Here is a 70,376-nt window from a genome sequence, read left to right on the forward strand (position 1 = left end):
GTCCCTAGAACAGAGAGGGAAGTCTATACTTGATCTGCATGCCTCCCAGAACTTTGAGGCATACCCTACCACTGATATGTCAATGTCCACTAGTCCATACTCATAGGAGACAACAGAAAGATCACTGAGTTGGGGGATGTGCTGAATATCGCCAAACGGGTTAATAACATATATTACAAAGAACATATAAAAGATAACATGAAAATATGGGATAGAACACAGCACAAGATACAACAAGTTAAGAGATATTATTAGATTCAACACCTTTTTTACATCAGACATAAGAAACGCTGAGGAACATCTTACAAGGACTTTCTTTTCTTTATTCACTCTGCTCATTACAAAAACACAAGGGACCTATTTATAGGCAATATCTTACAAAAATAATTTACATTCAAAACACCATGAGTTTCTAGAGGAGTTGGTAGGGGATGACCCCTTGTTGACAATTGCCTAGGAGTAGGGGTCTTGGGTGACAGATTATAAAATGGGTTGACAAATGTCAGCTTGAGTAAAGGGCTTGGATGGTTAATGATCTTTATCCGGATATGTTTCTGACAAAAGAGTAGATATGATGACTTCTGGAGATAAGGGTGATAACTATTTTCTTTCCTTTTCCTTTTGTCCAATATGAGGAAAAGAGACAGACAAGTCTTTAACTGTGGAAGCTATTGTTGCCACTTCCCGTTCAACCATCTTGATTTTTTTCTTCAAATCTTCAACGAGAGAATTTGAGGATGAGAAGGTATGGGTAAGTACCTCAGCCATCTTTTGTTGATTATCCATAATTTTTGAAAGGACTTGGTTTTGTGCAATAACATTTTCTACCTGCCAGTTTAAAGCTGCTTTTGCTGAAGAAACCTATCTCTTGGTTCCATCTGGATTGGTTCCAACAGGATTTTTGATTTTTCAAACATGTTTTGTGGATGGTCAAAATTTTCAAGAGGAGGAATATTCTATGAGTAAGAAGTTGAAGTTTGGTCAAAACATATAACAAGATAAAGGCTCTTGTGTTTGGGTTTGATTGGTAGAAAAAGATTGGCATTTTGGTATTTGGGGAAGGACTTTCTGGTAGTATGGGATCAATGGATGTTTCATATTTTGATCATGATTTTCAGCACATGGTGGGGAAGGAAGGATTTTTTGCTTTTTGGTTTTAAGATAGAGAACATAATATTTAAACTTTCTAGAGGGTTCTCCAAGGAGGTCAACTTTTGGATTTTCTGCTTCATATCTTTCTTTGAGTATCTGCTGGGAAGATTTTTTCTTCCTTCGTGAATGATCTTCTTCAAAACTTTCTTCCTCTTGGCAATCATCATAATCACAAATATCCCACCATATGTGACCAGAAGGTGATTTTCCTTCATAGTAGGGTTTTCCATCTTCTCGAAATGCCTTGATTTTAAGGCCATTTTCACAAGTATATGACACTGGTTGGAGCATAGCAATTTGAGCTGGAAAGATTGTTACATCTTTTTGAGAGCAAACTACTTAGTGTTCTACTTGATTATCAAATCTAGTGTTTTGATGTGATTAATATAAAGGATCCACGTATTGTGGCAATTGTAAATCACAGAGCATACGCACGAAGGAAGAAAAAATCTTCCTAGCAGATACTCAAAGAAAGATACGAAGCAGGAGATCCAGAAGTTGACCTCCTTGTAGAACCTTCTAGAAAGTTTTATTATTATGTTCTCTATCCAAAAACCAGAAAGCAAAAAACCCTTCCTTCCCCACCATGTGCAAAAAATCATGATCAAAATATGAAACATCAATTGATCCCATACTACCAAAAAGTCCTTCGCCAAATACCAAAATACCAATCTTTTTCTACTAGTCAAACCTGTCTCAACAGTCCTCTCTAAGGCATTTACCAAGATTATACAGAGCTATACATGTAAGTCCTAATCAGATCCATTGTTTTTTGCACACATAAGCAGCCCTTCTAAAGGCGTTCTATCCAGAGATACATATAAGTCCTAACTAGAGGCATTGTTTTACGCACACGTCAACCGAACTCCTAAAAGCGTTTTATCCAAAGCCATACATGTAAGTCCTAATCAGAGGCATTGTCTTTCATAAGCAACCCTTCTAAAGGCGTTTTATCTAGAGCTATACATGTAAATCCTAATCAAAGGCATTGTTTTTCATACACGTCAACCGCCCTCCTAAAGGCGTTTTATCCAGAGATACATATAAGTCCTAACCAGAGGCATTGTTTTATGCACACATCAACAAACCTTCTAAAGGCAATTTTTCCAGAGTTATACATATAAGTCCTAATTAGAGGCATTGTTTTTCACACACATTAGCAACCCTTCTAAAGACATTCTATCCAGAGATACATGTAAGTCCTAATCAGAGGCATTGTCTTTCATGCACATCAACCGCCCTTCTAATGGTGTTTTATCCAGATCATACATATAAGTCCTAATCAGAGGCATTGTTTTTCATACATCAGCCACCCTTTTAAAGGCGCATCCCTAGATTCATACATATAAGTCCTAATTAGAGGCATTGTTGCATACATACATCATGCTACTGAGAGATAATATAATACATCAAAACCCACTATAGGGCAATACAATACATACATGCCCAGGCATACCACGAGGCAATACAATGTATACATACATAGCTAGCTCATCAAAGGGCAATGTCTAAAGAATACATGAAAAATACAGGCCCATGCAGGGGCTACATCATGATACAACAAATGGCTAACTCTATTGAGAATCCTCGCTGCTAATAAACTGGTTTGTATCACCATCATAACTATCATTGCCACCTGCAAAAGGGCTGGTAGAAGGACTTGCACTGTTTGAAGTGCCTAGAGCATACCTTGGACCCTGGGAAGGCCCTAGAGCCTGAGTAAAAGAACCCCAACCGCCCCGTAGGCTTGGAGGAACTAGCACGTACTTGTGCTTGAATGGAGGAATAATCGGCCCTCGGCCGGGAATCTCGAGGGCAGCCAGAACAGGAAGATAAGCCGCTTGTAACTCTCCTATCAAGAGCATGGAATAGCCCTAATGTAGGGCTAGCTCAGTCTAAAACTGGCTCCATTCTCTATATATTCCAGCATCTAGCATCTCCCTATCTCTCTGCTAGATCTCTCTTTCTCGGGCTAACGACTGAGCAATCTCCTCCCATAAGTGCGCCTTTCTAGCAGTAAATAGGGCCTCAAACTCTGTCACTCTTGCCTCTGTAGTCTCGGCATGCGCCCTCCACTCAGCCCCGGTGGCCATTTAAGTGTGAATAGCGCCTCCCAGCATTCTACCCTCACTCATGGGGACATTTCTGATGATAGGCCCCACAAAAGACTTTGCAAACCAAGTGGAATAGTCTCTGCTCGTGTCCACATAAGCATTAAAAGCACTCGTCGCATAATCCGAATCACCAGAACCATGGCTTCAAATGACAAACCATGAGGAGGCAGATCCTTTCTGCCAAAAAGAACTCCTAACTCGTCAGGGCCCAAAACCAAAGTCGGATCCTTGACTAGCCCATGGCTATAGTGTGCTCCACTCTCCCCAATAACTTGCTGTCATATGGACGAACTATAATCTCATCTTGGGTGACACAATCCACAGCTACGAAGATAGTGACCGGCTGTACCACAACAACTCTAGTGATTCTACAATGAGCCCATGCGTATGCTCGTGGGTATGCTGTTAAGGATAATCTCGTATAATATGGCCACAAGGTTAGGATGTACTCATATGCCCACCATGTCAATATCTACCAACATCCCTCTAAGCTCTTGAAGTCTTGCTGGGAGGCTCACCTCAAGAAAGAAATGAAGAAGCCGTAGGTCACTAACCCCTAGTCATACATCCTGATGCCAAAGACTACTCCCATAGCCCACAATGGCTGACAAGTCAACACAAATTGGTTGTTGCCCAAGAAGCAACTACCGAGGAACCACAGGAAGCACCAATAAAGATGAGCGTTGGTAGAAGCCTCGTCCCAGGGATTACTACACTACAACCTCTTAGTACGAATCTGTGGTAATGCAATGGGCCTAAAGTACCCCCTTATCTCTGTTGGGAAAATACATGTTTTTATCGTATACAAAACATACGCAATGGAAAATTAACAGATCTACTTCATTCACAATTGATAACATGTACTACGTATATTTTAGAATATAAGAACAAGATAGTGTACCTTGGTGTGGTGAATTTCAAAACAAAGATTAGAAGTACTTGGGAACACTTTTAATCTTCACTCCAATTCCATTTATGCCTAAGAAGTGTGATCTCAATCAGTTTATATGAATGTGTTCAAGGGAGATGAGAGTGTCCAGCACTCACATACAAACTATTTCATTCTCTTTTAAAATTTTGTATGTTTCTCTCCTTATAACTGATTATCTAATTGGGCTAGCCTCTTGGGCCATTCCAATTGGGCTTTAGTATGTGGCTTGGAGTAGGACAAAAAGGAAACAAATAAGACTTTAGCTCCAATGGGCCTTAGGCTTTTCTGTCAACTCTTGACAAGTCCAAAGTTATCATTGATTATATTTAATATCACTATATAAATATAATTATACTCTAGGGGTTATTAATAAATTATATCCCACGACTTTATTGTACATGCAATTCCTTCATAAAATATTCGTAGTAATACAAAGTCATAAATGTAGACTGCCACTTTGAAGATTACTACATCTTAATCCTTGATTACTTATTTTAATCCTTTATATTATTCATCATATATTTATGAAATCCAATTTCGTAAATATATACTTTAGTAATTCCTTACTAAAGTGGTTAGGCCTAACACTCTGAATAACTGAACCCATTAAACTTATCTGAATGAAATATTTTATATCTCCGTTAAAAGATTATGAATTCCATCTTGAGAATATATGTTCCATCAACATTAAATTTGGCTACCCAACATACTGAGGTTTTGATCGTAACTTCAGATCTCACTCTTGATATATCAAAGTAACCTACACTTCATGATCAAGTCCATTATTCTCTCAGGATTAAGAGTTCATGTAAATAGAAGTCATGAGATTTATTATTCATTTGATAGTTGTTAGAAGAATAATAAATCTCACAGTAGTCTAGTTCAATATGTCTTAACTCTTAAAACATATCAACTAGAAGTCTCCACTTCCATGATCAAGACAAATCGTCTTAGTTGATATGTTATAATCTTCATAGATGAAATGCCCAATTTCATCACCGACTATAAACTAGAATTCCGAGTTTACAAAGAACTTATGATTTATATCTGTTGTGACTAAATCACAAAAATCGCATACTATACATCTCATGGATTAAATGATAATGTCCAAATATTCATGTTACCATTATTTTAGATAATAATAAAACAACTTTATTAAATACAACATTAAGTCATACATAATGTCATACATAGCATCATACAATAGGATTTAAGGGCACTAATCCTAACAATCTCCCACTTGCCCTAAAGACTATTGTGCACTAATCTAACTCCCATTCTCTCCAAATATGATTTAAAAGTCTTTTGGGGCAACGCTTTTGTAAAGGGATCCGCTAGATTGTTTGCACTATCAATCTTTGCTACTGTTACATCTTCTCGAGCAACAATGTCTTGAACGATGTGGTACTTTCTTTCAATGTGCTTTCCTTTCTTGTGATTGTTGGAAAAAATGGTTTTGCATCTCATAAAAGACACACAGCGGAAGCAATAATCGTAGATCTACTTCATTCATGAAAGATAACATGTAACCTTGAATTCTAGAACAAAGAATAGAAAGCGTACCTTGATGCAGTGAAATTCAAAACCAAGACTTGAGAATATCTTTAATCTTCATCTCAATTCTACATGGTGCCCAAGAAGTGTGGTCTCTCAATCAGTCTTTTTGTACGTTGATTCTTAAAGAAAGTCCTTTTTCTCATTATAAAGAAAGTCCTTTTTCTCATTATAGAGAAAGACTGTTTTCTTTTCTTTTTATCATACGTACATACTAGCTACCTTTGTAGTTACTTTATTTAATAACACTTATTAAATAAAAACTGATTATCTAATTGGGTTAGCCTTTTGGGCCTACCCAATTGGGCTTTAATTTATGGCTTGAGATAGAACCAAAGGGAACAAATAAGACTCTAGCTCCAATGGGCCTTGGGCTTTTCTGTCAACTCTTGACAAGTCTAAAGTTACCATTAATTATATTTAATACCACTATATAAATATAATTGCACTCTAGGCCTTATTAATAAATTATATCCCAAGACACTAACGATATCATTTGACCCGTCCATGAAATATCCATAGTGAACAAAGTAATAAGGAACTGTCACTTTGTAAACAACTATTTTATCCTTGAGTACTCAGTTTAATCTTTTAGTTATTCAAATTTATTGAAATCCAATTTCAATAAATATAAGCTTTAGTAACTCCTTACTAAAGTGGGTGTCCTGAATAACTAATTCCCCATTAAACTTATCTCAAGGGGATATTTTGTGTCTCCATAAAAAGAGATTATGGATTCCATCTTGAGAATATGTGTTCCCTCAACACTAAGTGTGGTTACCCAACATACTGAGGTTTTGACTGTGAATATTAGATCTCACTCCTGATATATCAAAGTAACCTATATTTCATGATCAGGTTCACTACCCTCTCAGGATTGAGAGTCTATGAAATTAGAAGTCGTGAGATTAATTATTCAAGTGACAGTTTTTGATTAAATAATTAATCACACAGCAGTCCAATTTAATATGTCTTAACTCTTAAGACACATCAACACATCAACTAGAAGTCCCCACTTCCATGATCAAGACAAATCATCTTAGTTGATGTGTTATAGTCTTCGCAGATGAAACGCCTAACTTCATCACCGACTATGATCTACATTTTGAGTTTACAAGGAACTTGTGATTTATATCTTCTGTGATTAAATCACATAAATCACATACAATGCATCTCATGGACTATGATAATGTCCCATTAATTCATTTATATATAGTCTCATATAATTAAACAATTTAATTATTTATGACATGCCAATAAATTGGATTTTAGGGCATAAACCCCAACAATGATTCCTTGGATCTTTGGATTGTGCAACTGCTCCACTATTGTTGCAAAACAATGTGATAGGAACTTGCTTCATTCTCACAACACAAAGATCATAAAGGAAATTCTTGAGTCAAACAGCTTCCTTTGCTGCTTCACAAGCAGCAACGTATTCAGCTTCCGGGTACAAAGTATGGCATACATGAAACCTCCTACTACAGAAGCATAAGGAACTTGTCTCATCATATTTTCTTCCTCAAGAGTTTTAAGCCTTTGGTCATTAGATAGAGGAACTCCATGTCTAAAAGGAAGCAATTCTTTCTTGGAATTTTGCATGCTAAACTGTTCTAGAACCTTATCTATATATCCAGCTTGTGACAAGCCTAACATCTTATTATTGCGATCTTGCCAAAGCTTGATCCTTAGAATAAAGTTAGCTTCACCCAGGTCCTTCATATAAAATTGGCTTGACAACCAAACCTTTACTGATGACATTACCCTTACATCATTTCCAATGAGCATAATATAATCAACATAAAGCACTAGGAACATTACTACTTTATCTTGATGTCTTTTGTATACACATGGTTCATCAAGATTTTGTTCAAAACTAAATGACTTGATTGCTTCATCAAATCTGATATTCCATGACCTAGATGCTTGCTTAAGTCCATAAATGGATCTGTTTAACTTGCATACCATATGCTCTTGGTTCTTCGCTATGAAACCTTCCGGTTGCATCATATAAATTTCTTCTCCAAGATTGCCATTTAGAAATGTAGTCTTGACATCCATTTGCCAAATCTCATAATCATAATGAGCAGCAATGGATAAGAGAATTCTAATAGATTTAAGCATTGCTCCTGGTGAAAAGGTTTCTTCATAATCAATACCTTCTTTTTGTGTATACGCTTTCGCCACTAGCCTTGCTTTAAAGGTTTCAACCTTTTCATCTATCCCTCCCTTCCTCTTGTAAATCCATTTGCAATCAATAGGTTTCATAAGTTTCTCCCAAACCTATAAATCTTATAGGTGGCCTAACAATCCTCCCACTACAACGAGGCACCTATGTACTAGACATCTCATGAGTAGTATCTTGTGATGTATCTAATACAACCACATCATCCCTAGTTTCATCCATTGGTTGTTCAATTACAGGTTCATTCATTTCAGCCAAAACAACTCTACCTCTATCCAAAAGATTCAAGATCAGCCAGATCAGGAACCATTTGGGGTCGGCGGCCCTTGAATGGTGGCCGCCTTGATTTTGCACCTAGGACTATAAATAGCCCCAGGCACGCCACAAACAAGGGAGGACACATTTTTTCTGAAATTTTGCTTTTGCCCAGCTTCTGTCTACATTTTTTTTTTCCTCTCTTCAAAACACCAAAAAAGACCCAAAAACACGTCAATGTCTCTTGATTCTTCTCTCTCCACCAAGAACACAAGGTATTGCTTTTGAACCCAATATCCCTTTTTTTGGTTCTACATCTTGGATTTGGGTTTTAGGGGTGTGGATGTAGGTTTTTTAGCTATCATCCATACACCTAACCTTCTAAATCTTTTTCATAGCATGTTCTTGCTCTTTTTGCCATAATAATATGTTTTATTGCTTTCTTTAGCATGTTTCTTGTTTTATGTGGGTTTCTACCTTAGATTCCCTGGTTGTTATGTCTTATGCCATGTTTTATGCTTAGATCTATGTTTCTACATGCTTATTTGTTTAGATCTACATGCTTAGGGTTTTATGCCATGTTTCCTCTATTTTGTTCCTCTCTTTTCTTTGTGTTGATGTTATGGCTATGTACTCACATGCTTGATATCATGTCTATGGTTATGCTTTACTCGGATCTATGCATTTTTATGCTTTTTGCCATGTTTTGTGTTGAGATCTGTGTCCGTACATGTTTATATGCTTGGATTCATGTTCTTTCATGTTTATGTGCTAGCTTTCACATATTCACACACATTGCCATGCTTATGCACCTAGATCTATATTTTTGTATGCTTGCATGCTAGGATCTAGATTTTAACATGTTTATATGTCTAGATCTATGTTTTCACATGCTTGTGTGCTTGGATCTACGTTCTATTGCTTTATGCCATCTTCCATGTGCTTGTGCGCTCCATGCCATGTTTGTGTTCTTAGATCTAGGCTATGTTTGTCTTACCATGTGCTATTGTAGCCCTTTTGTCACTTTACCTTTCTTTCTTGTGTTTTGGCCTATTGGTTAGGACCTGATTTTGACCTTATGGTCTTTGTCATCGTCCATACACCTTGGCCCATATCAAAGGGTTTGGATCACCCATTTTGCATGTCTATGATTGCTTGCTTCTATGCTTTATACTTGTGTTGGCCTCTCTTATCCCAGGCCTTGCCATGTTTGGTACCCTTCACGAGATTGATCTTGTTTGGTTACACCCGACGTTCATGAGGCATTGTTCAGAGGTAGCCCTTTGGGATGCATCACCATGATGCTGGTTGCTTCGTGCACATCTATCCCTTTTTTCGCTCCATGCGATGTTTGCTTACCATGCTTGTTTGTGCCACCCGTGGGCCTTCTATGCACCTTTACACACTTGCTTACATGTCCATATATGAGTCTTGCTTGCTAATGTGCCGTCCATGCTTTAACACAATGAAGTTATGGACATCCGATCCAAACCAATATTTGTCAATTCGCGAACACCACCTTTTATTGCTTTCTTGCTTTGTTTGTTCATTTTCTTGCTTGTTTTCCCTTTAGCTTGTCTGCGTGCCATCTTGTTTGTTTGCTATCTCTTTTGCTCATTTGCTTGCATTCATGCTATGCTTGCCATATCTATCTTGCTTATTCGCTTTGCGTCAATTTGTTATTATCTACGCATTTTCCTTCCATTGCTTGTCTGCTGGTTTCTTGTCTTTTCCTTTGCATGTATGCACATGGAGTAAGGATGCATGGAGCTAGGGCACGGTCTCCTAGGCGCAAGCAAAAGGGCATGAGCGCAAGCATGGGCCAAGCGGCTATAGTTAGTAGGTTTAGGCTTTAGTCTTTCCCTCTGGTTATGTGTACTCTTTTAAACCCCTTCCTTCCTCCTCCCTTTCTCCCTTAGATGGTTTGTATTAGGTCTATCATGCCTTGTACCATTCATCCTCATCTCTAGAGTATGGGGACCCCTGTTTACTTTCCTACACTTATATTTTTGGCCTTGCTCTAGGGATGTAGAAATTTACTTTCCTACTCTGTGTGCTAGCATTGTGCATGATGCATGTATATATATACTTGTTTGCCCTTTTTCGGTATGATTATCACAATCCGTGTCACTTAAGGCTAGCAATGCCTAATTTCTGCCGCAAAAGTAAGGTGACTTCTCGTCGGATTTTCACGGTGTAAATCTGGCACTTTGCTCGAATGCCTTAGGAAAGCATAGATTGAGACCACACCCATTCAAAAGTCAAACCTTAAAACCCCCATGCATGCAAAGCCCCGTAAGCCAATGCCGATATCATGTGTTTACTACCAATCTCCAAAAATTAAGGTTTTATCAAAACAAAGGGTTGTCCTTGGACAAGCATCGTGGGGTGCCTAACACCTTTCGCACACATAACCAAACTTCCAGACCTAAGAATCAAGATTTTTTGCCATCCATATTAGATTAGGAAAAATGAAATTTTTTCTTAGCCTAGGATTGGTAATAAAATCAACTAGAAACAGGTAAACAATCACACCTTAGAAAAACCCAATGATTGGTAGCGACTCCACTTATCTTTGGTAATCTCCTAAAATTTGGCCCAGATTCCTGCCATAACGCCAAAGGTAGACCTACCTTCCTCCACCGAGAGAGAGAAAGCACCCAAAGCTCCATGCAAACACCACGCACATTCATCGAGAGGGGCCTCCAACGGGCCTTGCGTGCACAGGAGCTATTGCCACGGCGAGTGATCGAACGAAGGCCTATGACGGCGACGGTCTTTTCCGTTCTGCCAAGATCAAGGCTAGGCATTGAAAACAACCAAAATTTCTCCCATTCAACAATTCATGATATCAATAGATGGGTTCATAAGTTTGATTTTAGTACCAAGACCACTTTTACAGCCTACAAACTATAGGGAATCAAAGTTTTGAGGAATGTCAAGATCAAGTGGGATTTCCTTCGTGCTGCTGTGAATTTTTGGAATATTGGAGATCATGTATTCTGGTTTCAAATTGCTGAACTTTGTCCCACAATTGAAGAATTTTCAACTATTCTGGGTTAAGATCCTAGCAAGAAATCCGTAGCAGTTTTTTGTGATCCCAGGCACAGGGAATTTTGTTTAATGATTTAGGACTTCCTACTTCAATTACCAATAGCATGATTGAAGGGCACATGGTGAATCTTTGTGCAATTCTTTCAAGACTGATTAATAAACATATTGATGGAGTGATTGACAACATGCAAAAGAATTTTGGCTTAGCTCTTTGCTTAATGGGAAAATTTTTGGTTTGCTTTGAAAGACCTAGTTTTGTGGATGCTCGAGCCATAGGTATTGTGAGTCAAATTAAAGATGATGATAATCCTATTCCTCTGATCTTAGTAGAAACTCTTCTAGGATTGGACTCTGTATTTCATGGTGGAAAGTCACAAAACTTTCTTTGGAGTCCCTTGGCTTTGTAAATATGGTTGATGGAAAAACTGGACAAGATTGCCTTGCCTATTGTTGTTGATTATGGTCTGGCAATTTCCTCGGTAGGATTGTCCTCAAAACCAAGTGTCAAATTGAAAGCGACTGGGTGAAATTTCTAAACAAGAAATCCATTATCTCAATTCAATTGAATTGTTTTTGGTGGAAGTGCCTAGATCCTTTGTTGTGATCTCAAGGATCAAATCTTATCTTCCTAGTTGGATTAAGGAGAGAAACTTTCTACAAGGCTGACAGACTCTTGAGGCAATTCCAATACGAGTAAGGAATGCCTAGTGGAAAAAGAAGAAAATGTTTTACTCCTGTGGACACAAATCCTACTTCCACAAGGAACATGCTGTTGTGTTTGGAGATGGCTGACCGAGTGGATTAATCCTTTGTTAAGGTTCACTTCCAAAGGATGACCACGAACTATTCTAACTGGCTGGTAAACAAGATTGTGGACAAAGAGGCTGACATGGTTGCTATGAGAAAACAATTCCTCAGAGACAACCGAGAAAGACACGAGGCTGATAACTACAAGTTTAAAAGGAGGGTCAAAGATGACAAAGTACCTAGCACAGATGAAATCAATGAACAACCAAAGGAGAAAAGACTGAAGAAAAAATGATCTTCTAATTTCATGTTTTTAAAAAAATAAAATAAAAAAATTGATGTGAAATTCTTAGGTTTAGGAATTATTTAGGACTTCTAGGTTAAGGGTTTTGTTTAAGTTGTAGGCTTTTAGGGTTTGGGTTTTTGAATTTTTATGTAATGGCATGGTTTATTGGAATGGTTGAATTTTGGGAACAACAATTGTTTTTTGCTTAATGGGTATATGGTGGGTTTAGGGAAGTTGTGACCTGACCAATGTATGGTTGCCTATGTACCTCCTTGGCAAAAGGATCAGGTCATCACATAGTTCATTTTTATTAGCCTTAACTTTTTCCTAAGTTGTGCTTTTGGGTTTTCAACCTAGTAGGCTCTCTCACTCTTTTTTTTTTTTTTTTTTTACTCTCCTTTTGCGTAGATTTCAACCTACCCCTTTTTGTTTGTTTGTTTGTTATTTATTTTTATTTTTTTGGTACTGAACATAGGAAAGGAAATAAAATATCTTACAACTACTTCAGACGTGGTGTTTTCAGACTACCACCTCAGACGTGGTATTTCTTCAATTGATCCATGTTGGTTGGCTCAGTAAAAGGGTTTGCATCTAAGTCCATCAGCCTTACTATCCCCCAGAGTATATCTGCTTGATAACATATAGACTTGCCCAATTTTGTTTGAACTTCCCATTTGTCTCTTGAATTACAGCTAGGATTTCATTAAGCACTAAATCAACTAACTTCAAATCTCTAGTTCTTACATTCTTGTCAAAAGCTTTCCTAAGCCTCCTTTGGTAACCTTGAATGTCATACAAGGTCTTGAGTCTCTCCTCATCCATCATGCATAGTTGGTCATATCTACTTTGCAACCAATCTACTTTAGGGATTTCACTCTCTAGTACTGTCCTTAATGAACGGACACCCATTTCAATGGGAAGGACTGCTTCCATCCCATACACCAAGGAATAAGCAGTAACTCCTGTGAAAGATCGAATTGATGTTCTATACCCCTAAAGTGCATAGGGTTATTGTAAATGCCAATCTTTGTAGTTCTTTGTGCTCTTCTTTAGAATTCAATCTATGTTTTTGTTTACAGTCTCAACTACCCTATTAGTCTGAGGATGATAGGGTGAGGAATTGTGGTGCTGAATATTGAACTGCCACAGCAACTTCTCTGTTTCTCCCTTGAAATGTAGCCCATTGTCAGAGATAATTTCATGAGGTACCCCTACAAATGATATTAGTTTGAATAAATTGGCAAATTTCTTCGAGTTCAAAACCTTGTAGGAGGTAGCTTCTACCCATTTAGTGAAGCAATCAATAGCAACAAGTATAAATTCATGGCCATTGGATGCTGTTGGGTGAATCTTCCCAATAATATCTATTCTCCATGTAGAGAACGCCCAGGGTGATGTCATGGTATGTAATGGCATAGGTGGCATGTGCTTCATATCTCCATGGACTTGGCATTAATGGCACTTCCTAACATGAGCTGCGCAGTCGGCTTCCATAGTAGTCCAATAATAGCCTTGTCTCATTATCTTCCGTGACAACATGTGTGCATTCATATGTAGTCCATAATTTGACTCATGAACCTTTTCAATTATTTACTGTGTTTCCTTGGCAGTCACATAATAGAGATGAATTTCATCATATGATCGTCTGTAAAGCCTCTCTCCATAAATAGTATAATTAGTGGACAACCTTCTAATGGTCAATTAGTCATTCTTTTCTTCATACTTTAGGTATGTCCCATCCTTGAGGTACTGTAGAATGTCTGAATACCATTCACCGTCCCTATTCTTTTCCTCTTTGTTCCACCACTATTGGTCTAGCTTAATCTTCCTTAGGTCCATCCATCATGGATGCCATTGTTGCTAAAGCATCTGCAATCTGATTCTGCATTCTCGGCACGTATTAGTACTGGATCTTGTTGAATTTTGAAGCCCATCTCTGAAGACATTCATGATAAGGCATTAGCCTTTCTTCTTTGATCTTCCATCTATTTTGAATCTGAGAAATTATTAAGGCTGAATCACCATATACTTCCAACTCTTTCACTCCAAGACCTAGGGCTGCTCGTAACCCTATAATGCAAGCTTTATATTCAGTGGCATTGTTAGTGGTAGGAAAATTAAGCCTACCAACAAATGGGATGTGTGTCCCTTTTGGAGAAATTAAGAGAACTCCAATGCCACTTCCATTTTGATTAGTTGCTCTGTAAAGTTGTGATTTACAAATATGTATTTTGTTGGCTTTTATTTCGTGCCAAATTTGATTGTAATTTTATTGAATCTTGTGTACCCTGTATTTATTGTGGGATTTGATTGTAAGGGTTGTGTGATAGAGAGAGAAAGTGTGTGAAGACTCAAGCTATTGAAGATTGAAGAGGTTTTCGCAGGTATCTTGCGATTTAGCTTCCCGCGAAGTAAAGCATGTGCTGCACATGACTGGAATGCAAAGAGTTAGTACAGATGGAGATAGCTGTGTCTCGCGAGTATCTCGCGGGAAAGGCCTTCTCGCAAGACACTCGTGAGACATTCTATTCTGCCAGTTTGTACTATCTGATACACACTTTCTGTACCCACACTATATATACCCTTATTACCCACAAATGTTAAGGAGTGCTTTTGAGGGAAAACCTTAGTCAAACACCTTGAGAGTTAGAGATGGTTATACCCAAAATCCTCTACATAAAACCTTGTGGATTTTGCTCAACTCCTACCTCTCGATTTCCATACCATTGAGAGGTTGATAGCCCAAACACTTACCACACCCTTTCAGAGTGTCAAGTGAGGTTTTGGTGCTGCTAGGAAGCATTGGAAGAAGGCAAGGATGGTAGATGCAACATGGTGCTTGTTGCGGGATTTGAAGAGCTAGACAAGACACGGTTCCGAGAAGCCTTGTTGGAGTAGGAGCTTGGAGGGCTTAGGTACAATGGGTAGATTAGGCTTGGAGGGTCTCTTGCTAACCCATGTATCCCAATTGATTGTCTAGTGGATCGTTTACCGCTTGGAGGGCGGCGGAGAGGTTTTTCCCCGAGGTCTTCGGTTTCCTCTTCGATAACACATTGTTGTGTTATCTGTGTTTTCATTCTTCTTCCCTACTCTTTTACATTCCATTTTACTGCTGTGTTGCTTTGATTATGGATTAAAGTAGCTTGTTTGTTTATCCGCTTGCATTTACACTATTCCGCACTTAGTATTAAGTTAGTGTAAAATCAATCGAGCCGTAACTTTTATTTGGGGGTCTAAACATCTCTTGTGTTTTCAACACATTTTCAAGCTTTCAATTGGTAGCAAAACGGGTACACTCGCTTTGGTTTAAATACCTGAGTGTGATCCTTGACCCTTTGTGATGGACCGGTCACAATCTCTTAATGCCCCACCATTCTTTGATGGAGGCAACTATGCTTTTTGGAAGGTTTAAATGAGGGCTTTCTTGTGTGCTATAGATGAGTCCGTATGGGATTCTGTTGAGAATGGGTATGTTAAACCCACAACTGCCAAGTCCGAATGGGACAAAGCAGCTCTTGCATTAGCTAATGCGAATAGTAAGTTCATTAATGTTATATTCTATGGTGTGTCCCCTGATGATTTTCATAGGATATCACACGTGGAGACAGCTAAGGAAGCTTGGACGATCCTTGAAATGACCTATGAGGGTACTAAGAAAGTCAAGGACATGAAGCTTTAAATGCTAACCACCAGATTTGAAGAACTTAAGATGGGAGATGATGAGGCTTTCGATTCTTTCTATGGAAAGCTCAATGAGATTGTAATTGCCAAACTCAATCTTGGAGAGAAGATTGAGGATTCTAAGGTGGTGAGAAAGATTTTGAGGTCTTTACCAAAGAGTTTCCGAGCAAAAGTCACAGCTATAGAAGAGAGTAAAGACTTGGATGAGATCAAAATCCAAGAGCTAATTGGATCTCTCCAAACATATGAGCTGGGATTGCCCTCTCATAAATCGAGCAAATCACTTGCTCTTAAAACCATCATCGAGAGAATGGACAACTCCTTAGAAGAGGATGATGTGGAGAAGGAAGTAGTATTCCTTGCAAAGAATTTCCGAAAATTTCTAAAGATGAACAACCATGGGAAGCCTTTCAACAGAGGAAAGTTTGCATCTCCCAAGGGTGATAGGAAGGAATTTAGGAAGAAAGATGGGAAAGAGTCTCAATCTACTCAAGGAATCACTTGCTTCGAGTGCAATGGACATGGACATGTAAAGAGAGAATGTCCTAATTATTTGAGAATGAAGGGCAAGGCATATGCCACAACTCTCAGTGATTCAGATTCTTCCAATTCAGATTCGGAGGATAACTGTGATGAAGAAGGGAATTTCTCAGCATTTATGACCATTGCTGATGTTGAATCTTCAAAGGACTTGAATCGGAATTGTAGAAGAATCTTCAAAGGACTTAGGAAGCATAGTGACAAGGAATCCATAGGAATTGTAGAAGAATCAGATGCTGAAAAAGATGAAAGTTCAGCGGGTCTTCAAGAGAACTACAATTCCCTTCTCGAGAAGTCTGGAGAATATGCAAGGGTGGCCAAGGCAACTGTTAAAAAGATGAAGAAGGCAGAGGAGGACTATAGAAGTCTCCTAGTAAGATATTAGGAGGCCAAGTGTGAGATTGAGACGTTGAATGGTGAGTTAACCGAGGCTTACACGAAGGTGAAATTTCTTGAGCTTGAAGTGGTTCAAGAAAATGCTAAAGTAGAGCGAGTCTCCTCCAAGAAGCTTAATGAAGTCCTTTCTCATCAGAAACCTTTTTCTGACAAAACCGGATTGGGATACACCGGAGAAAGTAGTTCAGCAGTGAATATCTCCAAAGAAGTGAAGTTTATGAAGGCTAAAGAGCAGGTTGTAGTTGCCCCTACTGTGGAGAAAGCAGAGGTTTAGAAAAAGAAGGATGTGGCAAACCAAAGGGTGTTAAACAAGCCTCGTAACCAATCAATGGTCAGGTCCAAAGCCAAAGGAAGATCACCTCCAAAAACACAAAGAGGTCCGAGAATGAACCATGTATGCCATCATTGTGGACCTCAAGGACATACCATACTCAATTGTCATAAGTTGAGAGCATTGAATAATGCTAGGGATCAAAGGTCAAAAGGACCAAGAGATGACAAGAGGAATTGGGCTGTTGGGTAATCAAGAAGTCAAAATGGAGATTCCAGTGTGATGGACGTAATGAAGATGATTGAGGCATTCGCCATATGTTTGGTAAACTTCAACAACTGGTTTGAAGGTCACAATTCACGTACCCAATCCTATAGGGATATCACCCCAAACGCACGTGACGTGTGGGTGAAGAGGGGTACTCATGTATGATTATCTCCTATGTCCATGCATCAATACTTCCAATGTTTAGAATCATAGGTTCATGCATTTTATCATGGATTGCTTTCTGTTTTGAGCATGTTTCCTTTTACAAGTTTTGTTTTTACTTGTTGTTATTGATCTTACTTTCCTTGTTTTGTTTTTGAGTGTGTTCAAAATACAAAAACCCATAAAAATTGAAAAATCTTCAAAAAGTTTAATCACTTGTTTTTGTGTGTATCACATGTGAGTTTGGCCTAGTACCTTCGTATTAATGGCATGGTGGATTTACGAGCCTAGCTTGTTCTGTATGCACATATATCTTTGTGGAAGAAATCTTGAACTCTATGTGTGACTGTTGTAAATAGATCTTCAAGCTTATCATGAATGATTGGTCAATAGTCTCAATGGTTTTGATACTTGCATAGACTTGTGCCTATATCTCTTCCCACTTTATTTTTATGTTTTTGCTATAGAGCTCTCCAAATGTAAATCTCCAAATGAAAAGAGATTAAGAGCTGCAAAAGCCTGTCGCACATACTAGTATTTGACTAGGAAAAAGGGAAAGCGACTTGTGTTTTGAAATGTATGGTGCTTAAAAACCCAAAGGCTAGCTCTACATGTATTATCCAAAAAGAGATGTATTATCCAAAAAGGATCGATTGTTATGATTTATGCAGAAGCCAAATGAAAAGCTTCTAAGTTTTGTAATCATTCTCTTGTGGGAGGTCATATATGCTCATTTCTATAATTGAGATAGTCCACTTGATTTTGTATTAATTGTGTATGACTTGATTGAATTGATCATTGAAGCTTCACCCTGGTCTATGGACTATTCCACATTTGATACTCACACATATCACATAAGACTTTGTTCAGATAATGCTTATCTCATTTGTGTGATTGTACATGTTCAAATGTGATGTGTATGCTCATATTCTTGTTGATCAAACCCAAAAAGATTTTTGAGTGTTTTATATGTTTTTGAAAGTGATTTTATACTTTCGTGTTTTCAGTTTTTGTCCAAAATGCATTTTTGTGTTTTCTTCAAAAATTGGTTCAGAGGTGGTTCCGCGAGAAGCTCATGACTTATAGCTTCCCGCGAAATGTGCTTGAGGGAAATTAAAAAGTCACATTTTCATAGAGAGAGTCTCGCTACTGCCTTGTGAGTATTTCGCGACTAAATCTTCTCACGAAATGTTTTTAGGCAAAATCTGGAAATTTCTCAATTTCATACAGAGAGTCTTGCGACTATATCGCGACTGTTTCGCGACCAACAGCTTCTCGCGAAAACTTTTGAGCTTCAGTGGTCATTTTCGTGACTGTCTCATGATTGGATCACTACTGTCTAACCCACGAAAAACGCGTGTTTTCAATTTTATAATGCAGATGTGACATTTTTTTAAACACTTAAACTTTCCCTCGCACTGCCTCTCTTCGAACCCTTATCAACCCAAAATCATTTTTCAATTAAACCCCATCATTTTCAAGCAAAAATCTCTACAAAATCACTTCAAGGTATGTTTTTCTAAACATTGCTTTCATTTTTCCTTCAATTTTGTTGATTTTAGCTTAGGGCTTTCAAAATTGGGGATTTTTTCAAAAAAGGGTTGGGTTTCTCAATTTTGTGAAAAGTTTTCCAAAATCTTGATTGGGCTGAGTCCCATTTGATGTTTGTGTATCTATGTTGGCCCCATGTGGCAGTTTGAGCATGTATTGTGGCAATTTGAGCATGTATTAAGGCAATTTGCATTATGTTCATGCATTTTACATCATCTGTGTAATTTGTTGCATATTAGGTGTTTGATAAAATGTCCTAGTGACATTTTTGTGATGAATTGGACTCAAGTGAGTTCCAATGCTTGGATTTTGTTTTGATTGATCATGTTTATCATGTTTTGGTCATTGGATGTGTATTTTACACATTGTGCTCATTTTGTGCCTCAATGCCATGCCATGCACACATTAAGCACACTTTGGGCACATCTCATGCATCTCATGCTACATCCCCATACATCACATGCTGCACACACTTGCATCAGCACATGCTCAGCATAGACACACACATACACAATTATTTTTTCATGCATTGTGCTTTTGTTTACATGGTTAAACATCTTTAGCATGTTGTTTAAGTTTATTTGCTATGTATTGAGTTGCTTTTGCTCTGTTTTAGGTTGTTTTACCTTTGTTTTGAACAAACATGAATCTAATCAAGTTTTTTTTCGTCTTTGTGTTTGTGCACTTGTTTTTGCTCCTTGTTCTTTGTGATATTTGTGCAGATGTCTCTTACCAAACATTCTGCTACCAAGAAACCAACTTCCAAACATGCACGCACTGATTCTAATCATTTCAGGTCTGCTGAGGCTGATATGAAATATAATGACTGCTACAAAAGAGCAACCATTATCAATTGGAACCATTGGAATCCTCTTGCCTTTGGCATCTACAGTAATGTGTAGTGGGTCATTATGGTACTTACCCTTCTTCATTAAATCTTTGTCAGAGTAGGAAATAGTGAGTTCCCTAGTTATAGACCCAATCATAGCATTCAGGTTGTTAGGACATATGTGGAACTTGTTAAGAACATATGTCATATAGAATTGACTAATCCTTTGACAAAACGCACTTTACTTGTAATTAGGTAGATCTAGGATGTGTTTAATACTTTAAGGAACAAGAGTTCAAGTCTAGTATTGAAGCCATGCAAATCTATCCAAGAATCAAGTGAAGAAGTGTTGTTCATTAAAGCTTGACAGATAGCTCAACAGATGTATCTATCGAAATTTAATATATAATTCTCGACAACTCTCGACAGAAGCTGTATCTATCGAGAATTACAAAATTCAGATTTCCAGATCTGTTTTTCATGCATATCCAAGCTATTTGTGTAGGGTTTCTTTTCTTATAACCTTAGACATATATAAGGATTATATTAAGGGCCGTCAAAGGTGATACAACTTGATGCAAAGTGATTATTCACTCAAATTGTGATCGAAGACAATTTGCCCTAGTTCATCTTTCTCTTGAAGAAGCTGTGCGTCTTTGTGCCGAGGGTTTTGTAACCAATGAGCTTCTTGATCTTCATCGTGTGGATGAACTTAAGAACTTTACAGCCATTATCTTTCTTAAATTGGTGTGTTAGTCACGTATTGGGATCCGTGCATCGATTGGTTAGTCACGTAGCTGGAGTCATGCATTGAAAGAAGAGATTGTCACTCTTACAAGTCCAATTGTGTATTGGGATAAGGGTTCAACTGTAGGTTAGTATTAGGTACTGGGATTCATTTTACTTGTAACCGCTTGTTTTGATAATAGTGGATTCTCGGGAATGATGACCTTAAATTCACCTGGTGGGGTTTTGCCTCGGTGGTTTTCCCCATTCGTAAACAAATCACCTGTGTCAAATTTAATTTCCACGGCATTTAGTTATTTGGTGATTTGTTTGTACTACCATGCGTATTGCATGTTAAATTGACTTAATTAATTCACTTGGCTAATTAATTGGTTAATTTACCTAAGGGGTCAATATATTTTTGGCCTATCACAGGTCTTGAGAAGTAGTGGTTTTTAGGACTTGGATTTGATTAAGAATGTCTACCAGATTCTGACGGTGCTTGTATGAGGCCATGAGTAAACCCCATAAAGATATATTGGCTTGTGTCTTGCTTAAGGACCTCATCCTCTTCAGCGGGTGTTTATTGGGTGGCTTTGTTCAAGGCTTCTACCAGGTTGTCGGTCTCCAAATGTGGGGATTTGAAGTATCACCCCTCCTTGTGATGTGGGAAATTTTTGTTGGGTCATTAAGATCAGTATCTTGGGGTTTAAAATGTCTCCCCCTATTTATAGATGTTGGGTCATTTGATTGGAGTTTGAAGTGTCTCCCTCCGTATGTAGGTGCTTTGTTATTTGATTGGAGTTCAAAGTGTCTCCCCCCGTATGTAGGTGTTAGGTAACTTTCTTGAGGTTTGAAGTGTCTCTCCCCATTTGTAGATGTTGGGTAATTTGTGGTTTCTATTACATCTTCACCCCATATGTCAGACCATGTAGTGGACGTCATACCCATCAACTCTTCCCATGTCATCATAAAGCACTCAGGTAGGTCATAAATCAACTCAAACGAGTCCTCTTTACTTTCCTCTTCAATGATCAAGCAATTAATCCTTGGTCCTCTCCCAAAATTGTGGTTGGGCAAGGAATTATTAGTGATGCTAGGCCTTTTAAGAGGTGCAATCATCTTATTGTCTAATAATTCTTGAATTGCATGACGAAGGTCAAAACACTTGTCAGTATCATGGCCAGGGCTTTGGTGGTAGGCACATCTCTTAGTCACATCAAATCTTGCAGGCAGTAGGTTTGGGATTGGTCTTGGATCTAAGGGTTTTAGTAATCCCTTTACTTTTAGTTTTTCAAATACTTGGCTCATGGGTATATACAACTCATAAAATTCGCTCCTAAGCCTTGGAGGTGACCCATGTGATATTTGCATGGGGGCAATAGGAGCAATAAGTTGGTAAGGATCATTTTTGTATATATTAGAAACTTCGGCAGTTTTAGAACTAGATCCTAAATTCTTTTTAAACCTTGGTGGGTCCTTATTCTTTATAATGCCATTATTCATTGCATCTTTAATTTGGGTTCCAACTGTAATCAAAGCTTTAAAATTGGGAAAATATTGGGCAAACAAGTACTTATTGTATACAGATAATAAATTCTTTACAACCATAGTTAATTGTTCTTCTTCACTTGGCCTATTCATCATCTGTGCAGCTTTGGACCTCCACCTGGTAATGAAGGTAAAGAAGAATTCTTTAGGCTCTTGCTTCATGGTCTCCGAATCTCTCCTTGTCATATCCACTTCTATGTTGTACTTGTATTGATTGTGAAACTCATGGCAGATATCCTTCCAACTCCTTACTCTAGCATCATCTAGGTTGAGGAACCACCTAAGAGTGGATCCTGTCAGAGTGTTTTGGAACATTTGAGCAAGTAGTTCTTCAGTTGCTCTTAGAGGTTGCATGGCCCTCATATCCATCTTCAGATGGGACTTTGGTCAGCCAGTCCCATTAAACTTGTCCAAGATTGGCATCTTGAACTTGGGTGGCAATCTCACATCAAGGAAAAGTGAGAGTGATTGGTAGTCCATGAGGTCTTCCATCTTGCAAGCTCTCCTAGTCATCTCCTCCACCTTATTTATCCTTTCATTGATCTTCTTCTCACCTTCCATGGTTAGGAAATTATGGTCAGTCTTGTTCTCCTCTTGGCCACTCTTCAGGTTTTGAATTTGTTATGCCATAAGGTTCATGTCCTCCCTCAGCTGAATTTGACTAGCTACCATGGTGTTCAGTAGCTCTTGAGTGTTCATGGGTTCTTCAGTGTTCGAATGTTCTCCCTCTTCCGCCATGGTGATGGGATCTTCAAGCTTCTTTTGGCTTGAATTGTCATGTAGGTCAAATACAGGATTGTGATGTTGCAGCAGTGGAGTGTCTTCTATGCTCACGGGGTTCAGTACCATGATGGGAGTGATGGGCATGGAATTGGAACTACTAGCTTGAACTAGCTTGAGTGTCGGTCTTGGGTTCTCTTTGAATCCTTCCCTTTGATCTTGACCAAATTCTCCCCTAAGAAAAGGCTTGGTTGGGTTAATCATAACTAGATCCTCATCTATATCAATCAATTAACCAAACACACGCAACATGCATTGCAATTTTAACATGGACCGGCCTAAAGGTAGGTTTGTTGTTTCACTATTTCCCATAGCTAGAACATTACACCTCCCAACTTGTAATGTAATGAACATTACGTTGGTCAAAATAGCATGGTCTATCCATTATAGTCAACGAGAAATTATCCAATGACCTGGGCTATGAGTTGGCAAGTTTGCCACTCGGTACCCATATCTAATGAAGACCGATGATCCATGGTTACTACCACTATATGTTTGAGATGGGTGCATACATATTTGTTGTTTTGATAGCACACACTATGACAGTTAGGGAAAGCTCTTAACAATCAACACAAATGATAACGCCTTAAAACGTATACTTGTTATATATTTATGTGGGCGTTATCTCCTTATTACTATGCTTAATTTGTATAATTAAGTCATGATTTGCATTAGTCCCTATTATTTATCTTTACATAATTTCTTGAATAAGATGCTATTCATTGTGTGTAATTTTCTACTTTCAGGAAATCATGTGAGAAAGATGAGTTTACAGGAATTTGTGAGAGAATGGAGGCCAAACTAAAATTAAAGTGGAGCTAAAGGACCATGCTTAAATGTCTAAGGAGGTGCAGCTGGAGTTCTTGGATCGTCTACCATGATTGGAAGCTTCAAATAAGGAAAGAAATCAAAGAAGCAAAATCTAAAAAGGAAAAATCTGATTTGAGCACTGATCAGTATTTGAGCGTATCTCTCTCCTCAAAAATCCAATTGACACAAGGCCAGATGGGTTGGAACCGTGATTTAAATATCTACAACTTTCCAGTTTTGAGTTTTTCGAAATTCTCAATTTCTGATGGCCGAAATTAACTCACAAGTTACTGTTGTAAACCTGGACGGAAATTAAAATAGAAAATGTTTTATTTTCTTTGGACACTTAGACATTAGGGTTTTGAAGGGAGGCTGGGAGAACGAATTTTGGGTGGAGAAAACCTTGTATTTTCTTTCTCTAATGGCAGCCTAAACTCTTTGCTAGGGCTAGGGGTTATGTTTCTTCTATACGGTATGAAAATTCAATGTGATTCTTTTTAGGATTTTATCAACAACATATTTGATTGTTCAATTAGATTTCTTTTGATGTATTAGTTCTTCCATACTTTCAATAAGTTCAATCATGTTTTTCTTATTGTTTAGATGAATTTCTAATAGTTTCAAATAGAGGTTTTTCTAAAAACTTTTCTAACCACATTATTAATCAAGGTTATCATGCGTTCTTGAATTGTCTCAGTTCAACCGAATCATAAGTTTTTAATTGTATAAACAATCAATTATGAAATAGATATTTTCTTAGATCACAAATAATTTCATATCGATATAGGGAAACACCCCGATGCCCTAGTATTTACATTATTGATTAAAATCAGTTTTTATTATTATTCTTGTTAACAATCACCAAGCAAAAGTATTTTTATTCTTCACTCAAATTGTTATTTAATTATATTGTCTTTGAATTTACCCTGCTCCTTGTGGTTCGACCTCGGTACTTCGAGAAATATATTGCTACGATCTCCTGCACTTGGGAGTGAGCAAGCAATTTTGGCATGTTGCCGGGGAGCTGCTACGTGTTCAGAGGCAATTTTTTTGGAGCAAAGCATAGCTTGTGGAAATTCTTCTATTTGTAACTTCGTTCCATTTTTTCCCTTATTTTGTTTTTATTTTTCTGTTTTATTTTATTTTATTTTATTTTATTGTGCATTCATTGTTGCATGAGCATTTGGGTTAGAAAAGAGAGAGGTAGACTAGAAATTTTTGAAACTTACTTTGGTAATCTTTTTGACACACCTTTGCCTTCACCTTCTTCATCAATCATGGGTGATGAAACACGTAATAATCATGAGGAGAATAGAAGAACTATGTATGAATTGTTGCATCCCACACAAAATTCTGTTCCTTCATGCATCATGTTTCCACTTAATGCACCACATGTAGAATTGAAGCAAGGTTTATTAGCAAAACTTCCTGACTTTAGGGGACAAGAAAATGAAAATCCTTATGTCCATGTTAGAGCTTTTGAAGAGGTAATTAGTAATTTCTATGCACAAAATGTTATTGAGACTGCTAAGTTACGTTTCTTTCCTTTTTCTCTTAAGGATAAGGCAAGAAGTTGGCTTTACACCTTGAAACCTAGGTCTATAGGTAGTTGGGGGGAGATGGCCAAAGAGTTTTTTAAGAAACATTTTCCTCCCCACAAAGTCCAGCAAGTAAAAAGAAGGATAGCTAGTTTTGTCCAAGGAGAAAATGAGACCTTATACCAAGCTTGGGAAAGGTACAAAGATCTTTTCAATTTCTGCCTAACTCATGGGTATGAAGATTGGAGGTTGGTTAGCTATTTTTATGAAGGACTTACATCTAGGGACCGACAGTTTGTTCAACTCTCATGCGGAGGGGACTTTTTACAAAAGGAACCCAAAGATGCAATGGATTATCTTGATGAGATAGCTGAAAACTCTAACACATGGACTGGACCTAGCCCTATGGACTCCACTGACAAGACTGGAAATAACACTACCACTTCTAGTGGAAGTGTTTTCAAGTTGAGGGAAGATGATAACATGAGTGCAAAAATCAGCATGTTAACTAAAGAAATTGAGGCACTCAAAATGAAAGGAAGTAAGAGTGTTAGTGCTACCTTTAGAAAGGACCCAATGGAGGTGTGTAAAATCTGTCATGAGATAAACCATACTACAAATGAATGTGCATCACTTTCATCATTCTTAAATGTGCCAGAAGAACAAGTACATGCATTGAATTCATACTGGCCAAATAATTCTTCATATTCTAACAATTATAACCCAAATATGCGAAACCATCCGTATTTGAATTATAAGAGTGACAATGTGTTGAATCCTCCTGCTCCAAGGAATTTTAATTCACCACATGCATCATCATCATCATCTAGACCTTCCTTGGAGGATGCACTTAGTACTTTCATTCAAAGGCAAAGTGAGCAAAATCAAAAGTTTGAATCCATGATCACTAGGCTAGATGAAGAGGTAAGAGAGACCAAGAGTCATATAACTAGGCTTACAAATTCATTGTGTGGGATAGAGAGAGGGAAGCTCCCTTCCCAAACTCAACCTAATCCCATCAATCAAAATCTAAAAATTGGCTTTAAGGATAAACATGAGGAAGTAAAAGCTGTGACCATTTTGAGGAGTGGTAAAGAGATTGATCAAAGTTCTCCTTTAGTAACTAAGAAATCTAAGGAGACCATAGTTGAAAAAGAGAAGGATGAAATTGAGCCACTTGGGCTTGATGACATTGAACAATGCCCAATCCCTCCACCATTTCCCCAAGCCTTAAAATTACCTAGGAAATTGGACACCACATCTGAGATATTAGAGCATTTGCATCAAGTCAAGATAAATTTTCCATTATTGCATGTTATCAAGCAAGTGTCTGCATATGCCAAGGTAATTAAGGACCTATGCACCATCTAGAGAAAGCATCATGTGAAGAAGACCGCATTCCTAACAGAACAGGTAAGTGCAGTTATCCAACATAAGACCCCGCCAAAGTATAAGGATCCAGGTTGTCCTACGATCTCTTGTACTATTGGAGATTACATCATGGAGCATGCATTGCTAGATCTTGGGGCAAGTGTTAATTTGATCCCTTTCAGTGTATATCAAAAACTTGGACTTCGTGAGTTGAAACCTACTACAATAACTTTACAGTTGGCTGATCGTTCTGTAACGGAACCGAGAGGGATTGTTGAGGATGTGTTGGTGAAAATTGAACAATTTTATTATCCTGTTGATTTTATTGTTCTAGATTACCAACCTGTTTTACATCCTAATGTTCATACCCCTATTATTTTAGGTAGACCTTTTCTTGCCACAGCTAATGCTTTAATTAATTGCAGGAATGGGAGAATGCAACTCACTTTTGGTTCCATGACTTTGGAGCTAAACATATTTCATGTGGCTAAACAACCACATGAGGATGATGATTGTGCTTATGTGAACCTCATTGGGGCGGTGGTTCAAGAAGAGTTTAATAAGAATTGTTTTTCTGATCCTCTTGAAACTCTTCTTAATAATTCTATTGGTTCTTATGATTTAGAATGTGATATTCATGTTTCTGAAAATTTTTCTTTGTTGGATTCCTCACAGGTTTTGGAAGGACAACAAGTGATGGCAATTAATAAAGGATGGAAGCCTTGCTTTGAGGAGCTACTAGAAAATGAAAAAAAGCTTGTGCATTCAAGTGAAGAGGCACCACAACTGGAACTTAAGCCGCTGCCCGGTGGTCTTAAATATGCATATTTAGGCACAGGTAAGTTAAAACCTAGGTGGGATGGCCCTTTCATTGTAAGGGAAGTGTTTAACCATGGAGCCATAGTAGTTGAGGACCCTAGAGATGGTAGGATTTTGAAAATAAATGGACAAAGGTTAAAACCATTCTTAGGGGGAGTTATATCTGAGGAGGAGACTATGTCACTAGAGATCCCTGCCAATTGGGATGCTACGTGAACTCTGAAAGAGCCTAATGAAGTTGTACCATATTTGTTTTAATTTTTTTTTCTTTATGTTTTTTTCTTTTTTCTTTTTGCCTTTTGTTTTTTTTTTTTTTTGTTTTTTGTTTTTTTTTTTTTTTTGTTTTGTTTTTTGTTTTTTTTTTTTTTGTTTTGTTATTATTATTATTATTATTATTTGTGAGCTAACATTTGCAGGTGTGAAAGAAATTTCAAAAAAAAAAAATTAAATAAAATTAAATGCTTAAGGTAACTTCTTCCCTTTATACTTGAATTTATTTTGGCTTTGATACATTGAGGACAATGCAATATTTTAGTTGGGGGGAGAGGTTTAAACTTTTTGCTACACCTTGCATTATTTTTCTTTCTTTCTGTTTCAAAAAAAAAAAAAAACCCTTGAATTTGAATGCAGTAAAGTTATAAGCTTTATTTTTATATCATGTGATGGAATGAATAATGTTGAGTTGGTTATACTATTTGCTATATTAAGACTCTTTCATGAAGAGCATAATTGGAAAATTTTGAGCACAATAGCAGGTTAGCGGACGGTTGGATGTTGGATATGCATGGATCATGAACAAGCTAGATATAAGCTGAAACTCAACCCATATAGAGAGTTCTTGAGCCTTACTTTTCTTTGTGAGAGTATATCTTTGTTTGAACTCTTAAATTTCTCTCATATGCTTCAGTTTTTGTAAAAGATCTCTATATTTTTTGGTTGACTACTGGAAACATTATGGGGAGATATACCATGATCTTACTTATTTTTGTCCTTAGGCATGCTAGTTTATGTGGAATTTTAGGAGATGAAAGCTTAAGGCCATCAATCTTTTGTCACCAGCTAAACAAGTATTCATCCTACCTTTACATTAACTATTGTCACCATCATTTGAGCCATGAGAAATACTTTTACAATACCACAAAACATTTTTATCTATGGGTATTCTCATGGGGGTTCAAGTTTTGAGCAATTGATGTGTTTAGATACCACCATTGTCTCTCTTTTCTTCAAAAAAAAAAAATATATATATATATATATATATATCAAAAAGAGAAGTGAAAAAAAAAAGAAGAAAAGAAAGAGGAGACCATACATAATCAATCAATAAATCATTGGTGTCTTACACATCTTTCATGTATTTCAGAAGGGTTATATGGTTGAGTAAAGGTTGTTTTGATTCAAGTTGGTTGTTACTGCTATGAGTTGGGTTTGGCTTGAATTTTTTGCATTTGATTCATATACCTCATATTTCAAAGAGAGTAGTTTGCCTTTACCTAGCCATAAGATTATACTACCACTGAGCTTAAAGTCCTACTTGATCCTAAAGGTGCATGGTTGGTATGTGTTTGGGATAAAAACTAGGGATGAGAATGGTATTAACCTTATGTTTCCAGGAATTCAACATCCTTTCCAAGAGATCTTTTTCCATTGTTTTAGCGGCTATTTTTGTATACACATTTGATATTCTTAAAACTTCTTATTTCCTTTTTGTTCACATGTGATTTGAAGAGATAAACCATTACTTCTATGTGTGTTTTTTCAGAGTGTTGATGACTTAAGAGAGGTTTTGGAGTAGAGGCTCTAATCTAGATTATTCTTGGTCTATGCATGTTTGGAAAAGCCGGTTTGATTGGATGGGCTATTCACACGCACTCCAAAAGTGAAGCTAGTGAAAGCTCTTTAATATGATGAATAGTATCCCAACTCAAAAATTGAAAGTTCATTTGTATGATATAATGATAAAGCAGACTAACATTTGCTGCAGGAATTTTCAAGAAACCTTTGACTTTTGTGGGTAGAGTCATTGCAAACCCTCACGAGAGTAAACTCGTCCACTAGGGTGACTTAGGGACTCAAAGACTTGCTGCACATGGGAAGTGCAGTCGTGTAGCCTACGAAAGTGGCTTGTATTTTAGTTTTAATTTTTTACTTTTAGTAGACATGGGTGCTTTGTGGATTGCTAGGGACTAGCAAGATTTAAGTTGGGGGTGTGATAACGCCTTAAAACGTATACTTGTTATATATTTATGTGGGCGTTATCTCCTTATTACTATACTTAATTTTTATAATTAAGCCATGATTTGCATTAGTCCCTATTATTTATCTTTACATAATTTCTTGAATAAGATGCTATTCATTGTGTGTAATTTTTTACTTTCGAGAAATCATGTGAGAAAGATGAGTTCACAGGAATTTGTGAGAGAATGGAGGCCAAACTAAAATTAAAGTGGAGCTAAAGGACCATGCTTAAATGTCTAAGGAGGTGCAGCTGGAGTTCTTGAATCGTCTACCATGATTGGAAGCTTCAAATAAGGAAAGAAATCAAAGAAGCAAAATCTAAAAAGGAAAAATCTGATTTGAGCACTGATCAGTATTTGAGCGTATCTCTCTCCTCAAAAATCCAATTGACACAAGGCTAGATGGGTTGGAACCGTGATTTAAATATCTACAACTTTCCAGTTTTGAGTTTTTCGAAATTCTCAATTTCTGATGGCCGAAATTAACTCACAAGTTACTGCTGTAAACCTGGACGGAAATTAAAATAGAAAATGTTTTATTTTCTTTGGACATTTAGACATTAGGGTTTTGAAGGGAGGCTGGGAGAACGAATTTTGGGTAGAGAAAACCTTGTATTTTTCTTTCTTTAATGGCAGCCTAAACTCTTTGCTAGGGCTAGGGGTTATGTTTCTTCTATACATTATGAATATTCAATGTGATTCATTTTAGGATTTTATCAACAACATGTTTGATTGTTCATTAGATTTCTTTTGATGTATTAGTTCTTCCATGCTTTCAATAAGTTCAATCATGTTTTTCTTGTTGTTTAGATGAATTTCTAATAGTTTCAAATAGAAATCAGGTTTTAAAGTGAATGAGTTTTTCTGAAAACTTTTTTAACCGCATTATTAATCGAGGTTATCATGCGTTCTTGAATTGTCTCAGTTCAACCGAATCATAAGTTTTTAATTGTATAAACAATCAATTATGAAATAGATATTTTCTTAGATCACAAAGAATTTCATATCGATATAGGGAAACACCCCGATGCCCTAGTATTTACATTATTGATTAAAATCAGTTTTTATTATTATTCTTGTTAATAATCACCAAGCAAAACTATTTTTCTTCTTCACCCAAATTGTTATTTAATTATATTGTCTTTGAATTTACCCTGCTCCTTGTGGTTCGACCTCGGTACTCCGAGAAATATATTGTTACAATCTCCTGCACTTGGGAGTGAGCAAGCAACAAACAACAAAATACCATACAAACATCTCAAAGCATAAATAAACAAACAAATAACAATATCATGCAAAAGGGAAGGGTATATATTTGGTTGGGGTAAATGACTTTACCAGATTTACATGTGCAATTTTGCTAAGGTCCAAGTCTAAAGCACCTCAACATATAGAAATCCTGTGTAAAAGATTGCAGAATGAGAAAGGAGTATGTATAAATTGCCTTCAGAGTGATAATGGAAGAGAGTTTGAGAACTCTCATTTGGAGCAACTCTAAATTGAAGCTGGCATAGCTCAAGAATTCTCTGATCCAATAACTCCTCAACAAAATGGAGTAGTGGAAAGGAAAAATCGAGTCATTCAGGAGATGGCCAAAGCTATGATGCACAACAAGGATGTTGTTAAAAATCTATGGGGTGAAGCTGTGAACACTACATGTCACACTGTAAATAGAGTATACTTCAAACCAGGAACAAAGAAAACTCCTTATCAGTTATGGAAAGGGAGAAAGCCAAATGTAAAATATTTAAGAATTTTTGGTAGCACTTGCTTTATCTTAAAAGATAAAGAAAATGTGGGAAAGTTTGACACTTGTAGTGATGAAGAGATTTTCCCTGGGTACTTGTCATCTAGCAAGGCATACAAAGTCTTCAACAAAAGGACTAGTAAATTCAAGGAGACTCTGAATGTTGTGATTGATGAAACCTCAACTTCTACCACACAAAAAGAAGTTGACCTACTGCCAAAGTCTGTTATTCCTTTAGCTCTTGTAAGTGACAAAGTAGAAGAATATTCTCCTCCTACTTCTACACCAAATATTGCTTAATCATCTAATAGCAATCATGTTGAGGATACTCCAAAACCAACAACTCCTCCTCCACCCATTGGCTGTATGGAATGGGAACCTTCATCCAGAATTAGATTGAATTATCCTCCAAAAGCAATTGTTGGAAATATGAATGAATTAAACTTGTGGAAGTGAATATTTGATAAGTATGCGGCTAACTTTGTGTCTCATTCTTGTTATTTATCTCAGGTTGACCAACAAAAGTAGAGGAATGATTTCAAGATAAAAGCTGGGTGGAAGTTATGCATGATGAGCTTCATCAGTTTCAAAGAAATAATGTCTGGACTCTTGTCCCAAGATCGGAAGGTGTGAACATCAGAGGCATAAAATGGATTTTCTGTAATAAGACTAATGAGGAAGGAAATTTCATTCGAAATAAGGCCATACTTATTGTTCAAGGATACACTCAAGTTAAAGGGGTTGATTTTGATCAGACGTTTGCACCAGTGGCTCGGATTGAATCCATACGTGTATTACTAGCTTTGGCCTATAGTGTTGGTGTTTGTATTGATCCCCTCTTTTTGTTGTATTTTATTTGTGTGTGTGATTTAGATTGGAAGTAGATAATGGTGTTTGGTGTTTTTGTTAAGGAGTGAAAAGTAGTGGAGAAACTATTATGACAAAGAATTCCATTAGCATAATAATATTTATAATAAAAGTGGCAGAACACTAAGTGCTTTAGTAAATACCAGGTCTTGACACATAGTTTGTTTGTATAAAAGGGATGGATATAGGTGGCTAAAAGAAAAGAAAAAAAAAAAAAGAGAGACATATAATTCAATATGAACAATGTAATGAATAACTAACCTCAACGTCCTCCACACTAATTTCGCTAAGATTATTAGGAAGCAAGCTAATAACTCCACCTCACTCGATTTCCACACAAAAAAAATTCAAATTGATTATCACCATTTTAATATCTATTCAAATTGATTATCTAAGTGTGTGCACAAACTCAATTACAGATACAAAGAGAAACACAACTAAAACTACAATTCAATCAACTCTAGAATACAAAAATAGGCTGGGGTAAAAAATAAACCATAAAGATGTATGCTAAAACTAATATAACTAAACCAAAATTCAAAAAAAGCTAAGAAATCCACACTAAAATAGTTAGAAATTAGATGTACATAGATTATTATAGAGGCAAATGAATACCATACCTTTAACCCTAATTCGAATGGAGGAAAAGAATGAAGAGAAAGGCAATAGCAATAAACCTAGAAAATGAACAGCCGTGAAAAAAAAAAAAAAAAAAAAGACTAATAAGAATCAACTATTTATAGGATAATAGTTATAGAGTCCTAATAGTTATAAAGTTCGGATTCAAAAAAAAAAAAAAATATATATATATATATATATATTATATAGAGTTCTAATTGAATTTGTTTATTAGATACCTTTGGGCCGGTTTCGACGGGTTGGAGGTGTATTTCTGACCGACATAGTTGATGGGCCATGGGCTAGATGAGACCCACGGCAAATGGGGCGTTGTTTTTGGGTTGTAGAGGTTGCATGTGGGTGGTCTGAGGAAGGAGCTCGACCTCGGTTTTAAGGAAGAAAATGGGTGGTTTAAGGAAGGAGCTCGACCTCTGTTCGATGTTTGTGGGTATGGTGGGTTATCTGTGGCCATGGGCCTGATGAGACCTACGGCAAATAGGGGGCCGTTTCTGGGTTGTATTGGTTGGATATGGGTGGTTTATGGCAAATCGGTGGTCTGGGGAAGGAGATTGAGGCTTCAATTTATGGGTATGGTGGGTCTGTAGATGCGATGCGATGCTTGATTTCCTCTTGGTTGCAAGTTTATAGGTCTGATCGAGGAGGAGTTGGTAGAGGACTAAGGAAGAACATGGGGATGGCAGACTATCGTGCTGGTAGAGGACTGAGGAAGAAGATGGGGATGGGAGACCATTGTGAAAGAGAAAGGCAGAGCTTACGTTTTTTTGTTGGTTTTATTTTTTTGAGTGTCAGGTTTATGACTTTTTTTTTTTGGGTTTTTTTTTTTTAATATTGTGCTAACGTAGAAAATTGTGAGAGCTTCAGAGGCTTCAATTATATATATATATATATATATATATATAGATGTGTAAACCTTATAATATATATATGTGTGTGTGTGTGTGTGTGTGTGTGTAAACCAGCAGTTGCCAACGATGGCGAAACCGCCGATGGAGCCCGTTCCTTTTTTCCATGGACGCCGACTGTTTGTTTCCCAAATCGCTTGCCGACTGGTTGCTCGCTGTAAGCTAATATTCCCCCATTTCCTAGATTCCCATAATTGAAGTATTGTTGAGATTTTGATAATGGGTATGCAAATATAATCAGTATAAATTTTCTCATACAATGGTTTATCTTTGTTAAGAAATTGTTCAATGAAATGTCTGTGTGAGTTGTGTATTTTAATGCATCAGTTTTTCTCTGAGATTTTGAGCAACTAAAATGTTATTGTCAAACCTAACTCCCTATTAATCTAGTGAAATGGTTGGATTGTGACTAACTTTCGGTTTTGGAATGTGTTACATACTAGCTGCCATACCAGATTAGAGTTTATCTTTATCTTAGCTATTGATTGTTATCTAATATTTCAAGTATTTATTATTTAGTAGGATAGCAATTGACTTTGTCCTTATCAGATTAGTAGGCTAGCAATTGTAGGAATTGTTTCTATTGTTTAGGTGTTGGATTTTTTTTTTTTTTTTACGTTCAGTTGTAAGCCTATATAAGGCCTATTATGATTAATAAAGAGGTATGAGAATATTTTCGTAAAAATCAAGCTTTGCTTGTTAAGGAGGTCTTGGGTATCCCTTGAAGTATAACCATAAATTTCCTCTTGTCTACTGTTTTATTTTTGAAAATCCTTAGATCTAACCATAGTCCCTAGAGGGAAAAGAGGATCTACACGCGGCCGTGGAGGGAGTCGTATCAAATTGGTATCGTTTAAAAGTAGAATATCTATCCTTCCATTTATTTGCTATTTCTTATTCTTTCCCCTTTGTCATTTCTAAGTAAACTGGTCCTGCTTTCCCCTTGCCATTGTATAAGGAGTTGAGTAATAGTCCTCCTTCGAAGCATAGCTGCTGGTTCAGGGGTGAGGATGCCTTGTGAGTTGGTAGAAGGTAGCATAGAGATGAAAATGTTGTGGTTGCCCAATTTGGCTTTGAGGCAAGACACATGGAACACAGGGTGAATAGCCGACTCAACAAGGAGGTCCAATCTGTAAGCTACCTCACCAATGCTCTCCAATACTTTTTAAGGACCAAAAAACTAAGGGAAAAGCTTGTTAGACCCCCTATGTGCAATAAACTGTTGCTTGTAGGGCTGCAACCTGAGGTAAACCAAGTCTTCAACCTTAAAAACCCTTTCAGTCTGTTAGGACATATGTGATTCACTTGTTAGGAACATATGCCACTATTTTATGTAATTGACTTATCCTTTGACAAAATGCACTTTACTTGTATTTGGGTAGATCTAGGATGTGTTTAATACTTCAAGAAACTATGTTTCAAAATCAAATGTTGAAGACATGCAAGTCTATCCAAGATTTAAGTTGAAGAAGTGTTGTTCATTAAAAATCGACAGCTAGCTATCCATTGAGCTTAAGAAGCTGTTCCAGCCCCGAGGCTCGTCAATTGCTCGACAGCACCTTGACAGACAGCTATCTGTCGAGCTTTATGAAAAACAGAATTCCAGTTCTGTTTTGACTCTAATCCGTGATTATGTGTTTGGGCCTTCTTTTCTTCTAACCCAGACATATAAAATGATTATTTTAAGGGCCGTCAAAGGGTACACAAGTTGCATAAGTGTTGAGCAAAGTTTGTTCAAGCAATTTGTAACCGGATACAAAGTTTTGCCCTAGTTCATCATTCTTGTGAAGAAGTTGTTGTGTATGTGCACCGTAGGGTTTTGTGACCAAACATCTTCTTGATCTTCATCGTTGGGATGAACTAAAGAACTTTGCAGCCAACAACCTTCTTTATTTGGTAATTGAAGTCGCGTACTGGGATTCACACATTGGTTAGTCACGTACTTGGGAGCCGTGCTTCAAAAGGGGAAATTGTTACTACAGAACAAGTCCAATTGGGTATTGGGGTAAGAGTTCAACTTTAGGTTGTTATAAGGTACTGGGATTCCTTTACTTGTAACCGCTTGTTTTGATAATAGTAGAATTTCGGGAGTGGTGACCTGAAAATCACTCGGTGGGGTTTTTGCTATTAGGTTTTCCCCATTTGTAAACAAATCACCGTGTTATTTATTTTTGGTTGCATAATTAGTTTATTGGTGATTTGTTTGTGCTACCACGTGCTTTGCATGATAATTTGATTAATTAATAAACTTGGCTAATTAATCAATTAATTTATCACGGGGGATCAATTCGTTTTTAGCCTATCAAGTGGTATCAGAGCAGGCACACTCTGATTAGATTTTAATCTTTGCTGTGTTGATCCATTGACCCTTGTTTGTCATGGATAAAGGACAGTCATTAATCATACCTCTTTTATTTGATGACATTAACTATGCATACTAGAAAGTACGCATGAGAGCTTTCTTGTAGTCTTTAGATGAGAAAGTGTGGCAAGCTATTGAGATAGGCTGGACCAAGCTGAAGGAAGCGTCGGTAGATTGGAATGATGCCAAGATCAAGGCGGCAAACTTCAACAGCAGAGCATTGAATGCCTTATTTAGTGCGGTCACCAATGAGGAGTTCAAGAAGATATCTTCCACTAAAACTGTAAGGTTGAATTTATTCAACCATCTAATTGGCTTTATTCCATGCCAAATTTGCTTGTAATTCAGCATTTAGTAACCCTGTATTTAGGTGGGTTTGATGTAAGGGTAGTGAGTGAGATAGAGTGAAGATTACTCAAGAGTGTGCAAGAAAACAGAGACTCGCGGCTGGAACTCGCGGGTGACTCGCGGCTGCAAGCTGCCAGAAGCAGCACACGTGCCAAGCATGCTGGAAGATGAACAGTCATGCTAGCTGGAGCACTACAGGACAAAACAGGACAACTGGCCATACGGTTATCTCGCGACTAGATCTCGCGACTTAGTCAAACCGTGAGGTCAAGCCGCGAGCCACCCCTGTTTTTGTAAAACCTGATGTTTCACATTCCTCTCCCACTCCAGTATAAATACCCCTTTTACCCACGATTGAAAGAGAGCTTCCAGAGAGAATTTTGAGAGAGAAACCCTAAAGAAAAACAAGATTGATTCACACACAATCTATACCTTAGAGACTCTTCAAATTCCTCAACTCTCTTCCTCTCCATTGTCAAATCCTTGAGAGGCATTATACCAAACCAGGTTCTCACCATCATCATCATTGTGAGACTGCTGTTTGGATTTCTGGGAAGCAGTTAGGAAGGAACCAATCTTCATTGGTTGATGCTACGGTCTAGTAGCGGAATCCGGGAAGCTAGAAAAGAAAAAGGTTCGGCGCAACCTCGTTGGAGCAAGAAGCTTGGAGGGCTTAGGTGCACTGGGTACATTAGGCTTGGAGGGTCTATTGCTGTCCTTGTATCCCAACTGTATTTTCTAGTAGATTGTTTACCGCTTGGAGGGCGGCGGAGAGGTTTTACGCCGAGGGCTTCGGTTTCCTCTTCGATAACACATCGCGTGTTGTCTTTGTGTTTGCATCTTCCTTCCTCTCTATCTTTGCCTTTTTATTATCTGCTGTGGTTTTATTTTGTTATGGCTTAGATAGTATTTAACCAATTTCGTTTTATAGCATATGTTAAGTTTCCGCACACTAATTGTTTGACATATTGCTTGAATTGGTTAAGTTGTAATTTGGGGGTCTAAACGTTCAAAGGTGTTTTGTACACGTTTTTGAACTTTCAATTGGTATCAGAGCAGGTACACTTGTTGTGGTTTTGTTACCTAAGTGTGATCCTAGACCCCTGTGTTGTGGTTGATTGTTTTGGAATATACCATTCTGAATTGTAGCTTAAGTGTTTGTGAAAATGACTCTATGCATATGTCTGAAAGGTGTCTTACTGATGATCTTGTAGAGTTGTTAAAAACTAAGAAACATGCTAGAGTATTTGTTCACATGCTGGAATATCTTGAAAATCAGAATCATGTCTTACACAGTAGCATATCTGAATCTAAATCATTGATTAAGAAATATAAAAGAAAGAATAGAATGTTGTGTGAGATGATTGAGAATCTGAAAATGAAAAATCAAACTGAAAGAAGCATGAAAACTGATGATGAGTTTGTGTTTGAAGGTCAAGAATGTCTGTCACATGTGAACCTATTTGTGCATACCTCATTGAATGTGTTTAATGCGTGTTTGTGGTATCTTGACAGTGGGTGTTCTCGCCATATGACAGGGGATAAGTCTCTGTTTAAGACACTCAAAGAAAAGGTTGGTGACTATGTGACCTTTGGTGATGGAAGTCATGCTCAAGTCCTAGGCAAAGGAACCATTGAGATACCTGGTTTGCCACTGTTGAAAGATGTGCTGTACATAAAAGGGTTGAAGGCGAATTTGCTGAGCATCACTCAAATTTGTGATGATGATTTTCTGGTACAATTCTCTAAGAAGGGATGTTTGATCATCAATGAAGAGGGGATTCAGGTTTTGGAAGGAAATCGGACTACAGATAACTATTATGGAATAGTTCCCACGGCATATAGAAGTGCTCGTGTGGATATGTTGGAGCTGTGGCATCACAGATTTGGGCATGCCAACTTCAAACAAGTAGCAAAAGTTTCCAAACTTGAAGCAGTCGAGGGACTTCCTAAGTTTGGAAAAGTGAAGAAGACTGTTTGTGGTGCGTGTCAAATGGGGAAGCAAACTAAGGCAAGTCATCACAAGGTGAATGTGATAGCCACCTCTCGGTGCTTGGAGTTACTTCATGTTGATCTAATGGGGCCTACCAGAACTGAAAGCCTAGAGGGGAAGAGATACATTATGGTTATTGTGGACGACTACTCAAGATACACTTGGGTTGAATTCCTTAGAGAAAAATCAGAAGCTTGTGAGAGGTTGGAGATTCTGTGCAAGAAACTACAAAACGAAAAAGGGATTCCGATAGCCAAAGTTAGAAGTGATTATGGGAGGGAATTTGAGAATGCAAGATTCGAGTCCTTCTGTGAGAAGAATGGAATTAAAAGAGAATTTTCAGCTCCCAAAACTCCACAACAAAATGGAGTGGTAGAGAGAAAAAATCGTGTGATTCAGGAGATGGCAAGAGTCATGTTGCTTAACAAGCAAATACCTCAAAAATTTTGGGGAGAAGCTGTCAACACCTCGTGTCACATTGGCAATAGGATTTTTTTTCGAGTTGGTACAAAGAAGACTGCCTATGAGATATGGAATGGGAAGAAGCCAAAAGTGAAGTATTTCCGGGTGTTTAGAAGTAAATGCTATATCCTAAATGATCGAGAGAATCTTGGGAAGTTTGATGCGAGAAGTGATGAGGGTATTTTTCTTGGCTACTCTACTACAAGTCGAGCGTATAGAGTGTTTAACAAGAGAACAAAAACTGTGATGGAGTCCATAAATGTCAAGATTGATGATGCCTTACCTAAGGTGGAAATGATTGATGATGTAGAAGGGCCGAGCACCAAAGAGGCTGATGTTGAGGTAGAAGCTTTGGATATAGAAGGTGAAGAACCTATACCAGAAGTAGAATCGACTCCCATCAACCCAAGAATGGAAACGAGATCGATGTCTAGAACATCAAGCCCTCTTACACCTCCGGAAGTTCATCCTCCTATCTCTCGTAGTGATGAAGTTTCCACTTCAAAAAGGCCATCTTCAAGAGTTATCAAGAATCATCCGGAAAGTAATATCATAGGATCTCTTGATGACGGTCTTCGCCTCAGGAAAGGAAACATTCTGCTAGCCAATCATGTAACATATCACTGTTATCTTGCACAGTTTGAACCAAAAAGGGTTGAAGAGGCTCTTCAAGATGAGAATTGGGTTGAGTTAATGCATGAAGAGCTGAATCAGTTTGTGAGGAATGATGTGTGGGAACTTGCTCCACAGCCTGAGAACGTTCATGTTATAGGCACAAAGTGGATTTTTAAAAACAAAACTGATGAAGATGGAGAGATAATTCGAAACAAATCTCGGTTAGTAGCTCAAGGATACACTCAAGTAGAAGGAGTGGATTTTGATGAATCATTCGCTCCGGTGGCAAGACTCGAATCCATTCGAATCCTCATGTCCATTGCGTGCACTTTGAATTTCAAACTTTATCAAATGGATGTAAAGTGCGCATTTCTGAATGGATATCTAAATGAAGAAGTATTTGTTGAGCAACCAAAAGGATTTGAGGATCCTCATTTTCCAGATCATGTACTAAGATTGAAGAAAGCCCTTTATGGTTTAAAACAAGCGCCTAGAGCCTGGTACGATCGTCTTACACATTATCTTCTAGACAGAGGTTTCAAGAGAGGGTATGCCGATCGAACTCTGTTTGTCAAAAATGATGAAGATTATCTCCTTGTGGCACAAGTCTATGTTGATGACATAGTGTTTGGGGCAACCATCGAAGATCGTGCTACTGAATTTTCTGAGGAGATGAAGAAGGAGTTTGAGATGAGTATGGTGGGGGAGCTCACATTTTTCTTGGGTCTTCAAGTCAAACAACAGAAAGAGGGTATATTTGTATCTCAAGAGAAGTATGCCAGAAACATTGTCAAGAAGTTTGGATTAGACTCCAAAAACCATGCCTCCACTCCCATGAGCTCTTCCACCAAGCTGAATGTGGATTCGTCAGGAGTTGAAGTAAGTCCTACATTGTATAGGAGCATCATAGGAAGTTTGCTCTACCTTACAGCCAGTAGACCGGACATTGCTTTCAGTGTGGGCGTTTGTGCCAGGTACCAAGCTAATCCGAAGGAATCTCATCTGACTGCTGCTAAGCGAATCATTCGATATGTGAATGGTACTGCAAACTATGGTCTGTGGTATTCAAAAGACTCAAATGCTTGTCTTGCTGGGTATTCAGATGCTAACTGGGCTGGTAGTGTAGACGATCGGAAAAGCACTTCAGGCGGCTGTTTTTATCTTGGTAACAATCTTGTCTCGTGGATGAGCAAGAAGCAGAATTCAGTGTCTCTATCTACTGCAGAAGCAGAATACATCGCTGCTGGAAGTTGCTGCACTCAGCTTCTTTGGATGAAGAAATTACTTCATGACTATGGAATTCCTCAAGAAACGATGTGTGTCTTCTGTGACAACACCAGTGCCATCAATCTTTCCAAGATTCCTGTCCAGCATTCAAAGTCTAAACACATAGAGATACGGTACCATTTCATTCGGGATTTGGTAGAGGAAAGAGTTGTGTGTCTTGAGTTCATACACACCGACAATCAAAAGGTAGACATCTTCACCAAGCCTCTCGATGGTCCACAATTTGAATCACTCCGTAAGACCATTAGTGTTGGTACAATTCCTTGACTCTCTTGTGTGTTGTGTGATTCACATATTTATAATATGATATGTTTGCTTGTGATAGGGCACACACTTCTTTGTTAGCTCTTTGTGCAACATGTTTATTGTTTGTTTGTCCATCTATGAATTCTGTTGGTTCTTTCTTTGTTTGTTCAATCATTTTCTTCTTTTATGTCAAAAATCCAAAAATCACATAAAAATTAGAAAATCAAAAAGCTTGATTGACATTGTTGAGTTTTTTGTCTCAAAACTTGTTTTGCCTTGTACCTTTGTGCTAATGGCTTTGTGCATTTTCGAGCATTGCTTGTTTTCATGCACTCATATCTATGTGGGAGAAATCCAGAAATCGTTGTGATTGTTGTAAATAGATCTTCAAACTTGTCATAAATGATTAGTGAATGGTTTTGTTGATCTTGAGACATGCATAGACTTATGTCTATATATCTTCCCACTTTTTATTTTTTGTTTTGCTAAAAGAGCTCACCAAATGTAAATCTCCAAATGAAAAGAGATGTTGAGTTGCAAAAGTCTGTCACACATTCTAGTATTTGACTAGGAAAAAGGGTAAGCGACCTTATATTGAAGTGAATGTTTATTCAAAAAGCCAAAGGCTTATTCATTAAAGTGAAATATCATATATCACTCTCACAATGAGAGGTGATTGACTCAAAAGATCAAAAAGATCAAATGTTATGATTGAAAGTGGAGACAAATGTAAAGCTCCAAATCATATTATCAAGTTTTGTGGGAGGTCATATATACATACTTCTATAATTGAGATGGGTCACATGATCTAGTGCTAATTGTGTATGTCTTGGTTGAATTGATCATTGAAGCTTCACATTAGACTAAGGACTATCTCATTGTTGATATCCACACACAACACACAAGTTTATGTTCAATAAATGCCATATTCATTTGTGTGATTGTACTTGATGAAATGTGTTTTCACATGCTCAATCTTTGTTAATTCAAGCACAAAAAGATTTTTGAGTGTTTTAGGTGTTTTTGGAAAGTATTTTGTTTGAAAAATCTGAAAATTTCAAAAATCCTGTTTTGCCCCGTTTTGGCGGCTCAGTTGCGGGTATGTCAAGTCGCGAGCCTCAGTCGCATCTTCGCTGGTCATTTTTGGCGACTTGTTCGCGAGTGGAAGGTCCAGTCGTGAGGTTCACTCAGAGATTTTTGCGGCTCATCTCGCTACTCACTCGCGGGTAGACCTTCCAGTCGCGAAAAATACTTAGAAAAAAATTTTCAAATTTTTGTCCTTGAGTGTTTTGGCGGCTTGATCTGGCGACTTTTTGGCGACTCGTTTTAGTCGCGAAAATCGCGTGTTTTGGACATACAGGGGCAGTTTTTTAAACTTTTTGTTTTTCCCTCGATCTTTTTGTGATTGTTCATTGTCTTTCTCATCTGCTCTTACCCATTCACACCGTGCCTCCATTTTCAATCTCCATTGTTTGCCTCTGTTCAGCTCAAAATCGTCGACTAACAGGTATGGTGTTTCTGTCTTGAACTCTATTTTACTTGTTGTTATGGTTTTCCCTCTGGATTATTCACATTTGATTGTGATTTTGTGATGGTTTTTTAGCTCAACTATTACTCTTTGTCCATGCTTAGCTTATGGAAGCTTGTGTTTCTGTTTTGAGCTAGTTTATTTTGGTGGTTTTGTTCTTCATCATGTGCTTAGCTAGGGTTAGCTATTTTTGTCTGATCTGCTGTTGATCTCGTGTTTCACTATGATCCTGTGTGGTATCTTCTTGATGTATTGTTGAATGTGGGTTCTTTTTCAGCTGATTATGTGGTTCTATTTGGACTCCCTCTTCTGTGTAGTTCAATTCAGGCCATTTGTGTCCCTCATTGCTATTTTCTGACCATTTTCATCTAGCTATTAGGGTTTCTTCATTGTCCCTAAATTTCCACTACCCCACTACTAATAAAGTCTGTTGGATTGTGTTCTGTCATTTCCCTTGTTCATAATGCAGACTGGTCATGTCACCATTCAAGAAAGCTGCTGTGAAAGGAGGTAGTTCTAAAGGGAAGGAACCAGTAATTGATGTTGATGATTACCCACCTCAACCAAAAGGGACTCGCTCTTCATTAAAGAGTTTCGATCCCAACAAGTTCAGATCATATGCAGCCTATCAGTCTTATGAGAATTTCTTTTTACATGCCAAACCATTACTAGAAAGAGCTTTGGATCAGTCCTCACTTCATGACACTGACATTCCGAAATGGTTTGCTCACAAGGATTGGAATTACCTTCTCTTTAATTCGGATGACGCGTATGAAAAGCTGGTAAAAGAATTTTATGCTAACGCAATTGTGGAAGGAGATGAACTTAAGTGCTGGGTTCGGAAAAAGAGCTTTTCTGTCTCTCCTACATATCTGGCAGAAATTCTTCACATCAACAGACCAATTTTTCGACATTCACCAGTTTATGATGATCTCTGTCCTGATGAGGAGCTTCTCAAAGAAAGTCTTGGTCAAAACTTGGAATTCTTACCAAATGGCAAATCCATCAGTGTTTCCTCTCTTTCTCCAAAACTGAGAGTGCTTACAATTGTGATGTTTCACAATTTGTACCCTTTATCAAGCACTGGGTATATGAACCTCGGACGTGCTTTGTTTCTTCATGATCTAATCTCTGATGTGGAAATAGACATCTGTGCTCATATCTTTCATGTTCTGCGCAAAACGGTTCTTCGAACGAAGTCACGGATATGCGTTCCTTTCTGCAGTCTCATTTCACGGATCTTGAAGCTCAAGGGTATTTATCCAACGGCAGATGAATCTCCTATCCCAAAACCAAGTCCAATCAACATGCGTACATTCAATGCCAGCATTGGACATAGTCGGAAGAGAGCCAAACCAGAAACTTCTGCATCTCACAGTGGCTCTCATTTCAGCACCCTCTCCCTAGATGAGAAACTTGATCGCATTGTATCCTCTGTCCACGAGTTGAATACAAAGATGTCTGGACTCACAGCTTCTATACACCATCAAAGCACTCGATGGGATATGAAGTTTACTTCTCTTCAAACTCAATTGGATCAAATTCAGAGAAAGCTGGAAGAGGATGACTAGCCTATTCCATGACAAAAAGGGGGAGTGATAGGCATGATCAGAGGGGGAGAATATTACCTAAGGGGGAGTGTCTTTACATTCTTCTTCAATTTAAGTTTTCACTTTAAGTTGTTATATTATGTTTTGTAAACTGTTATTCAGGAAGTTTTGTGTGGTTTGTACCCATGTGCTTTTGTAAGCTTTTAGGGTTATTGTTTTATGCATAGTTTGTAGGCTATATGGTTTGTACCTTGCTTAGTACAGCCTTTATGCTATGTTGAAATCAGTACTTTTATCTAAATGTTCTGCATTTTGATTTATGTACTGTCACTCTTGTGCCTTGTAGGATTGTTCCTAGATGCATATACCTTGTGTGTTATGCATTAGTTGAGTGTTGAGCATACAAGTGTCTTACTTTGTGCTTGTTAACTTGTATGTCCTTGTGTTCATTCCAAGTGTGAATGAGCACTGTGATCACTACCTTGTGGTGTTCACTTGGTTGATCAAGCTATGGTTTGTTTCTTAACTCCATCTTTGCTTGATCACATATTGCCTGTTTCATATGCATTCTATGATTTTCTGCTTACAATGATCATGGTGTATTGTTATGTTTCAGGAGTATTATGTTCATATGATTCAAGTGCTTCACAGCTTCTAGAGTTAGGTGTGAGTGAGTTTTGTTCAACTGTTCCCAACTCACATCTTAAGTCTAGAGTCTGTTTTAGGGTTTTGTCACGGAATAGCCAAAGGGGGAGATTGTAAGGTTGAATTTATTCAACCATCTAATTGGCTTTATTCTGTGCCAAATTTGCTTGTAATTCAGCATTTAGTAACCCTATATTTAGGTGGGTTTGATGTAAGGGTAGTGAGTGAGATAGAGTGAAGATTGCTCAAGAGTGTGCAAGAAAACAGAGACTCGCGGCTGGGACTCACGAGTGACTCGCGGCTGCAAGCCGCCAAAAGCAGCACACGTGCCAAGCATGCTGGAAGATGAACAGTCATGCTAGCTGGAGCACTACAAGACAAAACAGGACAACTGGCCATACGGTTATCTCGCGACTGGATCTCGCGACTTAGTCAAGCCGCGAGGTCAAGCCGCGAGCCACCCCTGTTTTTGTAAAACCTGATGTTTCACATTCCTCTCCCACTCCAGTATAAATACCCCTTTTACCCAAGATTGAAAGAGAGCTTCCAGAGAGAATTTTGAGAGAGAAACCCTAAAGAAAAACAAGATTGATTCACACACAATCTATACCTTAGAGACTCTTCAAATTCCTCAACTTTCTTCCTCTCCATTGTCAAATCCTTGAGAGGCATTATACCAAACCAGGTTCTCACCATCATCATCATTGTAAGACTGCTGTTTGGATTTCTGGGAAGCAGTTAGGAAGGAACCAATCTTCATTGGTTGATGCTACGGTCTAGTAGCGGAATCCGGGAAGCTAGAAAAGAAAAAGGTTCGGCGCAACCTCGTTGGAGCAAGAAGCTTGGAGGGCTTAGGTGCACTGGGTACATTAGGCTTGGAGGGTCTATTGCTGTCCTTATATCCCAACTGTATTTTCTAGTGGATTGTTTACCGCTTGGAGGGCGGCGGAGAGGTTTTACGCTGAGGGCTTCGGTTTCCTCTTCGATAACACATCGCGTGTTGTCTTTGTGTTTGCATCTTCCTTCCTCTCTATCTTTGCCTTTTTATTATCTGCTGTGGTTTTATTTTGTTATGGCTTAGATAGTATTTAACCAATTTCATTTTATAGCATATGTTAAGTTTCCGCACACTAGTTGTTTGACATATTGCTTGAATTGGTTAAGTTGTAATTTGGGGGTCTAAATGTTCAAAGGTGTTTTGTACACGTTTTTGAACTTTCAAAAACTACTAAGGAAGTATGGACCATCCTCCAGACAACCTATGAGGAAACAAAGACTGTTACGGATTCAAAGCTTCAGAGGCTCACAACAAGCTTTGAAGAGATTAAGATAGGGGAGGATGAGTCGTTTGATGAGTTCTATGCCAAGCTCAAAGACATAGTGAACTCAACTTTCAATCTTGGGGAAACCATTCCTGAACCCAAGATTGTGAGAAATGTGCTCAGATCTTTACCAGAGAGATTTCATGCTAAGATTACGGCAATTGAGGAATCAAAGGACATTGAATATATTACAATGGTTAATCCCCTATAGTTCATGTAAGTGATGACTATAGTCAATTCTAACACGACTAGGATTCTCGATAAACCACTACCTATGCCAAATTCAAATAATCAAGAAATAGATCAGGGGTAGATGCGTTATCAATAACTCCATTTAGCCATTTCATCCAACCTTGTTGAAACCCCCAATAAGGACTTGATGTAGTTGAAACCCAAATCACATAACCACCATTCTCAGGGAATATAGTATTCATCTTAGTAATTATTAATGCTTCAAGAACACTCCATATGAATGGAAAGACCAAGAAGTCAAGAAGGGCTTAAAGAGGACCAACAGTGTACTCGACCTAAATGAGCACCCCAAAATGTCATAGAATATGAGGAACACAAAAGATAGAACTAAAATTTTCTTAATATTGCTCCAACTAACATAGATTCATAGGAAAACTGTTGCAATACTTAAAATGAAGAAATTACATCAATAAATGAATACCAATTATTTTTACATTTTATTACAATGAAAATCTTAAAGTAATGAAGATATCATTACAATAACTTAATAACAATTATTATGTAAACTATAACTAAGAAAAATAAGAAGCAATAAACAATTACAACAAAAATATCATTGCAATAACTTGACCCAAAATTTTTTTGTTAATATAATTAACAAAAAATAGTTGCATTAGATTACAAAATAAGTAGGCCTTATTTTGCAATTATTTTTCAATCTAATTGCTTCATATACAAGCTTAGAATGACTGTAGGTCTCCACACCAACATCTAAATTCATGTTACACCACCTAAACTCATGCAATTTGCATGATCGAACTATTAAAAGAAAAAAAAAAAGTTTATTACAACGAATTTTTTATTACAATAAATTCAAAATCATAGTAATAAAAAATTATTGCAATGAAAATATTTTGTTGCAAACTATTGCAATAAAGTTTATGGCGATAGGTTATTGTAACAAAAAGCAACACTAAGAGGAAATTGTATGAGTGTGTAATAAATTTTTTTTTTTTTTTTGGTTGCAATAAGTGTTTATTATAATAGTTTTGAGTTTATTGCAAAAAACTATTTATTGGGGTGAGAACATGATGATGCATGCAAATATTGAGGAGCACAACAAATAGGCAAGCATCTAGTGCAATGGGAGACTCTAGTAGTGAAGAAAATGTGTCAGTTGGTGAAGTACCTCTCCCTAGGGTAGATAAATTTAAAAAAGTTTTATTTCTACCTCTTTTCTTGATTATTTGAAGTCGATATTCCTGAATTTAGGTGATAGTTTACCAAGAAACTTAACCCTATTAGATTTTACTGTTGTTCTTACTTACATAAACTATAGGGAATTAACTATTATGGGATGACTTCTTCTTTTAAGAATTTCCTTACTTCTTCCTTATGTAGTTATGGGAATTGTGGTATATCTAAAGTTGGAGCCTTCTTAGGGGTGAATTTACATAATGTGGATTGGAATTTGAAAACTTTATTTTGAAATCTAAATTATTAGGACTCAATAAGCACACTTACTAGTGAAGTGGACAACTCAATGAGAACTCTTCCAAAGGCTTTGCTTTTATACTTTGATATTGGTAGTTCTTAGGTATTTCTTATAATTTGATTGGTACTGGTTATGTTCTAGTTAACTATGAGTTGTGGATTAAGGGTTATTACTCAAATATTGCTAAAATTCTTCAGGAGATTCGTTGAGATTGTGGATCCATAGCACTTCAGCAATGTCGAATATGAGAATGTTTCTAGCTGAGATAATAAGTAATTATTTCCAAATTTTGGGTATGGTGGAACGAGCGATGCTGCCTAAATTCTTTCACAAGAGGTCTTATCATGGAACTCCTTTGATAGGGATTTTAATCTTAACTTCTAGGGTGCTTTTGTTGTTTTGAGCTTTCAATAGATTGTAGCAGCAAAGAATTTCTTGTACTGTTTTGGAACAATTTTGGAGTTCGTAACATTTGTATGTTGACGAGTAAAACATCCCACCACATATGCATTGTGTTGGCTTTTTCTACACGCAAGGTATTACTTGTAAGTATTTACATTGTGATGATTGGACTTGTGATGTAGCCATGTCTAAAGTATATGGAGAAAAAAATGATAGACCACGTACTCCATTAGTTCGAACCACAGGCATAGGACACCACAAAGGATGCCATTAACATAGGACCATTACTTGAACCACACTCCTTAGCATAACAAAATTAAAGAAGGTAGTCAGCTTGTTAAGAGTAACAGCCAAATTTTGAAGCCTTTGATTGTAGACACCCTCAGCCTGTCTCATTCAAAAAGATACGAACCTCAGCATCACTCTTCTCAACTTCAAGACATATATATGAAAAATATTTCCTTTTTCCCTCCAAACTATGCTTTAGAATCTCCGCAGGCAGCTTTGGTCTTTCAAAATTCATAAACCTACCTTCAATCAAAATGGAAGTCAGGAAAAACAAAAAGCATAAATAAACTACTAGTGGAAAGGTAAATCTGAGAACAAATATCAGGAGGCAGCAGAAGTGCATACCGGGCAAGTCGAATAAGCTACCACCCAATCAGGCAACCCACCTAGCAAGCAACTGCCTAAACCAGCCCTCCCCAAGTCAAGATAATTCTCTTCGGATACCAAATTTAGTTCGCAAGCTTCAAGCATTAACTGATGATGGTCCAGAATTCCATGCCATTCATCTAGAACCTGACGCATGGACGATATAAACTAATTAACAGAATTTAAGCAACTTTGAAAATCAAGTAGAAAAGGACCAATAAGAATCAACTGGAAGCAACAACCTCAACAAGAGAAAAATAAGAACAATTTATCAATTGTGAAATCAGAAACCTGATCAGGCATGCGCCTTCTACGCCAATCAGAAAGTATCCTTATTACAATGCTAATCCGAAATGATAAGGATGTTCAGTCAAAGCCACTTATCAGGCTTTGAAACTTGACCAGACTTTTTCACGATTTTATTTCCTCTTTTGTTTTTGACATAAACATTCCAGATAATTGCCTTAAAAACCAGTACCTTTTGAAAGCCCGTTTGCCTGTTAGATTCAAGTAGCTGCCCCAGAAAAATTGACTGCCACAAACAAACTGACGCATCATATTCTTCTTTACTCTGGCAAAATTGAGAGAGATTATTTGATAATATGTATAATACTCTTCAGAGAGTACAGAAGACAAAAACGCAAAAGAGACACACCTTTGTAACAAAGTTAAAATCAAATGTGATCTCCTCACCATATTGAATTTTACTTATAGAATAGATTCCAATCTAGTAATGAACATCTACAGCAGTAAATTGGAATTCACAGATAAACTTATTGGATGATCAAACACTAGGTTCACTCACAATTATATAATTAAACGAGGCAATTCATATATAAGATGAGTAAATGGTAATATTCATAATCTGTGAGATAAAACAATTATATAAAAAGAAAAAAAGAAAGTAGAGAGGTAAAGTATGATTACACATGGCATGATTCCACCCATAAACAAGTTATAGTATTAGTAAACAATCTGGCATCTAAAGCTAAATCTTCAAGAGAAAATTTGCTAATATAACATTTATATTTGATTAGATGATCTGGTCTTCACATAATGACTAACGCTCAGAGTGAAGAAATTCAAGTGACGAAAGAAATAGTTTCACCACATTTACATTATTATAAAGCAACCATGAGAAATTTGTGTCCCGCTTATAAATTATAATGCCAAATATGTCCAGTCCCAAAATAAAATACGAGATCAATTCAGTTTTGTTATGGAAATTTACATTATTATAAAGCAACCATGAGAAATTTGTGTCCCGCTTATAAATTATAATGCCAAATATGTCCAGTCCCAAAATAAAATACGAGATCAATTCAGTTTTGTTATGTTCCATAATACTCCAAGAACTTGTCAAGAGTACATAAGGGAAGGTCTGCAGGTAGGTTACAAACAACAAAAAGAGTATGACAACAAAATTCACTTTGCTTCACAATTTGGATGGCACAAGTGACATATTAGACTTGCATAGTTTGCCTTATGCATAGCATCAATAACAACCAAATCATACCCATTAGCATCATCTTGCCAGGTAATAATGTATGATCAGATTAAAAAACCTCTGTAAAACCAGGGCAAATGGAAACATAACAAGCCTAAAGCACATAGCTTCTTGAAGTGAATCAAACCTTTGCCTCTCGAGATAGATGTTGTAAAATTCTGGAGCAGGATCTTTACTATTCTTTTGCAGAGATCGATCCCATCTTGCTTCTCGAACCATTTCCAAAAAGGACAAACCTACATTTTTTTTGGGGGGGGGTGGGGGCAGAAGGAGTAAAAAGTTTCAGCATCATATAAAGAACTCTAGTAAAGCTAGAAATTGGATCCCATCAACAGCTGCTCTCAAACCACCTTCTTTGTTGCAAACAACACCAAGCCCCAGAAAAACACAACCTAATAGACAATAAAAGAATGGGGGAAATCAGTATCGGAAAAGTAGGGAACAAATCAAGGAGAGAAACACGTCCAAAAGAGAGGCAAATTTATAGTACATGCTCATGCAGCAAAATAATGATATGTATACCTTTATCAAAAAAGAAAAGAAAAAAGAAGATGTGTATACCTTTCTGGAAGCAACATATTTGTCATCAAGATGACTATCAATGGCCTTCAGAATACCCTGACACATTTTCACAGTTTTTATATCACGATCTTCAGAAAGTTTTCATTTTCTTCAATAAAAAGCTGCAATGAATACATCATAGGGGTGTTTCCACTGCCAGCGAAGTTCCTAGCTTATTCAAAGTACGAAGGAGCACATCTTCAATAAACAAATGCTTCTCCAGGAGAGGCCAATCTAACTCCTTTGGCATGGAGTCAAGCAGAAGATTGTGAGTATCGGGGTCAATTCCATAAACCTCTTGCTCTATGATCTCATCTCCAAGCAGTTTTCTAGTTTTATAGTCCTTGACTTCATCAGGAAGTTCTATATCTGACTCCCCAGTGCCACTTTTCTGTGCATAGAGCTTCTCAGCATAGTCCTCTGGTAAAGATACACGCATCTTTCGTTGCATGTTATCCTCATTTGCAACAAGAGGAACCAGGCTTGCTTTTGTCATGCAAGCCCCATTAATGATCATTAGTCATTTAATCCAAACCATCATTTGGGGTAAAGTATCCATCTCCCCTTAAGGGCTGGCCCTAGGCCTAGCCCATTTAGGCCATGGCCGAAGGCCTTTAACAAAGAAAGCCCCCAAATTAATATGTGGCAGTAAGTTTTTTTTTTTTTTTTAATAAAAAAAAGTGAGTTACTTGCACTTTTTTATTTTTTATTATCTCATAGGTTTTATAAATTGATATATTACTAATCACAATAAGTAATTTAATACTCATTTATTCTTTTATGGAAATATCACGTCAATTTGTAAGTTTTTTATAATAAAATTTGTATTAAATTTAGCATATTTTCCACACAAAAAAGAAATTATGAATTAATAGAAATACAACATAATCACCAATTCACCATTAAGTGAATGAAAAATGCTAAAACTAATACAAATTTTATGACAAAAAATTAACAAACTAATGTGGCAAGAATATGATTGGTGCCACTCAAACAATATAATAAATTGAATGTTTTGAATAACTTTTTTTTTTTTTTATTGACACATCAATTTGTAAAACCTACATAGTAAGTATCACTAGCTCACTCAGAGTGAATTAGTCTTATTAATTAGTAAAAATTAATAATAGATTTGAAATAAAAAATAAATTATATTATAAAAAATAAATTCATATGCATGATAAATGGTTTAGCCCCTATATCACTCATGCTTGTTTCAAAAGTCACAATAATTCTTAAACACATACTTGGATAAACTAATGATAAATTAAAGTTCCAACTGATATATATATATATATATATATATTGAGATGGGTTCAAGTTACACCTGGTGTAACTCTTTTTGTAAACTGTTGGATTTAAGTAGATCTAACGGTTAAAAAAAGACCTACATTATCACAAATATTCTTATTAAGATCTCATTAATTGCCCCATTTATTACATTCTAAACCTATCTCTAAACCCAAAAGACTTTCTCTCTCTACGTTTCTCTCTCTCTCTCTCTCTCTCCTTCTCCATTACTCCACCTCCACAGGTTGCCAGCAGGAAAAATAAATTAATTAATTAATTAATTTTTTTTCAAAAGCCGAAAACTAACAAGAGAGGTTTGTGAGTGCTTTGTTTCTATTTTTCTTTTTTTTCTTTTTTTCTGGTTTGTGAGTTCTCTGTTTTTGTTTCTTTTCTAGTCTAACTCTCTCTCTCTCTCTCTACGTTTCTTTTCTGTATCATGCTTGGTACATTGTTTGTGTTAAAAGCCTGACAAACCAAATGAGATAAAGAGAATTGAAGCCGCTGGTGGAAAGATAGGGCTCAAACCATGGAACGTAAGGGATTTGCAAAGGGGAAGGCTACTTCATTGTGTAGCCTACTGTCACTTTTTTTTTAAAAAAAAAGGGCTTCATTATAGGAAACTATTGAAGAACAAAGCATATCAGATTTTTGTGAAGATTTGTAAAGCTACTGTTCTGGATTTGTAGTGTACGTAAACGATGCAATTTATTTTGTTTAGCCATGGTATTGAACTCTCAAGTGAAAGAAGTTCTGCTTTGTTAAATATTGTGCCTGTTGGGCTTAAGTTTACAACATCAACAAAATCATCTTTGTACTTGAAGCTTGCATAAGGGATACCATGGTTCCACTAGAATTCCTCACCTACCAAGATTTTCATAAGTAGGAATTTCATTATGACATGCCCTCCATGTGAGGACTTTAATGGGATTTGGAATTTTGGTCTTCCACAGTGCTGACCAAAACTGTTTCTTATTGTTGCCCATGGAAGTCTCCTCTATTGTTGAAAATTTAGCCTCGCTAGCCACACGATAGGCACTTTTAACTGTGGTGTGAAACTCCAAATTATTTTATCTCGTATTAGAAGAGGAATAGCCAAAATTGCATCTATGTCTTCTCTTGAGAATAAGTTGCTGATCAGCTCAGTTTTCCAGCATCTTTTTTCCATGTCAATTAGAGAGTTCACTAGGGCATCTTGTAAATTAGGAGGTTTTGGTTAGCAAATTTGGAATGTGGTAGGGGTATGGAGCCACCTATCTCGCCAAATGAATGCACTTCTCTTGCCTCCAATCCGCCATCGACATCCTTTCTCTAAATTATCTATACATTTTGTTTTTAACTTTTACATAATATTTTTTTTGTTAATATCTTTACATTGCGATGATGTTTAGGAAAATTCTCTCAAGCTAAAAAGTTACTCTGATTGAAGTTGTATTGGGTATAATATTGAAAGAGTAGCCTTTTATTTACTTATTTTTTAGCACAAACTTACAACTGAAAATGAAATAGAGGTTCCCATTTTTCACACTTATGTTACAATTCATACCCAAAATGCATGGCTATAGAATATAACATCCATTCCAAATATATAGATGTACTATTACACAATATTATTTAAATACAATTACTACAAAAGCAAAGAAACAGCCAGAATAAAACGAAAATAGTTCATAGTTGCAACGTGACAAAATGAACTGCTGAAGCATCAAACAAGAGTTTAATAACCTCAGCTGAAATAGCAAATGCCAAGCAGTAACACAATTAAGTGTCATGGCCCATTCAAACCACAAGCCTTGTTAACATCGACATGACTAATTTCAACTTCAAGCCTTTCTTCCAAACATTGTTGCAGTCATGGAGGCTGTCCTTTCTTCAAATCCCATTTTGACCCAATTCTCCTATGCCACAAGCTTGCCTCATCAACATAATGACCCTCTTCTTCCACAGAAATTTTGAGCTGATTAAATCATCAAAGGTCTTCAAGCAAAACTGAAATGACATTGCAACCCTCTTGTTTCTCAAATTCACCACCTATGATGAAACCTATTTGAGAAGACTCTTGGAAGGACCACTGCACATGGAAATCACTCTCATCCCAGAGCTCCACGCAATCTCTCTCAACAAAATTTGTTACAAATATAGTATTTATAACTGCTATTTAGGAATTTACAAACAGCGAAAATGGCAAATGAGAAAGAAAGAATAAATTCACTTAAGGAAAAGTCACTACTAAACTGTGAAATCAAATGGAAACATGAAAACTTTGTAACTTTTGCAAAGTTTATACAAGCTTCAAGTACAAAGATGATTTTGTTGATGCTGTAAACTTAAGCCCAACAGGTACAATATTTAACAAAGCAGAACTTCTTTCACTTGAGAGTTCAATACCATGGCTAAACAAAATAAATTGCATCGTTTACGTACACTACAAATCCAGAACAGTAGCTTTACAAATCTTCACAAAAATCTGATATGCTTTGTTCTTCAATAGTTTCCTATAATAAAGCCCTTTTTTAAAAAAAAAGTGACAGTAGGCTACACAATGAAGTAGCCTTCCCCTTTACAAATCCCTTAGTTTCCATGGTTTGAGCCCTACCTTTCCAGTAGCGGCTTTAATTCTCTTTATCTCATTTGGTCTGTCAGGCTATTAACACAAACAATGTACCAAGCATGATACAGAAAAGAAACGTAGAGAGAGAGAGAGAGAGTCAGACTAGAAAAGAAACAAAAACAAAGAACTCGCAAACCAGAAAAAAAGAAAAAAATAGAAAAATAGAAACAGAGCACTCACAAACCTCTATTGTTAGTTTTCGGCTTTTTTAAAAAAAAAAATTAATTAATTAATTAATTTTTCCTGCCGGCATCCTGTGGAGGTGGAGCAATGGAGGAGGAGACAGAGAGAGAAACGTAGAGAGAGAAAGTCTTTTGGGTTTAGAGATAGGTTTAGAATATAATAAATGCGGGACAATTAATGAGATCTTAATAAAAATATTTGTGATAATGTGAGTCTTTTTTTAACCGTTAGATCTACTTAAATCCAATGGTTTAAAAAATGTGTAACTCTAAAGAGTTACACCAGGTGTAACTTGAACCCATCTCATATATATTTATAATATTCTGTAAATTCATGCATGGTGAAGGGTTTAGACTTTAGACCCTATAAATCATTGCTTTATGTTCAAGCATCAAGAAAAATTTATTCCTTAGAATAAGAGCTATGGATGTCAGTGAAAAATTTTATTTGTTAGAATAAGAGCTATGGATGTTGGTGGTATGAGGAAACTAGGAGCAATGATGACTATGCTAGCTATTATTCTCTGGTTAGTTCTAGCTCAAGTTGATGACTCTCTTGTCACCATTCCTCGGTTCATTTCCTCCACTCGTCGTACCTCCCATTCCTCTTGTTGTTAAATCTACATGTGAAGTAGTAGATTTAAATTGCTATAAATTTTTTAGACGTAGATTTTGCTTGAAACCCGACATTACCGAGTCATATGAAGAATGTTTGTCAAGATGTCATAAGCTGTGTGTACCATATGTCCCTAAGATGTTTTTATTCATTGTTTTGTACCCTCAAATCATCTTCAATCTTAGTATATGAGATTCACGCCCAACAAGGAAAGTAAGAGAATTTAGTGGCGGCTCCAGGAATTTTTTTGAGGATTGTCATTAAGAAACTTAAATTTTATAAAATATAATAAAAAGATAACTTCATACATTGACAAAAACAAAAAACACACATACACACGCAAATACATAAAATCTTACAATTTCTTTCTACAAATATATATATATATATATATATATATTTTAATTTTGAAATCGTTACATGATAGTCTCATTATTAATGTTGCAAATTACATCTCTTCAAAAGTTTAGTTAAATAAGATTTTTCTTAGACTTTTTCTTTTTATTTGTGGACCTAATATATTTTTAAGGGAACCAAAGTTTAAGAACAAAATTTGGCTACAAACTCTGTTGTAATCACTCTTACTAAATGAATTAACATTGTTACATATTTTGAAAATCTAATCGATGAATTACATGTTCTCTATGTTCTTAAAACACGACAAAATTTTATGCCAATCGGATGTTATTTACCATTCGATCCATAAAATTATTTTTTATGTATAACTTTAAACTACAAAAATTCGAAATTTAAATATTTGATTGACGACATAGTTATTGATATTTTTTCTTCTTAAAATGGATGATTTAAGAAGAAAAAAAATCAATAACTATGTCGTCAATCAAATATTTAAATTTTGAATTTTGTAGTCTAAAATTATACATAAAAAATAATTTTATGGATCGAATGGTAAATGTAATTAAATGGTGGATTTGTTAAAATTTACATTCAATAAAAAATATTGAATAGAGTTATAGCCTTAGTTTACAACCAAGCTTGTTACCAAATTTTGTCCAAGATTTAATTATATTGGGTCTTAAAAAATTTTAGAGTGGTCACATAGTTTTTTTAAGGATAAAAAAATTATAAATTTTAAAAAATTATACATAATAATTTTTTTTTTTTTTTCCAAGTCAGGGTGGTCCTGTGACCACCCTGAAGTTCCTGAACTCTATGTAGAGGAGACGCTCCTGAGAGAATTCATAGGAAGTGAATTGTAGGGGCTATTGATGGAGTGTGTAAAGTTGTTGCAGGCCATAAAGCTCTCAATTCTACTACAAACATGAGCATCTTTTACGAAGTTACTGCAACAACACAACCTTGCAGACCTATCATTAATTAAATCAAGCACATCAAATTCTGGTAGGGAGCTCTTACTGACTTATGGGTCTACGATAAGCAAATCATCGAGTGCAACTTGGTTCACAAGAACTCGACGATGCAACTTACACTACTTGTTGAAGACTAATTATTGACTTGAATTGAATTAAACGTCAGTCGTTTTCTTTTTTATTGATTTTTTTTTTTTTTTTATGGGATTTCAACTGGTTTTTGATGTAGGCGAACCCAAATATCTTATTTAATGATAAAAAATTTTACTAATTGAGTTAGTTAGAACTCATTTTTTTTTATCAAATTCATGTAATATGTTTCAAGTCATTAATACATTCTCCTACTTTTAATTTATGTTGATTTCCATCCACCTATCTCATCTACCACTTTTTTTTAGTGTTAATCCAACATGTTTTAGATGGACTTGCATAGGTAAATAATTGTTCAGAAAATTATTTCCTAGTAAAATGTCACCATGCATGTTGCATGTTTGGAAAACATAGAACCCCCCCCCCCCCTTCCACACACACACATACACACACACAACGATCGCAAGTTCTCACAAAAATGACTAACTTAACGTGCAAGACAAGGATCTGATAATACATTCAATTGGTAACAACGCATTGCTTCCAGTGGCAGCTTCAGGAATTTTGTTCAGGGTATTCCTTAGGAAACATAAATTACACAATCTTATTTCTTTTTAGCCTTTAGGTAATTAGGTTTGATTCAATGTTATTAATTCTGTTCTGTAACCGGAACAGTAACCCACCCTATTCCACTTTGGAAAAAATTTCAGGTCATTCTGGTCTATTTTGGGTGTTTCAATAAATACCGGCCGAAATTTAAAAAAAAAAAGAAAAAAAAAATTGTTCTTAAAACCAAAACAAATTTGCATTCTGTAAACCAAAAACCTCAAAGGAGAAAAAAAATTGAAAAGAAAAGAAATGAACAAAGGTACCTGTACAGCTAAAAAAAAAAATCGTATTAAGAAATTTGAGACTCAAAACTTGAGAAGAGGCACTGCTGCATTGGTACTGGTAGAAGACACAGAAGTTACGAACAAGGAGGAAGGCAAAACGTAGATGTAAAAGTGTAGATGAGGATTTGATAAAATTTAAAAGTATAAAATGTAAAAATTGAGGAGATAGAAGACATGTGTGGTTAAGAATAAATAAGAAAAAATAATTTAAAATGAGAAGTAAGTAATATATGTCAGATGAGGAAAAATAATACTATAATAAAAAATATTAAAAGGTTGAAAATTGGGTTGTATTGAGTAGTGTGATTAGTCGAAAGAATCAAGCCACTGCCTAGCCTGTAGTAGTTTTATTATAAATTTTTTTTTTTAAGATTTTTCTTTTTTTTTTTTTTTGAGTTTTTCCTTTTTGCTTGAAAGACCCCAATATATTGTTAAGTTGGTCAAATTATGGACCAAAATTTAATTTTATTGGCATAAAAAAAATTCAAGGTGGTCCCAAAATTTTCTTTAAAGGTAAATAAATATAAAATTTTTAATTATTAAATATAAACACCTTTTTTCTTTTTTCTTTTTCCAGGTCAGGGTGGTCTTGGGTTGCTTCTCTAACCATTTCATCACAAACTTGAAAAACGTGGGCCAATTAATTCAAAATGCATCTTAATACACATAAATAAAAAAAAAAAAAAAAAAAAAAAAAAAAAAAAACAATTAGTAAAGTGTATATTGTCCTTTTTAATATATATATATATATATATATATATATATATATTATAGAAAGTTTCAACCTATGACGTCTGCTCCTAATGATAGCTTTTTATCATTAGGCCAAGACACTCCAGATCTCTTATTCAACCATCAGAGATTTTATTAGTTGAGTTAACTTTAACCCACGTGTACATTATCCTTAAATAGCGTATAAAATGTATTGAAAAATGAAAATGGCGCATGACACAGTCCTTGTTTTACAGAAAACGTTTTCTTTCCCTATCAAAACAACATACTTTGTCTTAGGTACAGTTTATGCTATTAATGGAAGTAAAACAGAAAATTCAATTTTGGACATTACTGATGGTGGAGAGGAGATTTGGGGTTTGAAAGACATTACTAGAGTTCATTCTCTACCGTGGGAATGAACTTGGATAAGTCCCAAACCCCAAATCCCTTTTACAAATCTCCTTTGATCAACCCCTATACCCCCATTCTATGTACTAAAGTTATGCTAAAAACCTTCTACGATTTGATTTGGTTGTTTAAGATTGAATTCCTTGTGTTGGTTTTACCTAATTTGAGTGTAAATTGTAAAGTGCTTTTTTTTTGGAGAAGAGATTTCCAATGAAAGCAATTCCCCCAAACCTTTGATAGAACTAGTCATAACCAAACCATTTTTGTGATGATGTGATGTTCTACATAGTTGAAAGACGAGCTCCAAGTCAAAAGAAGTGCAAATTCCCATTGAGTAGTAGTTCTATGGCAACATCTTTTATCATACAATTTTTCTATAACTATCTTATGTGGCAAACTATGATTTGCTTTTGTCACTTTTATGTAGACTCACCACTTTTTTTTTCCCACCAATTATACCTTTCCATATCAGAGTTTTGGTATAAAATGGTGTGATCTTAGATTTTTCCATTACCATTTTCTAGTGACTAATCCCTTTTTCTTTCCCTTCAATTTTTTTTTTCAAAAAATATATAAATTCTTTCGGTTTTTAAATTGATTTTGAATTTTTTTATACCATTTTGTTGATTTCATTTGATATTTTAACTATTAAATCAAATTTATGAGTTATGAATTTGTTACGTCATCCCATCAATGATGAACAGCTCACAATATGGTTGACCAAGCGTATGAGGTTCATCGTTAATTAGATGTTATTATTTTCAAACTTGTCCATAGGGGTGTGCAAAAAACCAACGAACCGAACTGTTGCCAAATTTTCGGTTCGGTTTCAGTTCAGTTCGGTTTTGGTTTCATTTTTTAAAAACCAAAATTTTCGGTTTCGATTTCGGTGTTGGATTTTTTCACCTGAAACCAAACCGAACCGACAGAATATATATATATATATATTTATTTATTTATTTATGTAACATTAATACATAACTGATCAATCTCCTTAATGGTATGCTCCTTATGTTTTAGCTAGTTGATCCCAGGTTCGAGCCTTTGCGCAGGACATTTGTATTTTTTGCTATTTAATTTTTTAAAACCCTAGTTGTAGCATAAATGCCGAAATACCCCTGTTTAATCTTCCCTTTTCTTTCTTCAGCCGCCGCTCTCCCCATTTTTTTCTCTCAATTTTTTCTCTGTTTGTCTCTTCCTTTCTTGTTTCAATTTTTTCTCTCTACCCTTCGTTCCTTCCCCAATTTTCTCTCTAGTCTTTGCCCTTCTCAGTCCAGCCGCCTCATTCTTTTCTTTTCTTTTCGTTCTCTGAGTCCCATGGACCATGGCCATGCCTTTCTCTTCTCTCTAAGTCACATGTCTCTGTTCTTTCTTCAATTCACTACAAAGACATGGTGGTAGGCTCAAGCATGGTGGTAGGCTCCTGCTATGGTGCAACAACGGTAAAGTTCTGTCTGGACCCTTTTGCTAAATCAAAATATTTTCAATTTTTTGTTGGAATCTATATGTAATACTGTAAATTGTTGAACAAATATTGTTGGAAATTTTTCTTTCTCTATCGTTCTGATTTGTTCAATAGCTCTCTCTCTCTCTCTGTTACTCTATTTTCTATTTGTTTTTTATATGTGATTAAATTTAGGGTTTTGAAAATCTCAATAACCCTCTCTTTGGAAAACCGAAAACCGACCGAAACCGATTGAAACCGATATACACCGAAACCGATGGTTTTCAAGCCATTTCAGTCGGTTTCGGTTGAGAATTTCACAAACCGAAATATTTGGTTTCGATTGGCCATACCTATACAAACCGACCGAAACCGAACCGAGCACACCCCAACTTGTCCAGACTTTGCTCAGAACAATGTATGTTGCAATGTGAATGGTGTATCATGTTCTTCTTTTTCTTTTCAATAGTTTACTTTTGTATTGTTGACCATATTTAGTGTATTTCATTTTATTATATTTACTGTTGTATGAAAGTATATAATTGCTTTATTAAACTTTTGGTTAAACAAGGCTAAGTGATAATAGAGAAGGTTGATCTCCAAATTGCGTTAGGGTAGGTGCCATACACCTTCCTACCCTAGAATCATAAGGGGTCAATAGTTGATTCTTGGACTATGCGACTAATTGGCGATTCAACTTCTCTACTCTAGCCTATGAGGCTTTTAGCATACTCAGTACCATGTGAAAGTGATGTTGAGGCATTGACATGGAAAATTTTGGGATCTTGTGCTAACGTGGCAGATGTGATGTGTCCTAACTCCTAGGTTGATGTGGTAGCCTATGGATGTGAGAGGTAGCTAAAGTCATGATTATGGCGCATTTTTTGGCACCTAATATAATGGTTAGAAACTTTTGTGGGTACGTGGTGGTGAGTGCAGCATTGTTTTAGGTTGGTTTAGAAGGTGTTGAACTTGTAGTTCTCTAATCTATGGCTTCTACTGGTTGTTGATTTGAATAAGGCTGTCCAACCAAACAGGTGGCCCAACTCACCCAGTAAATTTGAGCGAACTTGGGCTGACTGTCGCTTGACTTGATTACTCTGGCGGTTGGTGGTGGGTCTACTTCTCCAAAACCTGAAACCCACAATTTGGTCTTGAATATTCTCCCCAAAACCTGAAGAGACCCAAACTAACCTTGATATACAGCATTTCTCGGTGAGATTTTCCAAATCAGGTGAGTTCTCAGCCAATTCCAACAAGTCTCAGCTAGATTTGATGAAATCTCTACCAAATTTGGTGAGATCTCACCTAATCTGGTGAGATCTCGCCAAATCCGATGAAAATATCACTGAAATTTTGCTGTTATCTAGCCGGATTTTGGCCATTTTTTTAGATCTACAACTTTAACTGAACTGATTGTCTTCCATTGAAGGTTGGATCCGCTCGATCTGATCAACCACTCTAGTTAGTGGTGGGTTGAGATCTACTCCACCTGATCAGGTCGGGTCGGATGTCGGTTGAGCCCAAACCCAATCTAACCTGATCTATGGATAGCCCTAGATTTGAATTGGCGCACAATCCACTTGTGTTCTTATTAGCAACAAAATTAGAGTCATGATATTACTGCTAACTAGGGAAACATTTTGGAGGGAGGATATTTTCTCTGCAGCTTAGGCTTTCATAGTGATACCATGTGAAAACTAGAGGTTCATGTATTGAGATGTGTGCAAAACTATAATAGTGACTGCATTAGACATATTAATGACATACAATTAAAAAGAGTATAGTACAATTAAAGCACTACCTATTTCAGTCAAAAAAAAAGAAAAAAAAAAAGCACGGCTTAAGCCTGTTGGGCTTGTATTCTAACATGGTCTTATTGATTCATTAAATAATTTGCCTTGTTGTCTGTAAAATAAGGGCATTGGTCCATAAAGTCAATTTGCAATGCAGCTTCAAGCTTAACTATTGGTGCTTTTGGATGAACTTTGATAATTTGCTTATTCGTTAATAGTACTATAGAGAAGTAGGCGAAATTGCTTTTGTTTTTGTTTTATTAATTTATATTGTTATTGAGGATACATGTAGAATCAATGGAAGTAGAAAATCAATTTGCTAAAAAATGTTTACTTCAACATTCAAAGTACAATTCGATCCTCTAATTTGAATTATTAAGGTATTTTGAATTAATTCAAAGGGGTTGGTCTAACAATTCTCAAGGGCTCATGAAATTCATGGGTCCTAGATTCAAAACTCTTAACCCCATCTTTGAGCCACCTCAAAAAATTTCTTCCTATAATTACCTAATGTTGCATTTGGATAAATAATTAGATCGTTTAAAAGCTTTGTATCATTTCTTAAACTTAACTCAGTAATGTTAGGACATATGTGGTTCACTTGTTAGGAATATATGTCACTATTTTATGTAATTGGCTAATCTTTTGACAAAACGCACTTTACTTGTATTTGGGTAGATCTAGGATGTGTTTAATACTTCAAGAAATCTTGTTTCAAGTTCAAGTGTTAAAGCCATACAAGTCTGTCCAAGAATCAAGTGAGAAAGTGCTGAATTTTAAAGCTCGATAGCTGCTCGACACCTCTCAACACTTGGCTTATCTATTGAGCTCTTCAGTTGCTTTTTATTGCAATCTCGACACCTCTCAATAGCTAGGTCGATCGATCGAGCAAATTTCTGTCCCTTCGACACCTACTCGACACTTGCTCGACACCTCCTCGATGGCTGTATCTATCAAAATTTAAATCTTGACACCTCCTCGACACCTCTCGATCGATCAAGGTTACAGGAATTCAGATTTTTAGATCTGATTTTAGGCCCATGCTGACATGTATGTGTAGGGTTTCTTTTCTCACAACCCTAGACCTATATAAGGTTTATTTTAGAGGTTATCACATAAGAGAATACAAAAGAGAACATATGCAAAAGGTGACCGATGCCTTATTCTCTCTGAAAGAAGCTACTGCGTCTTTTGCACCTTAGGGTTTTGTAACCAAGTGTTTCTTGATCTTCATTGTTAGTGAAGTGAAAAACTTTGCAACCAACATTTTTCTTCCTCAAGTTGGTGAGTGAGTCACATACTGGGATTCGTGCAAAGGAGTTAGTCACGTACTGGGATCTGTGCAACAAAAAGGGTGGCGTTCATATATTGAAGAGTTCAGAGGTTTTGAAGCAGTAGAAGGTTTCTATTGTGAGTTCATCTACGGGGATTGTAGAGTCTAGGGACAAAGGTTTTGTACTAAATCTGAAACTTCTCTTTACTATAGTGGATTGCTTTTTGGGAAGGTTTCCTTCCAGGTTTTTTACTATGAAACTAGTTTGTTTCACTGGTTTTCCTAGGTCATCATATCTTGTCTTATTTATTCTTCCGCTGCATGATTTTGACATGACATTGATGTTTGTTTGTTTTAACAAGTTTTATTCATAATAAATCTAATTAACAACTTGGATTTAAAACCTGTTAATTCTATCAACCGGGGTCTAAATTTCCCAACAAGTAATATAATAAATGTTACATGAGCTATGCCATTTGATTGGTGTTAACTCCAATATTTAGACGAATACTCATTGTGGCTCATAACTCATAAGTCCCAATTTGCTGGGGAGGACAATTGTGTTGTATATATTTCTGCATCAATGTGAGCACAAGTTAGTTACAATCCCTTTTCCTCTTTGGCCTCACACCCTATACATGCCTCACAACTAAACCCTTGCTGGCCAGATTTATAAGCATCAAGGACACTACCTGCCCATTATGTGGAATGGGAGAAGAGACTAGCCTTCATCTATTTGTTTTGTGCCCTCTAACAAGAGCCATTTGGTTTAGCGGCTAGTGGGGGTTCAGGTTTGATGATTTGGGTTTCTCTTCTTCTTCCTAATTCATCCAAACTTTAATCTTCCCTCCAGATATATTTGGGTTGAACCCAAACAATATGGTAGATTTTTTGCTTTATGGTGCAGTGGTTTGTGATATGGTTTTGGAAACTAAGAAACTGAGTGCAATTTGAGGGAGTTACTTCAAAGTTGGATGATATTATGCTAAAAGTTTCCAGTTCTGTTGAAGAATTTAGAAAACTCTTGGACTATCAAATGTAGCCATCAAGAAATCGGGCTCATTCAGTTTGGGCTAAATTGGATAGGAACTCTATCAAGATCAATGTAGATGTGGCTTGCAATCTTGAGAGTTCATCTATTGTAGCTGTAGCCATAGATTAGAGAGGGGAAGTGGCGTTTGCTTGTTCCAAAGAGTGAATACCATTATCCCTTTCCAAGCAGAGGCTGAAGCTATAAATTGGGCCATCAATTTGGCATTAAACTTTAAACCTAGACATTGATTCCATCTGCACTGAGTGACTCAAAGGCCTATATTGATGCGTTGTTACTTCCTAACATGGATCTCCATTGGAGAATCAGGTCCATCTGTCTTGATGTGTTAGCCTAAAAGTCTCAAATCTCAAAATGTTGTATACGCTATGTGGGTAGAGAAGCAAATTTTGCTGCACATCTTAGCTAAGTGGTCTTTGTTGAACAACTCTTTTGGTTCTTTTGATGTGGGATTGGGGCCTCTTTGTTTGTGTCAGTGATTGAAGCCGAGGCTCATACTCCTTATGTATAGTTGCTGTTTTTTTTCTGTGTTAATAAAAACTTCTGGTTCATCAAAAAAAAAAAAGTTTAGTAATAGTTCAAATCATTCTAAATGGGAAGGTCCGGAGATGGAGTTTTAAGGGGGAATTGAATTCATTAAGCAAAGAAACTTCTATCTATGGAAGGGTGAAACTAAATTAAGATGGCTCATCCTTTGGTAACCCACGTATAAGTGGAGGCATTTTTAGAGATGCCCAAGGAAATTGGCTTGGAGGCTATTCTAATGGCAGTTGAATTCAACTAAGCAAAATATTTAAATTTACTTAGGAAACCTCATATATGGTAATTGGTAAATAAAGAATTATATCTCAATTATATTCCTTTTGTTAAATATATTATGGCCCAGTGCTCCACACCAATTGTAGGCCCATGTACTTGTAAAACAAGTATATTAACCTTATGTTAGTTTATAGTTAGCCTAAGGTTAGTTATATATTCTCTAATATATAAAACCCACGTTAGGTTTATTCTTCGTCATAACACGTACTATAAGAGTAATTCTACATAACTGTAAGCTCCAAAGATGGGCTTAATGGGCCAAACCACTACTTGGGCTCACAATCTATTTATTTGGTGGGTCTGAGTATCCTACCTTGGGTTATCCTAGGTTAAGGGACCCAATGCAAACACTTTTCTCCCTTTTTTCCAACGTTAACTCCTCTCTCTTTTTCTCTCTTTCTTACTCTTTTCTTACCCTCAGAATTGCATCCCCATCTATCCATTCATTTCTCCTATTTATAGCCTTCGTTAATGGGATGATCATTGTAATCTCCTCCCTTAGTGCAAAGAAGGGTCCAATGTTAATGGGCTTAAGTGGGTTTTTAGGTATGAGTGGTCTTGGAAATGGTTCCCACTCCAATATGTTCGGCAGCGGAGTTTCCTTAGATTCTGTCGGGCACGTAAACGGTGATGTGTCCATGCGACGTGACCGAGCAAGTGCATAAATACCAGGAATGGTTTCCCAAGTATCCTGTGAGCAGGGCATATGTGATCCGCTTTCTAAATGCCCTGACAATACTCAGCCCACGTTGGTGGCTATTTGTGGGTTTGGGCCGAGGCTATTGTCGATGTGCAGATTAGATCCTTGGCCCATATCATTGATACATGGTCCAAGGCCCAATATGAGTTTGGGTGTTTAGGTGCCGTACAATAGCCCCTCTTTGATTTGTCCTCGGGCCCCGGGGACGAATCAAGGAGTCAGAGAGGCATTGTTTTGCCCGAGAAGCCTAACGGACGTGCTTGGGGTTTACAGCAGTCCATAAATGCGCTTCTCAAAAGACGCGACGCTTCAGATCCTGCGGCTCTGCAGTCATTATTGCCTGACAGTTCACAAACCGAGGCGCACGTGTGGACTACTCTGGGCATTTCTAAGGTCACCCCCTTTTCTACTTCATCATTGCTAATTAATGTCACTCATTGCACACCAACTGATGCTTTCCCTAGCCCTTATAAATAACTCATCCTAATTCAGTTTCCCACTTTTCACTCTCTTGTCACTTCGAAATTTCTCTCTGCCGAGCATTCCCCTACGCTCCAGTCCACAAACCCAAAATCCTCCTCTCCCTTAGAGCCAAAAGTAAGTTTTCTTCCCCCTTTCCTTTATTTTCGTTTTCTTCCCCAGAGTCCCCTTTTAAATTTCTAGTCATAGAATGGGTTTTGCTCACCTTTTAAACGTCGAAGCTCCCCTAGCCGCTTTTAGGCGAGCCTTTAGCATCCCTGATGATGTGGAGTTGGCTTATTGTCACGAAAGTGACATAGCTCTCCATAGAGGGGCAGGCACTGCCTTTTTCCCACTGATGTCCGTCTTAGAAGACGAGGTCAGGTTTCCCATAGACCCCCTCCTACTTAACACCCTTAGATACTACGGGTTGAGTGCCGACCAACTTCCCCCAACTTTTTCTGGGTAGTGAGTTGTGTGGCCAAGCTGAACCAAGCGTTCGGCTTGCAGTTAGACCACCATGACATAAACCACATGTACAGCCTCTGTAGAAAGAAGAAGTCAAACTATTACTTAAAGACTTGAGACAATAGGGTACGGCTGATTTCTTGTTTTCCGGACTCTAATAGGAACTCCGCCGGGGAATTTATCCGGGTGCGCGGCAATTGGTTTGTCGGTGACATCCCTCCCCCTTTGTCACGGCGTGAAGTTGGTTCGTCCTAACCTTTAATTTCTCATGTTTCCCAAAATCATAAATACATTAATTACTCTAAATTTGGTTTGTTTTCTTCTTTTTGCTGCAGACAGTTCAGTGTTCACTCAAGAAGTCAGAACAGTCCACGTCTGAGACCTAAATTTCGTGTTAAGGTCTGAAATCTTCGTTCACCGGGATGGGCAACTTCGTGCTTCCCATCTCATTCTCGACGTAGACCCGGTATACTCCACTTGGCAACCTTTCAGCCAAGCCCTCCTTGTAGACAGTCCACTCCTCTCTTAGATAGACGTTTGGCACGCGAACTTCCTCCCTCCCAGCATCATTGTAGGAGAAGCCTGTGACCTCGGCCCACGGTATACTTGTTCGGACGAACTTGCACCTGTGAGGGACGAATCGGCCGAAGTAGCGTCCAGGCATCTCCGAGAACTAGCTCACGAGGCCGTTCAACGCGAAGCCATACAAGCTGAACCTGCGAATCCGGTTCAAGTAGCCGCGCAAGAAGCCACGGAGCCCAGTGACTCTTCCAAAATGCACTCCGCTCTTCAAGAAATGGTGACCAGAAGGACTTTGACCGTCAGCCGTTTCATCCCTGGTGTAAGCCAAGCCATTCAGCAGCAGCAGCCTACACCTCAAGGGCGCGTCCCGGCTCCTCCCGTTCATCCTCTGCCTCCTTCTGCTCCCGGGTGGCAATGCAAGAGGCAAAGGCTTGCCGATCAGTCCTCCACCTACCCGGGAGAGGGCCAAGTCCAATCTCCACTTCAACCTTCCCGGGGTGTCACCATCCGGGAGCCGCAAGCCCAGGACAGGACAAATGTGGCCTCATCCTCCAGACTGGCACCTCTGTGGCATCCATCGTACGAGCTGGACGGCACGCCCCTTCCGGCTGACGCAAGCGTTCAGGGCTGGGAGAAGGGTGAAGGGGGCCGGGTGGCCCAAAGCTTGGCTCACAGCCTTCTCTTGCCCGCAGACGTAAGTGCATTTACGGATGCGACCGATGAATCCATGGGGAGAAGGCTCCAATGGCACACCATCGCAGTTAGTCCTCTTCCTTCGCACTCTCATTATTATCATTTTCCTCCCGTGCAAGTCCTTATATTTATTTTTTTTATTTTTGTATTCGGTGTAACTTTGAATTGTCGTGCGTTAATAAAATCGTTTTTAACAGGCTGCCCAGCTAGCCCATATATTAAATGAAAGGATAAAGGATCTTTCCGAGGAGGTTGGTCGGGAGAGGGCCGGTAAGGAAAAGGCTGTGGAAGCGGCAAAGGAGAAAATGAAAATTGCCGAATCTGCCGAGAAGAGGGCTGCTGCTGCAGAGAAATCCCGGGCTTTGGCAGAGAAAAAATCGGCGGAACTGGAAGTGTAGCAGAATGAGACAAAGACGAAGTTGGCCGAAACAGCAAGCCTAAACTCCGCTCTATCTGAAGAGGTTGTTGATCTGCGGGCGGCCCTTGAAGCGTGAGAGAATAAATGGTACAACGAGGGGTTTGCCGACGCCGAGAAGAGCGTGGAGCCAGTGGTTATACAAGCTCCGGAGCTTTCTTTCCGGGAGGGCTGGATGGTTGCTCTACAGGCCCTAGGGGTGCCCGAGGACTCCTCTCTTAGGGACCCTAATCAGATCTCCGTTCTAATTTCTGTCCCTGCCGCCCAAAACCCAACTGGTCCAAATGAAGAGGAGGAGTCAGATAGCCTGAGGGAGCTAGTGGAGCAAATTGATGCCCACGTAGAGATGATCGGGGCAGAGGTAACCAGCAACCCCCCCCCCCCAGCGAATGCCCTCAAGATGAAGATGTCCATTCCCAGCCCCCTGTGCCTGAGCGCCATACCGCCGAGATCGCCTCCGAGACACAGCCTGTGGAGCTTTCTTCCTAATTGCCGAACCTGCTTTATATTCTTTTTGCTTACTTTTATTTAGTCTCGGATTGGTTTACCTAAGTTGTCGGGCTGTGGCGACTAGACAATTATTTCCCATTTTAAACAGTTTGCTTGGTTTTTGAATCTTGGTACCATCGGGTTTTGGTGATGACAAAATTTATTTATCATGCTTGATTTCAATTTTGTGTTATTTGCCAATCAATTGTGATGATGCACGTATATTTTCTGTCTCTTGTGTTTGCTTTAAAATTCCCACAAATGTTTGTGCGGCTTTCCCTCGCTGGTTAGTTGGGTTTGAACCGGGAAATATGATTATGATTTCCGAAGATCCAAGCAAGGTTTCCCCCTACTCGGGGAAAAGACGTGAACCGAGAAGCAGGCTTCTGTCCTTGGAAATATTTTAGCAAGGTTTCCACCTGCTCAGTGATAGGAATCGAACCGAGAAGCAGGCTTCTGTCCTTGGAAATACTTTAGCAAGGTTTTCACTTGCTCGGTGATAGGAATCGAATCGAGAAGCAGGCTTCTGTCCTTGGAAACATTTTAGCAAGGTTTCCACCTGCTCGATGATAGGAATCGAACCGAGAAGCAGGCTTCCGTCCTTGAAAATACTTTAGCAAGGTTTCCACCTACTCGGTGATAGTAATCAAACCGAGAAGCAGGCTTCTGTCCTTGGAAATACTTTAGCAAGGTTTCCACCTGCTCGATGATAAGAATCGAACCGAGAAGCAGGCTTCTGTCCTTGGAAATATTTTGGGGCTGCTTAAATCTCCTTAGCTCCCTACTTATCCATCAACTACACACAGTTAACAAAGATAATCTGCCCAGCAAGGACAAGTTAGTTGCATTTTTACCATAAGCTAGTACAATATCTATATATATATATATATATATATATACATACTTTTTCTTCATTTTTCTAAGCATGACCGGTCAATGATAAAACTTCTTTAGATTATAAGCATTCCAAGGTCGGGGCAATGG

The 70,376-nt window shown here is 37.3% G+C and overlaps 1 protein-coding gene and 1 pseudogene across 1 annotated transcript; both read left to right on the top strand.

The window, feature by feature from the left end:
* Window positions 1-25,119: 25,119 nt before the first annotated feature.
* On the top strand, window positions 25,120-26,751 carry LOC115985845. Its single transcript, XM_031108746.1, has one exon. It carries the CDS (start codon window positions 25,120-25,122, stop codon window positions 26,749-26,751), a length of 1,632 nt encoding a protein of 543 aa, XP_030964606.1.
* A 6,817-nt stretch (window positions 26,752-33,568) lies between these two features.
* Window positions 33,569-48,642, top strand: LOC115985846 (annotated as a pseudogene).
* The last annotated feature ends 21,734 nt before the right edge of the window (window positions 48,643-70,376 follow it).

The sequence above is a fragment of the Quercus lobata genome, chromosome 4 (genome assembly GCF_001633185.2).
Source record: "Quercus lobata isolate SW786 chromosome 4, ValleyOak3.0 Primary Assembly, whole genome shotgun sequence".
Classification (NCBI taxonomy): Eukaryota; Viridiplantae; Streptophyta; class Magnoliopsida; order Fagales; family Fagaceae; genus Quercus; species Quercus lobata.

Bases quoted from the DNA above. Each gene is read 5' to 3' on its own strand.
- LOC115985845 (XM_031108746.1), top strand. From the start codon at position 25,120: ATGGGTGATGAAACACGTAATAATCATGAGGAGAATAGAAGAACTATG.